At 43.4% G+C, this 72089-nt stretch overlaps 1 protein-coding gene across 2 annotated transcripts; it reads right to left on the bottom strand.

Annotated features, from left to right (window-relative positions):
• Window positions 1-41058: 41058 nt before the first annotated feature.
• On the bottom strand, window positions 41059-65732 carry LOC121277336 (corticotropin releasing hormone binding protein). 2 transcript variants are annotated; one of them, XM_041186689.1, is made up of 7 exons: window positions 65406-65732; window positions 64582-64672; window positions 62809-62966; window positions 58909-59119; window positions 49816-49958; window positions 46176-46293; window positions 41059-42981 (listed from the first exon to the last, which is right to left on the bottom strand). In XM_041186689.1, exons 1-7 carry the CDS (start codon window positions 65484-65486, stop codon window positions 42824-42826), a joined length of 960 nt encoding a protein of 319 aa, XP_041042623.1. In that variant the 5' UTR covers window positions 65487-65732; the 3' UTR covers window positions 41059-42823. The 2 variants fall into 2 exon arrangements, with proteins under 2 accessions (XP_041042623.1, XP_041042624.1); XM_041186690.1 differs by lacking the exon at window positions 65406-65732 and adding an exon at window positions 64908-64926.
• Between the last annotated feature and the right edge of the window lie 6357 nt (window positions 65733-72089).

Below are 72089 nucleotides of genomic sequence, written 5' to 3'. Positions count from 1 at the left end.
CATTTAGTGGTTGTGTGAAGATAGACGAGCGTGCCATACAATGAGCAGATCTGGTAAGAGTAGCTACAAGCAGCAGTAGCAGGTCAGTGATTAATATATTGGACAACATGACTTACAGGATGCCCTCAGGATGAAGGAGAAGACTCGTGAAAACAGCCTAAGGACAGATCTATCAGCCCAAGACTAGGCCTCTGTGAGGTGATATGAGCCATGTAAGAAATCACCAGATAAGATCTTTATAAAACGCTAGGAGATTTATTGAATATTATGGGAGTAGCTCTCTCACTCTTCTAAAGAAAGCTCCCATTGCAGCTCTCTGGGCTGACAAACACAAGAGAGCGAAGGCTGTTATCTCCGTCAAGGACATGTCTCAAGCACAAGCACTGAAACAAGACATTGCTAATCCTAATGAGGGGTGCGAATGGGAGGTGACCTCATGAGCCATGATACGTGAACCAATTGCCTGAAGGTTAGATAGGAAGTCTGAACAAGCTATAAGCCACAAGATGACTTCATTGGCTTCTGGCAGAAATGGGAGGGATTACCTTGAATAGCTTAATTGTCAATTGGCAACTGAATAAATTATTGCTGTAAGCCTCCCAGAAATAAAATATATAAACAGGCTCCTGAGAGAGAAAATCACTTTTGATGGAAGTATGCTTCTTGAGGTGGACCAATGCTGGCTCCAGGCTACCATCGTAGTTAGTTCTATTGCACTATTGTCTACATTCCCAAGTTCTACATTCGCGGAGAGCAGGAGGGCTTCATTTTAAAAAGAGTGGGGAGACTTCATTAAAAAGAGCAGGGAGACTTCATCCTAAAAAGAGCACGGAAAGCTGGGAGACTTCATTTAAAAAAGAGTGGGGAGACTTCAGCTTAAAAAGAGCAAGGAGAGCAGGGAGACTTCATTTATAAAAGAAAGTGCAGAGAGCAGGGAGACTTCATTTTAAAAAGAGTGCAGAGAGCGGGGAGAGTTCTGTGAGACCAGCAGCAGAGTGATGTAACGAACCACAACATGACGCAAGTGCAGATAAAGCAGCTGATTGGTGAGTAGGATTGGTGAGTATTTCTAGTCTTTAAAGCAAAAGTAAGGTCTTTAGTTTGTGTTTAGACCTCTAGTCTTTTTTCTCTTTTTATTAAAAATAGCTTGTTAAGTATAAGATCGATACTAGTGCAAAATAAATAAATTACAATAAAGTGTAAAGAGCAGGGATACTAGAGTCATTAATTAATAAATTAAATAAAATACAATAGCGATGGCAGGATGGGTGATGTGTTGCTGCTGCAGCATGTGGGACTGCTAGACACCAAGGTGATCCAGAGTGAACACGTCTGTCATAAGTGATTGCAGCTAGAGGAACTTTGGATCCGAGTTAAAGAGCTGGAGTCCAAGCTGCAGGCATTGCACCACATCAGTGAGGGGGAAATTTACCTGGACGCTTTGCTTCAGGAGACGGTCACACCCCTCATTAGATAATTCCAAAGTGGTCTGTGATCAGGGACAGGAGGGTGTGACTGCAGGTGAGGCAGGTATTGGGACCCAGGGGGCAGCGTTCTAGGAGCTTCGGCCCTTGCAATTGTCCAACAGTTATGAGGTTCTTGTAAACTTTGTGGATGAGATCGGGGCTCACAAGGAGGATGAGTGAACTGACCATGGCACCGTGGTACAGGGAGATGTTCAAATGGTGGGAGGAAACAGGAATGTAGTAGTGGTAGGGGACAGTATAATTAGGGGGATAGATACTGTTCTCTGCAGCCGTGAGCATGAGTACTAAAGGCTGTGTTGCCTTCCCGGTGCCAAGGTTAAGGATATCTCCTCAGGCCTGGAGAGGAACTTGGAGTGGGGGGGGGAGGGGTCCAGTTGTCATCATCCACGTTGATGCCAATGACATTGATAGGACTAGAGAGGAGGTCCTGCAGAAAGAATTTGAACAGTTAGGAGCTAAATTAAAAAGCTAAACTGCCAAGGTAATAATCTCGTGATTACTACCTGAGCCACGGGCAAACTGACATAGGGTAAATAAAGTCAAGGAGTTAAATGTGTGGCTCAAAGATTGGTGTGGGAGGAATAGGTTTCAGTTCATGGGGCACTGGCAACAGTACTGGGGTAGAAGGGAGCTGTTCCGGTGGGACGGGTTTCACTTGAACTGTGCTGGCACTAGTGTCCTGTGAATTGAATAACTAGGGCTGTAGAGAGGGTTTTAAACTAAATGGAGTGGGGGAGGGTTCTGTAGAGGGGATACGTAGGCTTACAAAGCAAAAGGATATGGCAGCATTGCAGGGCAGCTATTTAGGTAATGATACCCAGAGTGTGACGGGAAGGGACAGATGTACCATCATAAAAAAACAGCAGCAAATAGGGTCAAAAGGAGAAAAATGATAAAAAGGCTAAATTAAAGACTCTTTACTTAAATGCACATGGTATTCGGAACAAAATAAATGAATTAAGGCACAAATTGAGGTTAATGGGTATGACCTTATCAAAGCCAGGAACTAGGTATTCAGGGGTATGTGACTTTTTGAAAGGACTGACTGGAAGGAAAGGGTGACTGGGGTAGCTTTGTTAGTACGCGATAGAATAAGTACGATAGAAATGATCTTGGATCGGAAGATGTAGAATCCATATGGGAGGAGGTATGAAATAACAAGGGGAAGGAGACACTGGTGGGAACAGTCTATAGGCCCCCTAACAGTAGCTATGATGTAGGACAGAGAATAAATCAGGAGATAATGAGAGCATGTAAAAAGGCAGTACATTAATCACGGGTGATTTTAATCTTCATGTAGATTGGGAAAATCAAATTGGCAGAGGTAGCCACACGCAAGAATTCATAGGGCAGGATTTTATGTCCCACGGGCAGGCATGTGCCCAACCCGATTGGGTGTAAAATAGTGTGTGACGACATCGGGCGGGCGTTATGATGTCATCGCAGTTGGCAGGCGCGCGCAAGAGTCGGCAGTGCGCCCACTGACAATTAAGAGGCCTATTATGGCAATTAAACTAGCAATTAATTTGTATTTTTCGCTACCTGTCCAACCTTAAGGTTGACGGACGGGTGAATAGGCCAGGCGGCCTTCGTAGTTTTTAGGAAGCCTCATTCACGGGCGGGATGAGGTTTCCACCAGCAATAAAAAAAGAATAGAAATTTTAAACATCATTTTTAATATGTCCTTGTTCATGTGACTGAGTCACATGTGAGGACATGTTTCCCTTATTTTTAAAATCTTTATTTTTCAAAAATCTTCAGCTCACTGAGGCAGCACTGTGCCTTCAGGGAGTGTTCAGTGCACGTTCCCCGGTGCATGAGCAGACTTTAGCACTTGCATTCCTCCTGTCCCCACCCCGGTAGAGCTTAATTGGCCAGCCAGTGTGAAATCCCGGTCAGGGCCTGATCATGGACGGTGGTCCATTTTGTGGCACTTCCCGGGCCCGTCCGCCTTGCCCACCCAATGAAGGGAAAATCCTGCTCATTGAGTGTATTCGGGACAGTTTCCTGGAACAATATGTTGTGGATCCAACCAGCGATCAGGCCATTTTGGATCTGGTAATGTGTAATGAGGCAGGTTGAATAAATGATCTCAGAGTAAAAGATACCCTGGGAAACAGTGACCATAACATGGTAGAATTTAGCATTCAGTTTGAGAGTGAGAAACTTGGGTGAGGAACAACTGTGCTAAATTTAAATAAGGGTAATTACAAAGGAACGAGGGCAGGGTTTGGCTGGAGTGGACTGGGAAAGGAGTTTAGCAGCAAAAGACGGTTGATGAACAAAGGTAGACATTTGAGAAAATAGTTCATGACTCACAACAAAGATACATCCCAGTGAGAAAGAAGGATTCTAGAAAGGGGATAAACCAACCATGGTTAACGAAGGATGTTATGGATAGTATCAAATTGAAAGAAAAAACATAGGCCACAATTTTTACCTCATCAGGCGGGCTCGGCAGGGGGGGGAGGTGGGGTGGCACACGAGCGGTCAGGAAGCCCACGATCGGGGCTGGACTGCGATTTCACGCATGCTGCAGCGCTGCCTGTGTGTGCGGGGGAGGGGGGCAAGCAGGGAACTTTGTGCATGTGTGCAATTGCACACGTGAAAAGTTCCCTGAGGCACAGAGCTGCCTCAATGAGATGAACATATAAAAAAAAGCATTTTAAGATATTTAAAAAAACATGTCCCCTCATGCGACTCTCTCAAAAATTTTCATACTAATTTCTAATATGCCCTTACTCATGTCACATTAGCGGTGACATGTTAGAAATTAGGATGAAAATTTTCATTTTTTTTTTAATGACAGACCAAAACCTCATCCTGCCCGTGGATGAGGTTTTGCAAAAAATGCAAAGGCTGCATATTCAATTAGATTGTTAATGGTCTTAAAAGGTCGTTTAATTGTTGGCAGGTACGCTGCCGACTCCGCGCGCCCGCCGACTGAAACATCACGCGTGTACACGATGACATCAGGACGCTCGCCCGATGTCATCACGCGTCATTTTACGTTCGTTTGGGTTTGGGGCCCACCCGCCTGACAAGATAAAGATTCAGGCCACAATGTGACATAGATTAGTGGTAATTCCGAGGATTGGGAAAGTTTTAAAAACCAACAAAAGATGACCAAACAATAATAAAGAGGGAGAAAATAACTTTGAGGGCAAACTAGCAAGTAATATAAAAATGGACAATAAGAACTTCTTTAAGTACACACAAAGGAAGAGAGAGGCCAAAGTGAACATAGGCCCCTTACAGAATGAAGTTGGAGAAATAATAATGGTGAACCAGGAAATGGCAGGGGAGTTGAATCAGTCTTCATGGTAGAAGACACTGCTAGCATTCCAAAAATACTAAATAACCAAGGGGCAAAAGGTGGGGAGGAAATAAATACAATAACTATCACTAGAGAAAAAGTACTAAGGACACTAATGGGGCTAAAGGCCAATATGTCCCCTGGACCTGATGGGTTGCATCCTAGGACATTAAAGGAAGTAGCTACACAGATAGTGGATGCAATGGTGGAAATCTTCCAAGAATCCTTAGATTCTGGGAAAGTCCCAGAGGATTGGAAAACTGCCAATGTAACACCCTTATTCAAAAAGGGAAAGAGTCAAAAAAAACAGGTTAACTGTAGACCAGTTAGCTTAACATCCACTTTTGGGAAAATGTTAGAGTCTATTATAGAGGATGTAAAAGCAGAGCATTTGGAAATGCATAATATAATCAAGCAGGGTCAGCATAGCTTCATGAAGGGGAAATCATGCCTGACAAATTTATTAGAATTATTTGAGGATGTAACAAGCAGGATAGATAAAGGGGAACCAGCAGACGTAATATATTTGGATTTCCAAAAGGCATTCAATAAGGTACCGCACATAAGGCTACTTAAGATAACAGCCTATGGTGTTGGGGGTAGTATATTAGCATGGGCAGAGGATTGGCTAACTGATAGAAGACAGAGTTCGATACAGGGGGTATTTTCAGGATGGCAACCTGTAACTCGGAGTGCCACTGCGATCAGTGCTAGGGCCACAATTATTTACAATATATATTAATGACTTGGATGAGGGAAGTGAATGTACTATCGCCAAGTTTGCGGATGACACAAAAATAGTTGGGAAGGCAAGTGGTGAAGATGACATAAAGAGTCTACAGAGAGATATAGACAGGTTAAGTGAATAGGCAAAAACTTGACAGATGGAATATAATGTGGGAAAATGTGAGGTTATGCACTTTGGCAAGAAGAATAGAGGAGCTGAATATTATTTAAATGGAGAAAGACTGCAGAAAGCTGCAGCACAGAGGGATTTGGGGGTCCTCGTGCATGAATCACAAAAAGCTAGTATACAAGTTCAGCAGCTAATAGGGAAGGCAAATGGAATGTTGGCCTTTATTTCAAAGGGAATGGAGTATAAAAATAGGGAAGTCTTGCTAAAACTGTACAAGGTACTAGTTAGACCACACCTAGAATACTGTGAACAATTTTGGTCCCCTTATCTAAGGAAAGATGTACCAGCAATGGAGGCAGTCCAGAGAAGGTTCACTAGGTTGATCCCGGGTAGGGAGGGATTTTCTTATGAGGAGAGTCTGAGTAGGCTGGGCCTGTACTCATTGGAGTTTAGAAGAATGAGAGGCGACCTTATTGAAACATATAAGATTCTTCAGGGGCTTGACAGGGTAGATGCTGAGAGGTTGTTTCCCCTTGTGGGAGAATCTAGGACCAGACAACATAATCTCAGAGTAAGGGGCGCCCATTTAAAACAGAGATGGGGAGGAATTTCTTCTCTCGGAGGGTTGTTAATCTATGGAATTCTTTACTGCAGGGGGCTGTAGAGGCTGGGTCATTAAGTATATTCAAGGCTGAGATCGATTTTTAATCAGTAAGGGAATCAAGGGTCATGGGGAAAAGGCAGGAAATTGGCATTGAGGATTATCAGATCAGCCATGATCTCATTGAATGGTGGAGCAGGCTCGATGGGCTGTCTGGTATACTTCTGCTCCTATGTCTTATGGTCTTATGGCCTCAAGAAGACTTTGGACAGAGGAGAGCATTTCAAAATTATTTATATTAGTTTCAGCCTAACACTTTGGCTAGCTGAAGAAGACTGAAGAAAACAGAAGAAATTGCCACTTTGAGCCATGGAGATCAGCTTCACCCATCCTTTTGTCTGATCCGGGACCAGTAAACCATTCACACCTGTTACAGGTCATCAGTCTTTTCTGGCTATTTAGCTCATGCATCATACCTAAACTGTTGCTTCTTAATAAAACTTAATAAACTACCTTAAAATTACTTGTGCATTCTCCGCTGCCTATTTTGGCTAATCTGTGATTCCCAAACCCTAAAATTTACAGCCATCAGCAGTTGCAGAATTTACACCACAACCATCTGTAACCTCTTAACCTGGCACATCCCCAATCTGCAATCACCAAAGAGACAGGAGATTGACGAGGTATTGAATACAAACGCGAGGCTGTAATGCTGGAACTGTATGAAATGCTGGTTAGCCCACAGCTGGAATTTTGTGTACAGTTCTGTTTGCATATTTTAGAAAGGACATAGAGGAGGATTCCCCCCCCCCCCCCCAAGTTAGGGGGGTTGTACGGGGACGGGCGGGGGTGGGGGCGGAGCCGATCGGCGGCCCCGATCGAGTCTGTGGCACCATTTTCGGTGGCCAATTAAGGCCTGCCCAACATGACGTGTGCCCGGAAGTGCTGAGCGCTCCCTGTGCGGGTGGGTGTGGGGTGGGGGGGTGGGGGGGGGTGCGGACCCTGAACCGGGGTCTCTGCTCTTTCACACATGCGCGCGAAAGAGTGCAGAAATCTCCCTGAGGCACAGAGCTGCTTCAGGGAGATTAGTTTATGTTCCCAAGATTTGAAGAAAGAAAAGAAAAAAATTTAAGACATGTCCCTCATGCGACAGTGTCACATGAGCTGGGACATGTCAATGAATTTTTATAAAAATTTTTATTCAATTTATAAACACTTCATGGAACCTCATCCCGCCCCTGGATGAGGTTCCATGAAAAATGTGAAGGGCCGGGGCTCTATGCTTGCCCACCAACCTTAAGGTTGGACTGACAGCTCAGTTTATTACTTTGACATTTAAATAGCCTTAATAGGCCTTTGACAGTTCGGCAGGCACACAGCCGATTCGGCTGCGTACCCACTGAACTGAAAATCTAAATGATGCGCGGTAACATGGGGATGCCCACCCAACGTCACCACGTTGCCTCAGTGAGCAAGCCCCACCCCTGCTCATCGAGCCAAAGATTTAGGCCAAATTGCACTGGAGCCAGTACAGAGGAGGTTTACAAGAATGTTGCCAGGGCTTGAAAATTGCAGCTGAGGGTAAAGATTGGATAGGCTAGGGATGCTTTCCTTAGAACAGAGGAGGCTGAGGGGGTGACCTAATTGAGATGTACAAAATTATGAGGGGCCTAGATAGGGTAGACAGGAAAGACCTAGCGGAGGGTGAATTACTAAGAGGCCTAGGTTTAAGGTGATTGGTCGAAGGATTAGAGGGGACATGAGGAAAAGTTTTTTCATCCAGAGGGTGGTGGGCATCTGGAATTCACTGCTTGAATTAGTTGAGGATTAAACACTCAACTCATTAAAAAGGTACCCGCATCTGCATCTGAAGAACTGTAATCTGCAAGGCTACGGACCAGGTGCTGGAAAGTGGGATTAAAATGAACGGCTAGTTTCTTTTTTCTCTTTTCCAACTGGTGTAGCCACAATGGGCGGATTGGCCTCTTTCTGCGCCGTAAGTTTTCTATGGTTCTATTGACGCTGGTTCAATGAGCAGTACGTGCTGGCCTAAAAGAAAGAAAGAATTGCATTTATCAATAGTGCCTTGCACAACCTGAGGCCATTCCAAAGTTCTGTACAACTTCTTTTGATGTGTAGTGACAGCAAGCGCCCATAAACAGAAATGTAATAACAACCAGATAGCCTGTTTAAGGTGTGAGTTGATGGATAACTATTGGCCAGAACACCCAAGAGAGCTATGTTGTTCTTCATTTAGTGGCATCTGTTACATCCCCCCCAAACCGAGAGAGCAGATAGGGGCCTTGGTTTAATGTCTCATCTGAAATGCAGCACCGCCAAAGTGCAGCACTCCCTCAGTGCTGTACTGGACTGTTAGCCTAGATGAAGTGTGCATGACTCTGGAATGAAACTTGAACCCACAACCTAATGACCCAGAAGCAAGAGAACTACCTCTGAGTTGCAGCTGTCAGTTAAAGCACCAAGTAATTTAGAATGAGGTAAGAACGTAGGGCCAAATTTCTGTTCTGGAGACAAAGTGTGATGGTATGTGGGGTAATGGTGTGTTTCCTGCTGGGTGGCAGGGCGGATTAGTGCACCTGATATTATGCTTGGAAGGTCATTAATTATGCTTTGGTGAGCAGCTCCCCGAGGCACATGGCGGGGCAGGCACTGAGTCATCTGCCCTGCTGTCACCTAATGGGGTCAAAGGTCCTGGCGCCATATTTAGATGCTACCTAAAGAAGACACACATTCACTCTTTGCAGCCCAGCTGTGTTCTCGAGGGACCCTGAGATGGCCCCCAGGACAAAGAAGGGTGTAGTCCCAAGGTTCAGCCACGATTCTCTGGAGGCTTTAATAAGAGGTGCTCACCAACACCAGGATTCCTTTACCTGAAGGATGGCTCCAGGAGGTCCACCAACCCCCTCACCTCACCGACCTGGGAGGTGGTTGCAGAGGAGGTCTGCGTATCGGGCAGCCACCAGTGGAGTGTCCTGCTGTGCAGCAAGAGGATGAATGATCTCACCTACTCCAGCAGGGTGAATCAACCTTCTGCTTACTCCAATATAAAAGCAAAAAATCCAAAACTGCTGGGAATCCAAAACAAAAATAAAAATACCTGGAAAATCTCAGCATGTCTGACAGCATCTGCAGAAAGAAATACAGTTAACATTTCGAGTCCGAATGACTCTTCACCAGAACTGGTGAAGACTCATACAGACTCGAAACGTTACCTGTATTCCTCTCCACAGATGCTGTCAGACCTGCTTGAGTTTTTCCAGGTATTTTTGTTTTTGTTTCTGCTTACTCCAACCTCACACATTCATAATGGTATCAGGCACTCAAAGGGTTACACTCCTCAGGGATCTCACACAATATTAGCTGGGGAGACATCAGCACGGAATATCAAACAGGCATTTTACCATCGCCAGCATCTCCTCTAACATCCTGCATAAACAGCATCCTTAGCCCTTACTGGGGAGGGCTCAGCACACATGACAGGTATGCATACTTCCCAACCTCTCCTCCATCTCCTCAACGCATTCCTTCCATTTGTCTTCATGCAGGCCAAACTTGCCCACAACAAGAGGGAGAGATCCCAGACTGGAGGAAGGACGGCCGATATCCAAGAGCTAACTAAATTTGAGGAGGATGCCGCCGAGTTGGCAGGGGAGGACAGGGATTGCTCCTATAGGGAAGGTGAGATTGGCCTCTCCCAGCAAGCCAGTACAGATGAGGTCTCCATGAGTTGATCGCATCCTGACATTCACAGCGAGTGACATGCAACATTGCATTCTGGCTGCTCATGAACTAAATCTATCTTATCTCTCTTACAGGCACCAGCAGGTCCAGACAGATGTCCAGCCAGACCATCAACTTCAGCCCCCAGTCCACCTCAAAGCAGGATGCCAAGGAAGTATGTGACAAAGACCCATCACTGTGACCACTCGTGCCCTTCACCAGCACAGAAACATGCACCCCAGTGGGCCATAGATCTAGATTAGGATCGGGGCCACATTCGGGAGAACACCTCACTGACATGTCTCCACAGCAGTCAGAGGCAGTGACAGCCCAGGTCTCTGGCACTCAGATAACTGCAGGAGAAGAGGCACCTGCTGAGTCCAAGTCAGATGTTGAGCATCTGGTAACAGCATCTCACACATGCTGGAGATGCAAAGACAGGTCACAGAACATCAGGTAGGGTTGTGAGAAGCAGTCAACAGACTAGAGTGAAGGATGGAGGAATCTGTCTGCGTTCTGCCTGATGTTGTGGTTCTGACATGCAAGCACCTCGAGGCCACCGTGGGAAGGGTGGCGGCTGCTTTGGAGACCTTAGTCCAGTGGGTTCTGTCGGATTTGTGCTTGGACCTGCACTCCATTGCAATAGGCATTGGTGGGATCCGTCAATGGCTAGGCAAGAGGGGGTGGGGCCCTTCACCCTCCCTCCAGGTGCCCCTTCTTCTCAAGGAGGCAGGCAGGGGCCCTCAGGCACCTACAGGGAGGAGGACCAGCAGCTGGACCACCCCAGGGCCATCCGCCCAAGTGACTCCAAGGGCGTCCAGCTAATCCCAATCCCCTCTGCCTGTGACCACATCAGTTCCAGCTCTACAGGTTGAGGAGGGTGCACCTGCCCCACAGCAGGAGACCCAAAGCAGGCTGGGGCCCTCCAGACCTGATGCCTCTAGAGGATGCCCACCAAGTTCATCATTGACAACAGGGCATAGCAGTGAGCAGGCTGCCTCCACCAGTGCTGCGCATGTCAGGGATACGCCTAGTCATAGCTGTAGGGTAAGAAATATTAAGAAATTGTGAGATCACTATGGTGGCGTGGGTGTACACTTGCTGTAGATATCATGCACCTTTGTTAAAATACTTCCAGTTCTTGACAATGGTCTCATGCTTTGAATGCATCATTCATATGCATCTATGTGCCCTCTCATTGAGAGGGTGACCCAAGCTCCTGGTCCATGATTGTCTCCCTTTGTGAGCCTCAGATTCATGTGATGTTTAGCAGACTCATGTTAGTCACTCGCCCCTCATGTAATATAAGGGGGCTGTGTCAAGCTCTTTCCTGAAATTGACTGCAATTGAGTTTTGAAACTTTAAGCCTTGCAACCCACCAGAGAACATGTGTCTTGGAGGATTGCAGGTTATGTTTTCTCATCAGCATGGAGCTGTCTTCATTGTGAGTGTGAAAGCACATGACCTGCACCCATTATGATCTCAACAACCATGTGTGAATCTTGGCCTCACAAAGTGTCTCCTTCAGGTGGCCAGGACTGTACAATGTGCAGTTGGTGCAGGGTTTGTGCTGGGTGCTGTTTTTCACTTCCCACAGTGGTTACATGCAGCTTTAGCTGCTGACCTTTGTAAAGATCAGATCCTCGTGATCCTTGAGGGTTTCAGGTCCAAGGCCAAATGCTGACCTTGCTTGTGATGTCATTGCTTGTAAAGGCCTTTCCAATCACTGGTATGGTGTTAATGGACAGGCACAATGCACTTGGGTCCCCTTCCCTGGACTTTACTCCTCAAGAAACCTTGTGGCTATCAGTATGTCATGGGCACATCTTCCACCTCATGCTACTGTAAGGGCATCCTCACATGGAATTTGACCATCATCGCCTCTTCAGGTTCCTGCCCTTCCAAGTCCCCCAAGCCCAAGGAGTTCTGAGCCTCCTCCATGTCTTCCTGTGGCAAGTGACCTCCCCTTTGAAGTGCCAGGTTGTGCAGGGTGCAACAGACCATGACGATGTAGGACATCCTCTGTGAGGAGTGCTGCAGAACCCCACGTGAGCAGTCCGCACCTCAAAAGTGCAGCTTCAGGATGGCAATGGTTTGCTTAATGATGGACCTTGTCACAGGATGCGTTGTGTTGTATCTCTCCTCCAAGGTACTTTGAGGACGACACATGGGTGTCATGAGCCATTGCTTCAGTGGGTACCCCTTATCACCCAGCAGCCAACCCTGTAAATGCCAGCGGCCCTTCGAAGATCTGTGGCCCCTAGGAGTGACTCAGGATGTAGAAGTCATGATAACTCCCAGTGTACCTGGCATAAATGTGCACAATCTGCTTCTGATGATCGCACATCAGTTGAACTTTGAGGGAGTGGAACCCTTTCCTGTTAATGAAGATCAGGGGCTGCTGCCAAGGAGCTCTTAAAGCAACATGTCTACAATCAATTGCACTTTAGGGAAGCCTGAGATCACCGCAAATCCCAGAATTCTAGCAGCATATTGTAGACTTTATATAATGATGAGCCTTACTGTAGAGGGCATCCCTCACCTCCTTGATACAGCTCCTGAGAGATACTGCATCGATCCCCTATGCACCCATGGAACAAGGCGTTTGCAAAAAATTGAGTTTGGCGGTGATCTTCAGGAGCACAGGAAGATGATGGCCTCCCATGTGACATTAGATCCTCCCACAGAATGTAGCAGATATGAGCCACCACATCCTTTGACAATCATAGACGTGCAAGGCATTGTCTCTTGCCCATAGCCAAATAGGAGAGGCGTCTTTGGCAGAACCTTGGTCATGCCTATCACCTCTGTGGGATGGGTCTGACCTCTTCAGCCTCTGGGTCTTCCTGGGGCACTCCTGGACCGTGCATCTCAGGCCGGGGTTCTTCTCTAAGCTGTGCTAGATGGTGCTGGGCTCTTCTTCTCGTCCTCAGTCTGAGCACTGCCATCAAGAAGGCAGCATTGACTGCAGCCTCCATTCTACAACCCTGCTCCTTGCTGTGGATAGATGGAGGCAAGAGATGAATTATCCTAACCAACTATTGAGGATCTCCTACTCCCAGCCAGAAAGTCACTAGCATCCTCTTGTGCTGTGCTTGCAGTCCTCACCTTTCCCTGTTCCAGCCTTGGAACTGAAGTGAAACCTCACAGATCATAGGTGTTTAAGAAGCCACCCCAACAACTTGACATCTCAACTCTATAGAGGATGGAAAAGGCTTCAGCACTGCCATGTAAAATTGACCCTCAATAAAGGCACTCAGACACTGCCTGATTAGGGAATATCCCTTGCACTTTTGGAATGGCTGGATGCCTCATGGCCCATGAGCCATGTCAATTGGACAATGCACTTTACAGGGTTTCATAGAACATCTTGCAGATATCCAACAGCTGAGCTCCCTTAATGGCTGGCTGCCTCTTTCCTTTTCACATTCCTGTGAGGTTTAAATGCTCAATGAGACCACCAAAGACCATTGTAGTCATGGGTAAAAATGCACCTTTAGGTAATGGTTCCAACTATAGCGTCTCAATGAAGTGTTCATGAGTTCTATCAGCTAAGCCTTCATCTCCATGCAGAGAATCTAATAAGTATGAGGGTGCTTCCTGAAATGGCCCTAGGATGCAGCTGTGGACTCTTCCCACACTGCCACAGATCCCTCCCATGGAGGTTTTGTTCCAGTTTCATTTTTAAACTGTATCATTGGTCGGGGTCTCAACATGGTGGTCCCAGACTTCTACTTCCAGACCACCTTCGACCTGCCCTCTGCATTACCGTTCACGTCCCTCCAATCACCATGGAACCCCACAATGTGCAGGTAGACCTCCCTCTGGCCACTTTTCAGCCTCCCCAGTAACCCTGGAGCCCATAGTGATGGTTGTTGACATTTCTGCCCTCCCCACTGAACCCATCACTGTTGATGTTCCCATGCCCATGCAAACCTCAGCCATCCCCAACTTGAGGCTGTGTGCATGGTCACATACAGTGGTGAAACACCCCCCCCAACCCACCAAGAGAGCTTCGAGTATTCCCCCCCCCCCCATTTTATTACACTTTTCCCATTTACAGGCTACAAATGCCTCCCCTGACCATGATTATTCCATCTGTAGCCCAGTACCAATCCAGGCACCCCAGGATCATTCTGTGTGAGGTATGGACCACGTCCTGCACACCATGATGTGCACGATCCCCCATTGAGCAGGCAGGCCTTGCCCCTCCCTGGACTGGGACCATGACCTGCATGCCATACATAGCCCTGTAACATGGACCTCAGAGCCCAAGGTCTGCCTTTAGTCTCTCAACCCAACTGAGGCCCTCAGAGGCCCAAGACTGCCTTGCAGCTCTCACCCTGTTAATGTCACCCTCAAAATCCCAGGACTTTCTTTCATCTCTCAACTAGGCCTTTTGGTCTCGGTCCCAGGATGATGGCTGTCTGTCGCTCAGCCTCCGTTTCTTTCAGGACTGAATACAGCATCCTTTCCACCCCCTCCCTGCTGCCTCATCATGAGTCTCCATGTAACCCTTCCGTGCTGTGCAAGCCTCACCACCCACCCCTGTCAGGAGTCTGAGTGCAACCCTTCTCTCTTGTGCTGCAATAACCCCCCGCTTTCCCTGGTCTTGAGTCTGCATGCAAGCCCTCCTTCCCATGCCATACGAAGCCCACCCAACCCTCCCTTCTGAGTCTGCCGGCATCTCTTCCACGTCGGGCTCCAGCACCCCATCACCAGTCATCCCTCTGCCTGCCGTCCTACCCCCACCCCTAGCCCTTTCTTGTTCCCTCTACCCTCATGCCTCTGTCAACTCACCACCCCCACCCCGCCCTCCACTCCCATGCTGGTCTGCGAAGTGCAGTTGCCACTGAGAATGGCCCTTTCTGTGAATATACAAACATATGAATTAGGAGCAGGAATAAGCCACATGGCCTGTCAAGTCTGCTACGCCATTTAATTAGATCGTGGCGAATCTGATTGTAACCTCAACTCCGCATTCCTACCTACCCCTAATAACCCTTCACCCGCTTGTTAATCAAGAATCTATCTACCTCTGCCTTAAAAATATTCAAAGGCTTTGCTTCCACCACCTTTTGAAGAAGCGAGTTCCAAAGACTCACCACCCTCTGAGAGAAAAAATATTCTCCTCATCACTGTCTTAAATGGGCGACCCCTTATTTTTAAACAGTGGCCCATAGTTCTTGATTCTTCCAGAAGAGAAAACATCCTTTTTGTGAGAATTAATGTTAGTTTTAAAATATTTTGAGGAATATTGTGTTTTTTCTGTAAAGAATGTTGTGTGCCTGTGTGTGTGATTTAAGTCAGAGTTTGATAGAAATCAGGTTGTCTGGGGGTTTGGAAACATGAAAAGGAAAGAGGTGTTAAGTTGAGGCACAAGTAAATAGATTAGATCTAACACTTGCATTTTTAGATAAGTTGAGAGGTTATTTGAATATCAAAGTGGAGTCAAAGGTGCCAAGAAAATGTTTGCCTCTTGTAGGAGTTCATAGGCAAATAACTAGTGAGGGTATGATATTCTATTGACCCAAAAGTAAAGGCAAGATGGAAACATGAAAGATTTTTTATTTAGAAGGGTTTGAGTTTCAAAGCAATGTGTGAGGACAATGGAAATGAGATGAAAGGGTAAAATATTAGAGTCACCGTGGATAGCTGTAGTTAGCTTTTGAACTGGGTAGCTGTTAAGCTGGAGATGGCTGGAGACAGCTGGAGCTGTTTGAGCTGTTGAAATAGCTGGAACTCTGGTCTGGAAGAGGAATGCAATTTAAATCATCTATCCAGTCAAGCCAGAAAAGTCTTGGGTTGCATCAAGCAGGTTTATCCTGAAGTAAATTCCAGTATCAAGTGGAAGAGGGTAAAGATCATATGGTATATCTTTATTGAAGCTACAGCAGTTTACCTTGTGTAATAATACTGGCTTTCTTTCACATTTAAACATCTAAGGGGAGTGTTGCATGGGTTGTGGGTTTGACCAAGTAGAGAGTTTTTGGGGGAATGTTTTGTATGACTAGCCTCTATTATTAACCGTAATCTTGTGTACTTAAGTTTTCTTTTGTTAATAAAACTTTTACTTTTAATTTTTAAAACCAAAATGTTTTACTGGACCTCTTACTGCTAAGATTGGTACGTCTTCTTCTCATTATTAGAATACGAAAAGAAAAGTTGTGGCCCATAAGCAAAGTTTCACTCTGGGACTTGTGCAGCAATTAGCACCAGCTGTCATCATAACGCTTTCCACAGCCGCTCTATCAAGACCCTTCAGGATCTTATATGTTTCAATCAAGTCACCTTGTACTCTTCTAAATTGCAGCAGATACAAGCCTAGTCTGTCCAACCTTTCCTCATATGAAACCCTCTCATTCCAAGTTTTAATCTAGTGAACCTTCTCTGAACTGTTTTCAGTGCATTTACATTCTTCCTTAAATAAGGAGACCAATACCGTACGTAGTACTCCAGATGTGGTATAGCCAATACCCTGTATAATTGAAGCATAACCTCTATACTTTTGTATTCAATTCCCCTCACAATAAACAAAAACATTCCATTTGCTTTCCTAATTACTTGCTTTACCTGCATGTTAACCTTCTGCGATTCATGCACTAGGACAACCAGACCCCTCTGCATCTCAGAGCTCTAGGATCTTTCACCATTTAGATAATATGCCTCTTTTTTATTTGTCCTGCCAAAATGAACAACCTCACATTTTCCTACATTATAGTCCATTTGCCAGATCTTTGCCCACTCACATAACCTATCTCTATCCCTTTGAAGCCTCTTTATATCCTCTTCCAAATCTACTTTCCTACCTATCTTTGTGTCATCAGCAAATTTAGCAACCATGCCTTTGGTCCCTTCATCCAAGTCATTTATATAAATTGTACAAAGCACTAATCCTTGTGGCATACCACTTGTTACATCTTGCCAACCAGAAAATGATCTATTCATGCCTACTCTCTGTTTCCTGTTAGCTAGTCAATCCTCTATCCATGCCAACATGTTACTCCCTACACCATAAGCTTTTATTTTCTTCAATAACCTTTGATGTGGCACCTTCTTAAATGCCTTCTGGAAATCGAAGTATAGTGCATCCACCTTTTATCCACAGCACATGTTACTCCTTCAAAGAACTCTGATAAATTGGTTAAACATGATTTCCCTTTCACAAAATCATGTTGACTCTGCCTGATTACCCTGAATTTTTCTAAGTGCCCTATTATATTGTCTTTAATAATAGATTCTCAGCCTTTCCCTATGACAGGTGTTAAGCTAACAGGCCTGTAGTGACTGCTTTCTTTTTGAATAAAGGATTTACATTTGCTATTTTCCAATCTAATGGAACCTTCTCTGAATCTCCCTTCTATTTCCTGATGTACAGCTATTTCTGATTTGTTACTTGTATCCTCTATAGTGAAGACCAATGCAAAATACCTGCTCAATTTTTCATTATTAATTCCCCACACCATGAGCAGCCCTGCCTGAGACCCACAGCACCCACTGTAAGCTGACCTGCCTGAGACCCACAGCACCCACTGTGAACAGCCCTGCCTGAGACCCACAGCACCCACTGTAAGCTGCCCTGCCTGAGACCCTCAGCACCCACTGTGAACAGCCCTGCCTGAGACCCACAGCACCCACTGTGAACAGCCCTGCCTGAGACCCGCAGTACCCACTGTGAACAGTCCTGCCTGAGACTCCCACCTGTCTCGCCTTAGACAGCAGCTTTGGCATTAGTCATGAGTTGGAGCAGCACTGTTGCAGGGAGGCTTTGAATGTTGAACTTAACTCAAAGTCTTGAGTGCAGGGTAAGTGGGCATCTGTATGCAACTTATATCTGGTCATGAATCAGACCGGTCTAATTTCCCCTGGCGTGGCACATCGTTAGGAGGGAGAACATGATTCTGGCGAGTTGTGTTTTTAATGAATATCCATGACATGCTGATGCATGCACATGGGGTCCTGACATGGATCAACAGGAAGTCAACCCACCATTAGGCCGCCATGAAAGTGATAATGGGAAAATTCTGACTTGATTTCCCACCAGTGGAAATCTGACTTTTGGCCTCACTCCAAATTTTCCGCTCATGCCTGCACAACTCCCACCACTGACAGGACTGGAAATTTTTGCCCATATTGACTGTATGGGCTACCTATAGACAGCAGCCGACAGACAGAGCTAAGTTCTCTTCCAGATCCCCAGTTCAGATCAAAAGCTCTGTAGCTCTATCACTTCAACCGAGAACGGTAGTAGACAGCCAAACAGCTAACAGCAGGGGAAAGTTGCCTGCCTCACATCTTTCATTGTTTTTTTCCCTCCTGCAAATAACACAACCAAAGAGGAACACCCCATAGAATGCCCATACTTATAAGTGGATCAATTCAAAATGTTTCTGTAAAATATCTGAGGGAAAAAAAGAGCTAAAAGGATTCATGAAAGCCAAACTTTTCGAAATCCAGCCCTTGGAAATTCACTGTTCAGATTTGCTTTTGAAAGTGAGCATGGGGAACATCACATTGATTTTATCTTGAAGCAATCACTTGTAGCTACCCTGAAGTGGCTTAATGAGCCATCAAAACACTTCACGGCATGAGAAAATTGGAGAATTATAACCATTATATTGACATTACCATTCATCTAATTTGAAATGAAGCTCTTAAGTGTACAAAAGGGCTTTAGGCTGGCGTAAAAGGCCAATTTAAAGGTTGCAAAACAGGCAGTGGCCTGCTAATAAGGATCTCCTGCTGATTTCCTGGCCATGCATGCCCATTCCAAACCATGGCCACCAGTTATGCTGATTAGAAAATTTGCCCTGCAGGGTTCTGCAACCATTGTTCCACCTTTTTTGAGATACAATAAGTCATCTATTTTATTGACCTGATTTCCTTCATATTGTCAGGACTGCCATTGTGGAATGAATACTGCAGTTATTCATCCTAATGCAATAATCACCTATCATTGTCACTGGGTCCCCATCCCGCAGTGTATTGATTTAAAACTCCTCATCCACGTTACTCTTTTCCTCCCCATCTCTGTAACCTTCTCCAGTTTTAGTCCTGGTTTGTAACACTTGTTCATGAACTTCAGCCATCTGTGCCACCCTCCCTCCTTCCACCCCATTATCAATGGAGCCTACAGTCATCAGCTCCCAGCTCCTAAAAGCTTCTCTCTCACTGCAGCTTTCTCCGCTTTTACAAGCCTCCTGAAAACCAAACTCTATTGCCTCCCATAACCCTGCACCCAAGCTCCTGCCCTATTCTAAAGTACCGTGAGATGTTGTGCTATATAGATTGAAGGTGCCATATAAACTTACTTTTTTGTCGACAGAAATTATTCATGCCCTGAGTATTATTTATACGAATTGTTTAAAATGCAATTTATCTTTGAAATGAATAACAGATAGTAATGTGATGGCTGACTTGGTGAAAGTTAGGTTGGATCAATGCAAAAAGTTCTGTTAAGACAGCAGACTGTTCTTGTTCCAGTGTTTAATATAGATTGTAGCATTTAACATGTCCCCCTGGAGTCCCCTTGGAGAGTGCCCCCGATAGCGACAGTGTCATTAACCAGATGGGATGGGGGAAAGTACAAAATTACAATTTCCCTACTGAGTGCTCCTTCATTAATTCATCTCCTGTTTACAAGTACCAACTTGTTCCTCTATCTGAATTCCATTTGACTTAAAAATACATTTTGCTAATAACAGAACCAAGCAGTGATTAAAATACTTGTGACCAGTGAGACTTACTCTATGCATGCTGTCTTTTAAAGCGACTTTATTTTTCAGAAACCAGCTGTTATTTTCTCGTAAAGATTTGCATACAGGAAACTACACTCAACACTAGCATGCGTATTTTGATTCTACTCTGTTATAACTTGTGAGAAGCAATAATTTTTCCAGTTTACTGGAAACAAACCAGTACGAATTGTTTTGGAAAATGGAAGTAATGGTAACGCTATTCCCCAGCTGGAGCGGCTAGATACTTCTTTGAAAGAATGGGTAATTAATACAGTACAAGGATTTGTTCCTTTTTAACTTGGGGGTGCAAATTATTGCAGATATAAAAGTAAGCAGAAGCACTACAAATGAATGTTAAAGAAAGTCCAGACAAACATTTATGACTTTACTTCCTCAAAAGGGAGTTAATATTTGTCCCTCTTTAGAAAAATCAAACATAGCCCTGGAATTAGAACTCTACCCTTTTATTTAAACCAAGTAAATTTGAATATTGGTTGAGAAACCTGATGGTTGTACTAAAATGCATTGTTGCTAAAAAAAACCTTGAAATAAAATGCACAAAAACTTGACTGCATTATTGTAGTTCAAAAGGGTCCTTATTAATGAGGTGCCATTTGGTTGTAAATACTCTGTAGCTTCTCCAATCTGGAAATATATTGAGCATAATTTTATGGTCTCTCACTGGCAGGTGTGCAGGATGGTGGGGCTGGTAAAATTACCTCCCCGGCCACCCCCAACTTGCCCACAATTGGGGAGCCCAATCACCCTCGCCTCGGTTGAGGCTGTGAGTGGCCAATTATCGCTATCTACTTGGCCTCAATTTTCAGGCTGTTGGAAGGAGTTCAGGGCAGGGGGGTGCCTGGCAGGGCACCCTGCGAGGGCCTCAGGTGGGAATTTGGGGATAGGGCGCTTCCTTCAGAGGCCTCTTTTCCACATTGTGCACCACCACCCAGATCTGCCTCCCACCCCCACCCCCACGCAAGTGCTCCCTCCCACCCCAGCCTCTCCATCAGGACCCCCACCCCCAAACTCCCCAACCTCCTTAGGGCCCTTACCTCTCCACCTGCTGTAAGAACCCCCCTCCCCGGCCCCCCCACCAACCCCCTGCCACCCCACCTCCTCATGTACCCAGTCCTGGACTCCAGGACTTAGAATCTAGGGACTGCATTGAATCCCAGTGCTGGCCACTGCTGCCATTGGTGCTGCTGGCACTACAGAGCTGTTGGCCAATCAAATTGTCCGGCAGCATTCTGATGTAGAACTTCCACCCTCAATTGGGCAGAAGCCCTGTCTCTACCTGTTATGGCACAGCTGATGGTAAATGCTGAGTTGTTCAAATCCCAAAGGGAAACTTGAAACAACTGCCACAACTTGTTTCGCAGTTTGTATAAATTTTGAGATGCATGCCTTGAATTCAGTAGTAATAAGACCACAAAGTCTTATAGGTGTTTACCTCCAAGTCTTATAGGTCTTTACAAAACTAGATTAAACATTTATTAATAAGAGAAATGATTTTAAAAGCATATATAGATCTACAAATTACTGCTATGATAATTTCTAAATCCTCTAATAAATCTAACTCCCAGTGATGCTTTCGTTAAGGCAACAGTAAAACACAGATTTTAAAAGACCCAGGCAAAGAAACATACCTTGGACAGGTCAAATTCAAAGTGAGTTTTATTAACTTTGAATGCAAATTCTCATTGTTTCACTACGTTTTTTGAACTTTACCTCACTACTAATTAAAAAAACTATTATAGTACCAATTCCACAAGTATTCTTTGGGAAAATTAAATAGTCACACTATTCTTTGTACTTTTTAAAAAATTTATTCATGGGATGTGGGCTTCGCTGGCTGGGCCAACATATATTGCCCATCCCTAGTTGCCCTTGAGAAGGTGGCGGTAAGCTGCCTTCTTGAACCACTGCAGTCCTTGTGGTGTGGTTACATGCTGTTAGGAAGGGGGTTCCAGGATTTTGACCCAGTGACAGAGGAACGGCGATATATTTCCAAGTTAGGATGATGAGTGACTTGGAAGGGAACTTATAACTCGTGGTTTTCCCATCTATCCGCAGCCCTTGTCCTTCTAGATGGTAGTGGTCATGGGTTTGGAAGGTACTGTTGAATAAGCCTTGGTGAATTCCTACAGTACAACTTGTAGATAGTACACACTGCTACTGTGCATTGGTGGTGGAGGGAGTGAATGTTTGTGGATGTGGTGCCATTCAAGCTGGATGCTTTGCACTGGATGGTGTCAAGCTTCTTGAGTATTGTGGGAGCTGCACTCAACCAGGCAAGTGGGGAGTCTTCCATCACACTCCTGACTTGTGCCTTGTAGATGGACAAGCTTTGTGGAGTCAGGAGGTGGATTAATCGCTGCGGGAATCCTAGCCTCTGATCTGCTCTTGTAGCCACAGTATTTATATGGCTAGTCTAGTTCAGTTTCTGGTCAATGGTAACCCCCAGGATGTTGATAGTGGGGGATTCAGTGATGGTAATGCCATTGAACATCAAGGGGCGATGGTTGGATTCTCTCTTGTTGGAGATGGTCATTGCCTGGCACTTGCGTGGTGCAAATGTTACTTGCCACTTGCTAGCCCAAGCCTGGATATTGTCCAGGTCTTGATGCATTTGGACATAGACTACTTTAGTATCTGAGGAGTCACAAATGGTGCTGAACATTGTGCAATCATTAGCGAACATCCCCACTTCTGACCTTTGATGGAGGGAAGGTCATTGATGAAACAGCTGAAGATGGCTGAGCTGAGGACACTCCCTATTGAAATTGAGAGAAAATTGTATTTTTTGTGCCGTAAGTACTCAGTAGATTTTCAGTTTTAATCATGGAGTAGAATTTTATGCCAGTGGGATTTTACAGTCCCACTGAAGTCAATGGACTTTTGAAAGGCTCGGCGTGTGGCAGGGCAGGGCTGTAAAATTCTGGCCATGTTGTTTTCCAGTGGTACATTTTAACTCAATTTTCAGTGATGTCATTATCAACTGGGCTTGTCTAGGTTGTGTGTTGATAGCTTACTTCAGAGGTGCATCACCAATTTTTAGGTATCACATTTGACTTAGCCAGCATGGTTCCCCAGATGGCCATTGCAGCTATTATGTGAGGTGCTCCACCAATGTGATCTCTGCATAATACTCTTACTTTTGATGAAGGTAAGTCTACTGTAAATTGTTTTTGGTTGTCGCTACCATACCTAAACTCACTACCACCTCTGTAGGTAAAATCATTTTCATTTCTTTTCCTGTTCATTACAGAATTGGGATATCCGGGGAAAAAATGAAGACTACATCAGGACAAAATGGTTGGGTGAGGAATTGGATATTGAGAGACTCAGATGGAGTCTCCTGCTAAGGGAGCAGTCAGGTGAAATGTTCAAGCAGGATAGGTTATCATATAAAGTCTTGCTATTCAAATTCTGCTCTTCAGTATTTTAGAGGAGGGATTAACCCATTTATTTTAGGCAGTTAAGAGAAAGTGGGAGTGAGACATAATTGATTTGAATACATTAAATGTTAACAAAGTAATATTTCCAAGAGTAAAAACCCTAACCCTGTCCCTTGTAGCTCCCACAGTCTGATTTAGCATTTTTCCTAATCTCTTCCCAACGCTGGGTCCCTCAACCAGGAACTGACTGCCTTTGTACAAGGGACCTCCCCTGGGAACCTGCAAGCAAACATGTCAGGGTTTGCTTGTCATGTCCGCTGCATGGTGAGACCCCTGCCTGCCACTGGGTTAATACCAGCAATGGCAGGATGAGGCCCTTAAGTGGGCATGAATTGTAGACGGGCCTTCCCGCCTCAGGCTTAATCGGGGTGGAGGCAGGAATTCAGGGTTCCAACATGCCACACTCCCACCCAATTAAATGCCCTCTTGCCACCAAACTTGCCATGGGAAAGGATATAAGATTCCACCCAGGGAGACATTTCCGAGATTGACTCTTTCTTCAGCCTGTAAGCCTGAGGTACAGAGTAAAACTCCTTAATAGCACAGAGATGCCAAATACCAGCGGTGAAATACTCTTCAGTTAGTAGTATCAAAATAATTTACATGTGCTCTTGTGATGGAGGGCCAAAAGGCTAAGTCATAAGAATCAATAACCATATTCTATATGTGCTGGTTGTAATTAACTTTAACCATATCATCACAATCCATTTAATAATGTCTCCATTTTTACTAAATGTCAGTTGTATGATGAATGCAGTCACTTGCACAGATGTATTTTCTCAATAAATTCTGTTTCTGTTCTATAATGGCCATGACGGAGCTACACAATATCTGAAGAATTTAAATCAGCGGCATTTAATTTCTTTGACCTTTCTTTCTCGAAAACTGATGTGTTACAAGGTACATTTACAATATATTGGCCAAATTTACTCTTGGAAATATTACTTTGTTAACATTTAATGTATTCAAATCAATTATGTCTCACTCCCACTTTCTCTTAACTGCCTAAAATAAATGGGTTAATCCCTCCTCTAAAATACTGAAGAGCAGAATTTGAATAGCAAGACTTTATATGATAACATATTTTTACCTATAACATCTAAAAAATTATGGTACACTGTAACCTCTCCAATCTGGAATGCTTGGAACCAAGTCACTTCTGGAGTTTGGAATTTTCTGCATTGTAGAATGATGTTAGAACAAAGAAAAGTACAGCACAGGAACAGGCCCTTCAGCCCTCCAAGCCTGAGCCGATCATATTGCCCGTCAACTAAAACATTTTGCACTTCTGGGGTCCATATCCCTCTATTCCCATCCTATTCATGTATTTGTCAAGCTGCCTCTTAAACACCACTATCGTACCTGCTTCCACCACCTCCTCTGGCAGCGAATTTCAGATACTCACTACCCTCTGCGTAAAAAACTTGCCCCGCACATCTCCTCTATAGTTTTCTCCTCTCACCTTAAATCTGTGTCCCCTAGTAATTGACTCTCCCACCCTGGGAAAAAGCTTCTGACTATCTACTCTGTCCATGCCACTCATAATTTTGTAAACTTCTATCAAGTCGCCCCTCAATCTCCGTCGCTCTAGTGAGAACAATCCGAGTTTCTCTAACCTCTTCTCATAGCTAATAACCTCCAGACCAGGTAGCATCCTGGTAAACCTCCTCTGCATCCTCTCTAATGCCTCCATATCCTTCTGATAATGTGGCGACCAGAATTGTACGCAATATTCCAAGTGTGACCTAACCAAGGTTGTATACAGCTGCAGCATGAATTCCCAGTTTTATAACCCCTGCCAATGAAGGCAAGCATGCCATATGCTTTCCTGACTACCTTATCCACCTGCGTTGCCACTTTCAGTGACCTGTGGACCTGTACACCCAGATCCTTCTGCCCGTCAATGCACTTAAGGGTTCTGCCATTTACTGTATAATTCCTGCCTGTATTAGATCTTCCAAACAGCATTACCTCGCATTTGTCCGGATTAAACTCCGTCTGCCATTTCTCCGCCCAAGTCTCCAACCGATCTATATCCCGTTGTATCCTTTGACAATCCTCTTCACCATCTGCAACTCCTCCAACCTTAGTGTCATCTGCAAACTTACTAATTAGCCCAGTTACATTTTCCTCCAAATCATTTATGTATACCACAAACAGCAAAGGTCCCAGCACTGATCCCTGCGGAACTCCACTAGTCACAGCTCTCCATTCAGAAAAGTACCCTTCCACTGCTATCTTCTGTCTTCTATGACCAAGCCAAATGGCCTAAAGCGTGTGAATTCGAGAAGCACCATGGATACAAGCATTTACCTATAGCATAAAACAGTGGTAAAGCATTATTCAGCAATAATAGAAATTGTTTTACTTATCCAAATACTGTACCCTCCATGTTCCTGGTCCCAAAGCACTGTACTAGAATGAATCCATGAGTTGATTGGCTCTGCTCAATAAGAGTCCATGGTGTTGGGGGTAGTGTATTAGCATGGACAGAGAATTGGCTAACTAATAAAGGACAGAGTGTTGGGAAACGAGGGGCATTTTCAGGATGGCAACCTGTAACTAGTGGAGTGTCACAGGGATCAGTGCTGGGGCCACAATTATTTACAATATATATTAATGACTTGGATAAGAGAAATTAATGTACTGTCACCAGGTTTAGGGATGACACGAAAATATGTGGGAAGGTAAGTGGTGAGGATGACACAAAGAGTCTATAGAAGGATATAGACAGGATAAGTGAGTGAGCAAAAACTTGGCAGATGGAATATAATGTGGGAAAATGTGAGGTTATGCATTTAGGCAGGAAGAGTAGAGGAACTGAATATTACTTAAATGGAGAAAGACTGCAGAAAGCTGCAACACAGAGGGATTGGGGGTTCTCATGCATGAATCACAAAAAGCTAGTATACAAGTTCAGCAGGTAATAGGGCAGGCAAATGGAATGTTGGCCTTTATTTCAAAGGGAATGGAGTATAAAAATAGGGAAGTCTTGCTAAAACCATACAAGGCACTAGTTAGACCACACCTAGAATACTGTGAACAATTTTGGTCCCGTTATCTAAGGTAATTTACTGGCATTGGAGGCAGTCCTGAGAAAGTTCACTAGGTTAATCCCGGGTATGGAGGGATTTTCTTATGAGGAGAGGTTGAGTAGGTTGGGCCTGTACTCATTGGAGTTTAGAAGAATGAGAGGCGACCTTATTGAAACATAAGATTCTTCGGGGGTTTGACAGGGTAGATGCTGAAAGGTTATTTCCCCTTGTGCGACAGTCTGGGACCAGAGGGCATAATCTCAGGATGAGGGATCGCCCATTTAAGACAGAGATGAGGAGCAATTTTTTCTCTCAGAGGCTAGTGAATCTGTGAAATTCTTTAACACAGAGGGCTTTAAAGGCTGGGTCATTAAGTGTATTCAAGGCTGAGATGGACAGAGTTTTAATCGAGGGTCATGGGGAAAAGGCAGGAAAGTGGAGTTGATGATTATCAGATCAACCATGACCTCATTGAATGGCGGAGCAGACTCGATGGACTGAATGGCCGACTTCTGTTTCTCTGTCTTATTTATGGTCTTAATCCTGCAGTGAGTAACTCACCTCCTGACTCCCCAAAGCCTTCCTACCATCAACAAGGCACAAGTCAGGAGTGTGATGGAATACTCTCCACTTACCTGGATGAGTGCAGCTCCAACAACACTCAAGAAGCTTGACACCATCCAAGGTAAAGCAGCCCGCTTGATTGTCACCCCATCCACAAATATTCACTTCCTCCACTAACAATGTGCAGTGGCAGCAGTGTATACCATCTACAAGATGCACTGCAGGAATTCACCTTCGACCTTCCAAGCCCATGACCACTACCATCTAGGACAAGGGCTGCAGATAGATGGAAAAACCACTAGTTATAAGTTCCTCTCCAAGTCACTCACCACCCTAACTTGGAAATATATCGCCGTTCCTTCACTGCCATGGATGAAAATTCTGGAACTGCCACCCCAGCAGCATTGTGGATGTACCTACACCACAGTGGCTCAAGAAGGCAGTTCACCACCACATTCTCATGGACAATTAGGGATGGGAAATAAATTCTGGCCTAGCCAGCGATGCCCATATCCCGTGAATGAATAAAAAAAAATTGATTTGGCACATTTACTATACCCTGCACTAAGGCTGCATATTCTGTCCAATTCTGGGCGGCCCTCCCCTGTGGCAAGTTTGCAGGTGCGGAGGGCATTTAATCGGCTGGGATGGTGGCATGTGGAGACCCCAACATCTTGCCACCTCCACTCTGATTAAATCCATAGCAGAAAGACCCATGGCCGGCCTTCCTGCCCCTTTACAAATTGAGGCCCTTAAGTGGGCAATTTATACCTACTTAAGGGTCTCATCCCACCGCTGCTGGTAATAAAAAAATAATAGAGAGAGGTGGTGGCATAGTGGCATTATCACTGACTAGTATTTCAGAGACCCAGGGTAATCCTCTGGGACCTGGGGTTTGAATCCCACAATGTCAGATGGTAAAATTTGAATTCAATAAAAAAATTTGGAATTCAAAGTCTTATGATGATCATGAAACCATTGCCAAAAATCCATCTGGTTCACTATTGCCATTAAGGGAAGGAAATCTGCTGTCCTTACATGGTCTTGCCTACATGTGACTCCACCATGTTAAATGCTCTCTGAGCAAGAGATGGGCAATGAATGCTGGTCTAGCCGGCGATACCCAAATCCCATGAAGAAATTAAAAAAAAAAGAAATTTTAAAAAAATCTGCGGGGCCTGTTGCACACAGGGAGAACAACAAGCAAAACTGTGCAAGTTGCTTGTGGTCTCCTGGGCAGGGGTTGGGGGAGGAGAGTGGTGAGGGTGGCGATGGGGTGGGGTTGGGGTCCCACATTCAAAGGCACTCGGTGTTTGATTAAGGGACCTGAAAATGGAAGGGGGCCCGCTAAGAGCCATCACCTGCCCTTGCTTCAGACCCGCAATGCAGTGCCCCTTCCCTGTGACCCCCCCACCCCACAAAACCCCTCTTGCCATCACTTACCTCTGGCCTTGGGCACTCTACGACCCTGGGTCTCCGGTGGGTGTATTTTCCTCTGGTTGGCTGGCAGCTCTCGGCAGGCATGACTTCCCACCCACAGGGTTCTGATTCTGTGGAACCCCAACAATGGCCTAAAAACACCTGATGGCCTATTATTCGGTGGACCTTCTCTAAAGGAAGTAACACAGGTATCTCGCTGGCTCTCGAGCTGTCGGCCGAGACCCCCATCGCCTCCATAAAATGTACCCCTCAAATTGGGCAGATTCAATCAAGGCATTCAAGAGGGCATTAGATGATTATTTAAATAGAAACAAGGGTATGGGGAAAAGGCAGGAGAATGGCACAAAGTTATAAAGCTCAGTTGGAGAGCCGGTGCTGGCATAATGGCCAAATGGCCTCCATCTGCACTGTATCAGTTCTGTGATTCTGTGAAATTATGCCTCAAATTGATTACCAGCAGAATACTTGGCCACTTTAAAGATGCCAAGCAGTCTCACTAGCACTTCACATTTGAAGCTAAAAGTAAAGAAAGACTTGCATTTATATGGTGCCTGTCATGACCTCAGAATGTCCCAAAATACTTTACATCCAATGAAGTACTTCTGAAATGTAGTCACTGTTGTAAAGAGACAAAGGAACTTGTCAAAAAGAAGAATCATCATCTGATACCTTGTCATCATAAATAGATTATTCCATCACACTCCTGACTTGTGCCTTGTAGATGATGGACAGGCTTTGAGAAGTCAGGAGATATGTTACTCCCCGCAGAATTCCAAGCCTCTGACCTGCTCTTATAGCCAGAGTATTTATGTGGCTGATCCAGTTTCTTGTCAATGGAAATTCTCAGGATGTTGATGGTGGAGGATTCAGCAATGCTAATGCTGTTGAATACCAAGGTGAGATGGTTGGATTTCTCTTGTTGGAGATATAAACAGCTTCTTGATGTTTTGGTGCAGGGCTGTTGAACATCCCTATAAAGGCCTGAAAATTGAATCAGGCATGAAAATTGATGTCCAAATTACCTACCAAATTTTCTCTACCAGTCACTTTTCCCCCTTAATAATTATGCAATGATGATATAGTACATATAACAGTGATGAGTTTACATTTGAACTTGATTAGAAACTTAATATTCCTGGTCATAAAATTTTCAGGAGCGACCTGGAGGAAATAAAGGGATGTAAACCAGCAGTGTTACTGAAGATTCTATTGTAGGGCTGGAACATAAAGATATCCTAGAGTGTTAAGTTAAATCAAAATCCATGTAAATAGATTTAATAAATAGAAAGAGAAATGTTACAATTTTTAGTGTTCAATATGAACCCCTAACAGTGGAGATTATCTTGTTTTTTGTTTCAATGATGCACACAGGTCGTTGACATTGTAGCTGAGCTAACTTCAATGATAATATATTTTCCCTAACATGAAAACACATCTTCAGTAACTGAATTCTGTTAAGATAGGCTGCAACATGTGCTATGTGACCGTCAACCCCCAGGTCAGGTGACCCCTATCTAGTACAGAGTACACAAAGTCTCTTATTTATTCTTTCTAACTCTATTTTGATCAATTTGTTTTCTCTGTATCTCTGTGGGTTTTTTTTCACAATTCTTCCACTGGATGTTCTGAATGAGGTGATTATGAAGGACAAGGGGCCTTCTCCAGCTCTGTGTCACTATCACCCCTTGGGATAGTTTTCAGGACTCTCAGGCTTTGTCTGGTTATCTGTTGCTTCACTGGTGCATTCCGGTTTTTGATCTTCAGCTACACTTTCTGGTTCTGCTTCAGATGCAGTGTTGCATTTCATGTGTTTTCCATAGGAATTTCCAGTTTCTCCTATACTGTTGCCTGTTTGTAGTCTGTGCTATGTAAAACCTTGGTTCTCCTGTGATTCCTGAGACAACAGCAGGATTCCAGATCCCTTCATGCTGAATTCTCACTGTCTCTCCCATGAACAGGTCAGGCAGAGCTCGGATGCCTCGATCAAAGTTTCTGCTTCTGCTGTCTCAGTTTGAGGAGGTCCTGCACGCTGTAGCTCACTGGCTGTGGAAATAACAGTTGAGGTACGGTTGGAAGCTTAGTTCTTAGTCTTCTCCCCATCAGGAGCTGTGCTGAAGATGATCCAATTGCCTCTATTGGACTATTCCTGAAATCTAGCAGAGCCAGGTTCCATCCATCTTTGCCTTCTTCAACAGGTGTTTTAAGGTCTGCACAGTACATTCCACTATTCCATTGGATTGTGGATATTTGGGACTTGTCGAAATGTGGCAAAACTCCCAGTCTTGTGCAAATCTGTGAAACTCAGTGCCTGAGAATTGTGGACAGTTATCTGAGATGAGCAATTCAGGTATGTCTTGGCAAGAAAAAATTAATTTTAAATGATTTATTACAGTGATGCTTTTACTATCACTTCTCAGCAGCACAGACTCAAAAAATTTTGAGTAATAATAACTAGTAGTTACTCACTGTGGCCAAATGTGAACAAGTCCACTCCAATTTTCTGCCAGGGCCTCTCTGGAACACTGTGTGGTTGAAGTGGTTCTTTTTGTTGCGACTTACTGTACTTTTGGCACACTGTACACACATTCACTATTTCCCTCATTTATGCTCCATTCCAGGCCAATACGTTACATCTTGAACTCTTCTCCTGCATGTTTCTATGCCAAGGTGACTTTCATGTATGCGCTACAACATGCCTTTCCTCAGTATTGCAGGAATTATAATCTTTGCTCCCTTGAAAAGCATTCCTTCTGCTATATGAAGTTCCTCCAGAAAGTTCCAGTACTCTTGTACAGCAGAAAGGGCTCCGCTCTGATGTGTGGGCCAGCCAGTTTGCACAATCTACTGCAGTTTTCTCAGCGTGGTGTCGTTCTTGGTCACTTCCCTGATTTCATCCAGTTTGGTTACAGCAACAGGTAAGTTCTTTGTCAGCATGTGAACCTGTGCTTCCGTTTCTTGATCCTCTTCCCCTGTGATGGGTAGGTATGCATGGTTTATATTTAACTCTGACCTGCTACTTCTGCAGGAGCATTATTAATCTTTGGATTCTTGGCGGTGCACAGTTCAGGGGTTTTTTAAGTATAGCTTCCAAAGGCTTAGGGTCAGGCTCTGACTCCACATCTTTGCTATAGACAAACTGGTGGAAGTGTTCTAAGCCAAACCCAATTGTTAGCACTTCTTTCTCTATTTGGGCATTCGGATGTTGTGTTTCAATCATTGCCTTTAATGTGTATGCCACTGGTGCCCCATTTTGCCAGTCTCCCAGCCAGTATTTGAAGCATCCACTGAGATCTTGACCAGCTGACTAACATCATAATACCTTAACACTGGTGCTTGGATCACTGTTCTGTTCAGACTGGTCAAAGCTTCCCAGTGACTTTGTTCCCAGTGCCATTCCACATCATTTTGTAGAAGTTCTCTGTGAGGTGCTGTCAGATCTGACATGTTCGCAATGAATTTCCCAAGATAGGTCACCATTCCTAAAAACCTCTCCAAGCCTTTCTTACATTCTGGGGCTGGCATGTCCAAGACAGTTTGTTAGCACATATCCCAAGTACGATTTCATGAAGACTTATTTTGCACTTTTCCTTCTTCAACTTGAGGTTCCTTTCTCTAGCTCTGGCCAGCACCTGCCTCAGTCTGTGGTCATGTTCTTCTCGTTATGCTCCCCAGACCAGCACATCGTCGATGTAGGTTTCCACACCCTCTAACCCTTCAAAAAGTTGCTTCCCTGTTCTGTGGAACACCTCCAGAGCTGAATTAATACCAAAAGGTAAGCGTAAAAACCTGTATCGCCCGTATGGTGTGTTGAAAGTACAGAGATAGGAGCTGCATTCATCCAGCTTGACCTGCTAGAAGCCTGAACTCACATCCAAGGCTGAATGGTCTTTAGCATCAGCTAGCTTACACATGATCTCTTCTACCGTGAGCAGCTGGTAATGCTCTTTTTGTACTGCCTAGTTTAGGTCTCTGGGATCCAGACAGACTCACAGATTCCCAACTGATTTTTCTACAATTATAATTGGTTTAACCCACTTTGTCGGTTCTTCAATTTTCTTGATGCTGTTAAGTTTTTAATTCTGTCCAACACTGCTTTCAGTCGATCTCTCAGCATTATTGGTATTTTCCTGGGCAGGTGTATTTTGGGTGTCACAGTTTCGTCAGTCTTGATGGTGTGTTCTCCTTTTAGGCAGACAATCCCATGGGACACACCTTTATGCTCGATCAGGATGTCATCAGTGGTGACAATCATTATTCCCTTGGTTAGCTTCAGATTTTCACAAGCTTTGATTCCAAGAATGTGTTTTGCATCAGTTTTCACCACTGTCAATGGAAGTGCTTGAGACTGTATTTTTGTAGTTCACTTTAAATGTGCACTTGCCTTCTACAGCTATTTTTTCACCTGTACAAATAGACAGCTTCACTTTTGTTTTATTTTGCTGTTTTTCTTTGCTTAGTGTACAATACAGGCTTATGGGAATGACATTTCCTTGTGCGCCAACATATGCTATCTGACCTTCAACCCATAGGCCTGGTGATTCCCTATCTAGTATAGAATACTGTATAGTATCTAATACTGGAGTCCACTACCACAATCAACTATTATCATGACAGAGATGAGATGGGGGTGGAGATCAATGAATTCTAGAGAGACATGCAAGAACAACAGGGCAATAATATTGGGTAATTTTAACTACCTCAAGTTAATGTACATGGTCAAAGTAGGGAGCATGTTTTAGACCAGCCATTGAATAGCAGTGAAGGGTTGTTTCCATCTTGCAGGAATGCATGCAAGACTGTTTGCTAAATTAGTATGTCACTAATCCAATAAAGAATTATTAGCTTGTTTTAGTTTGAGAAATTAGCATTTCAATATAATTTAGAAATGCATGAATCAATCAAGAACAACCAACACAGATTTCTTCAAAGCAACTCATAGTCAACAAATTTTATTTGTTTTTTTTTGAAGAAGTAACCAATTGAATTGCAGTTGTGGTGTTTAGTTTTTAGAAGCTGTTTGGTAAGAAGTCTCAAGCCACTCATAAAAATTCAAACATTGGGTAGAAGAGGAAATGTAGCTGCATGGATAGAAAGCTGGCTAATGGACAGGAAACGCAATGAATGGAATCATCCTAGATTTGAGTTGTGTGGTAAGAGACGGGATAAAGAATATCTCACCCATTGGCCACAATGGCAGCTTTTCACGCCGCATCATCCCAATCCTGCCTCATTAATCGTACATTCCCAGGAATCACTGCGTTTCGATAGTGGGCGGGCTCTCATTCACCAACCACACCGTCACCTCACCACTTCCTCACACCGGACACTATATTTAAAGCCCAGCCGCAAGCACACCTCTCGGTGCTTTCAGCCTAGGGCTGCTGCACAAGCCCTGAAGACATCCCGGAAGAGGAATCTGCTAATAGCCCAATTGAAGGCATGCCACGCGCTCACTCACACCCTCCACCAGCGCAGAAACACCCACCTCAGTGGGACCTAGTACTGGAGTACCTCGAGGTCACAATCTTGTGAGAACATCGCACTTTCTGATCCACAGCAGGTGGCGCAAGGACTTACCAGTTTTTGGCACTCGGAGGATTGCTGGAGGCCAGAAATCTTCTAAGTCCGAGTCAAATGACGAGCCTCTGGACTTGGTCACACCTCATTTGCTGGAGCTGCAAAAGCAAGCCTGGGAACATCAGGAAGGGTGTCCTCTGTGCTCCTCAGGTTGCAAGGCATGATAGAGGAGTTTTTCTGCCTTCAGGCTGAGGTGATAGTGCCGGCATGTCAATGCACTGAGATCAAAATTGGTAGGATGGCGGCCACCATTCAGGACATCGCTCCTGCACTGCTGCGTGGGCTGAACTCCATCGCTGCCGCCATAGTTAGCCTCCAACAGTGTCAATGCGAGAGGGGTATGGAACAGGTTGATCTCACTCTAGCTTCCCCTTCTCCTCAAGGAGTCAGCTAGGTGCCCTTAGGCACCCATAGGGAGGAGGATCAGCAGGTGCACAGCAGGCTGCCTCCATCTTTGCTGTGGATGTTGGGGGAGCACCAAGATGTAGTGGCAGGGTTACGAAGGTTAAGAAGATGTAGTTGCACAGCCTGGGCACAGGTGTTAATCACATGTTCATAATGTTCACTATTGTAAATAAACTCCCAAGAATGTCCCCTTGCCTATGGCTCCTTGCTCTGATGAGCTGTGTTCGTGGCACTCAGATGTGAAACCTTGGTCCCTGCACAAGATAAAGACAGGGATCTCAGTCCAGGGCCTCTTCCCTGTGCTGTGTGCAACCTTCCTAGCATACAGATGGTGCACCTACACAGTCACTGGACACATCAGTCATGCCTGCACCTCGATGGGGCTTATCATTGCTGCCAGAATGCCCTGGGCCAGCAGCACAGAGTTCTGTCATTCTATCTTTGTGCTGTCAGCACCTTTGAGGTGTGGCCAGTGCCCCCATCTCATCAGCATCTGTGTCGGGCAACAGTGCGGTCTTGAAGGGTTCAGCTCATGAAGGATCCCATAGGATCAGGAGAAGTTAAAGTTTCCCCTTTGCATTTCCATGATGTGACCATGTTCACGGACATGAGTCAGACATTCACAAAAGCTATGTGAGGATCTATGAAGTGTCCCCACTGCATGTTGTCATCATCCTCCTGGAAGGTAGGGACATTGGACATCCAATGCGTCTCATGACAGGAGCCTTATCACAGAGGGCATGTGTGTTGCCATAAGCCAGACTGGAGTCAAACATTCACAGATGCAATGCAAGGATCTAGGGAGGTTCCTCACTGCATGTCGTCGTCATCCTCCGTGAATCTAGCAGCTACAAGGGCCTCCCAAGTGCACCTGCCTCGACTGGACAATGTAATGGCTTCATCGCCATCAACCTCGTCTTCAAGAACCTCATTACCCTCATCCACATCAATGTCCTGTTCATCGGAGGAGATCTCCAGCTTCTCCAACTCCACCTCAGCCAGCTCCTCTCCCCATTGCAGCGCCAGGTTACAAAGGGTGCAGCAGGTGACGACGATGCATGAGACCCTATGTAGGCTGTATTGCCGGGCTCCAGAAGACTGGTCCAAGCACTGGAATCTCATTTTCAGCATCCTGATGGTCTGCTGCATCAAGTTGTGAGATGCAGTATGAGCCCTGTTATGTCTTCACTCTGCTGCAGTCTGAGGCTGCTGCACGGGTGTCATCAGCCACACCCGGCATACATTTGTGTGTGGAGGCTTGCGCGATCCCAAAGAGATCACCTGTGGAGCCCCGATAGGAGCCTTGCAATTAAAATTGAGCACCACTGTCACTTTCACAGCCACTGGCAATGGATGCCCTTAATGTCTCCATAGTGCCAAATTCTGCAGCAGGTGGAAGATGTGATCTACCAGTTCCCTGGGCATGCGCAGCCTTTGGCGACACTGGTTCTCGATCATCTGCATGCATGATAAGCGTTGTCTGTAGACCCTGGGTCAAACTAGGCACCAACCAGCGATGGCTTGCTGTGGCTCTTCAGCACCATGCGCAGGAGCTGCAGCTGCCCCTTCTTCTTGAGGATGCTGCTCCTCTCTCTGCCCAGCCAGGCACCCCCATCACTCTCTTCTCCTTCATCTCCACACTCTGTAAGCCATGAGTCACACAGCTAGGTCACCAGGCTCCATGCTCCTGATGTACTCCTCATGCAGGATGAAAGAGAGGGATGCGTGGGTTAGCATGGGTGCTCTAAGAACCTGTCTTGGTTAAGTGTGGTAATCTGATGTGTAATGTATCTTTAAGAATGTTATTAAGGAAGATCATATGATCTTAGTGTCCAATAGGAGAGTAGCGAGGGCTACCTCTGTAATTAGTAGTGTAGAGATCGAGCTTGAAATGTAAATACATGTTTAGTTGCTGTTGAGTACCTTTGTAAATAAATTAAGAGTCTCCACCTATGAAGTGCCTGCTGATCAACTGTAACAATAGTACCAACTCGGCCATAACTCATAACAATCATGCGAAGAGGATTCATAGGACCCAACCAACTGGCAACGAGGATTAAACAAGTTAAACAGAAACAATCAAGGCAAATGAAATCGGCACTGTACCTTGCACAGTAATTATAAGTAAAAGTTCCATTCAAATCATCAAAGTAGTTCCCTCACAGAATGCTGCAATTCTGAAGAATTGATCCTCTGGATCCAACAAAAGACGATTGGTCTCACTACATTGAATGTCTCACATTGTTTTTCCAAGCAAACGAGATTACGGGCGAAGAGAAGAGGCAGGTGATCCTCTTAAGTACATGTGGAGATAAAACCTATGACTTGATTTGATGGCACCCAGTGCCCCAGACTCGAGAAATTTTGACAAATTGGTGGACCTCGTGAAGGGCTATTATCAACCAAAGCCCTCAGTAATGATGCAAAGGTCCAAGTTTAATTCAAGAAGTAGAACCCCAGGGGAGACAGTTGCAAGCTATGTGGCAAGTTTGAAGCAATTAACAGAACATAGTGAGTTTGGTACTTCCCTAAACGACACGCTCAGAGATCGTTTAGTGTGCGGTGTGAATGAGGACACGATTCAGAAACAATTGTTATCCAAAGCAAATTTGGATTTCAAGAAGGTGCTAGAGATAGCACTGGCAATGGAAAATGCAGTAAGAGATTCAAAAGCCATACAGGGTGCGCAAAATGGTGCCGTGCTCCATGTTGGGTGGGAAACCCAGGCCAAAAAGGATGTGAAAATGCAAGACTCTGCCAAGAAGCAGGAAACAGCTCCCGCTAGTAGGAAAAAGAGAAAAAATGATTTAGCAGCGAAAACAAGGAATAATCTCAATAGAGGTGGAAACAAGCAATCTTTTAATGGTTAGCAGTTTAAAAAAAATTGAATGTTTTTATTGTCATAGAAACAAACACATAATGAGAAGTGCAAGGAAAGAGTGAATCAGAGTTTTAAATAAAAGAAAACTTCCAGTGAAAATGTAGAAGAGCCTGAAGCAACGAATTCAGATATTTATTCATTGTATCATTTGAAGTTTGAAAAAAGAGAGCCAATATATGTAACAGTGAAAGTGAATGGTAGACCTGTTCGAATTGAAGTGGACACAGGAGCTTCCACTATAGTAATTAGGGGACATATTTTCAGATATCTGAATAATGAGGAATGTCAATTAAATTTAGAAGAAACAACTGCCCAATTAAAAACATACACGGGTGAAGACATCCAAGTCAAAGGCGTAAGCAGAGTAACTGTCCATTATGGAAGCCAATTAGTAAAGCTACCGGTGTTGGTATTAAGAGAGAACTAAACCTTCTAAGGTGAAACTGGCTGAGGATAATGGACCTCGAGGGGCCACTGAAATTCCAAAAGGAAGCTGGAAGTGTTCCTGTTTTGGAAAAGGAGTGCATAAAGACTCAACAACCTGAAGAAATGCAGGCTGTCCTAAGCCAAAACATGGAAGAACAGCAGAAGGGACTCGAAGAGACCCTGCTTAAGGACAGAGTTCGAGACAAGGTGAGCAATCTCTGAAAGGAAAAAGAAAACCTTTTGACAGACCTTCACACACGACAAGATTCCCTCAGGTCTAAGTTTGCACCTCTGGAAAAGTACGAAGAGGAACAGAAAGAATTCAGTACGTCCCTGAACAAAATGAAGAATGAGTTGGCAGAGAAGACACAACAATACCTAATTCTCCAAGAGACACCAAACAAATACAAAAAAGAAATGGAAGAGCTGAAGAATCAGCTACATGAAGCCAAAGAGGCTTTGGAGGCAAAAGTCGCAGAATTTTCCAAGAAGCAGACATTTGATGAGATTCTTGGAGACTCAACCACTGAGCTCAGACAAGTCGAGCTTGCTTTATTCTGGCCAATGCTGGAAAGAAGGCCGAGATTCAAGTCAACACCAGAAAGAAGAAGGTACATAGAAAGAAGACACAGAAGCACAAATAAAACTTCAATCCTGACAGCATATAAGTATACTTTTGTACATAGGCCTAGCAATCAAATCGCAAACGCAGATGCACTTAGTCATTTGCCTTTACAAGAAAATGATGAGTAAGGCCCAGTTCCACAGGAACTTGTTTTGTTGTTAAATTTCTTAGTTTCCTCGCCGGTGTGCGCTCGACAGATCAGAGGCTGGACAAGTCGTGCCCAGCCCTATCTCAAGCACGAGAACAAGTGCTTCATGGTTGGTCACAGGAGCCTGTATCTGATTAAATGAAACTGTACTTCAACAGAAGACATGAAATAACCAGCCAGGACGGCATCTTATTGTAGGGAGCATGAATGATAGTTCCTCCAAAGGGAAGAGGGCCGTTGCAAATTGAACTACACAGCGCACATCCAGGAATATCCCAAGTGAACACCATAGCTCGCAGCTATCTATGGTGGCCTGGGATGGATGGTGAAATAGCGAGTTTAGTGAAGAATTGTGTGCAATGTCAGCAACTGCAAAAGTTACCGTCAATAGCTCTGTTACGTCCTTGGGAGTGTCCAGGAAGTCCATGGCTGCGGTAATACATTGACCATGTGGGATCTTTTATGGGAATAATGTTTCTACTCATTGTTGATGCCCCCTCAAACTGAATGGACATATATGAGATGAAGTCACCAATGTCTTCTGCTACAGTTGAGAAGTGACATCAAAGTTTTGCCATTAATGGACTACCAGAAGTAGTCATTTCTGATAAAGGCATGACATTTATGAGTGCTGAGTGTCAGCAGTTTATCAGCATCAACGGTATCACTAATGTAAAAACTTCACCGTACCGGGTGAAATAATTGTGGAGTCTGGACCTCTATCTTACCACTTGGAGGTGGAAGGCCGAGTCACATGGAGGCATGTGGGTCATCTAAGGAAAAGAGAAACAATGCACCAAGAAATGATTCCACTAATGTTCACAACCGGGTCAGCGTTTTCTGTTGAGAGAACTCAACCCAGTACAGACTTACCTGAAATTCTTTCAGGGGTGGAGGATACAGAACTGCAGGAGCCCACTGAATTACCCAATGTTCAGGCAACTCCTGAAAAGGAGGCTCCTGACAAGGCATCTGAGGTTGTAAAGCTGAGGTGCTCTACATGTATAAGGAAACCCCCAGAAAGACTGAATTTGTAAATCACTTATTAATGTAAATATTTAGCTATTTTGAGAAAATTGTAATTGTAAATATAAAATGTATTTCTGAGTAAGGGGGAGGGATGTGGTAATCTGATGTGTAATATATCTTTAAAAAGAATGTTATTGACGAAGATCACATGATCTTAGTATCCAATAGGGCAGTAGCGCAGGCTACCTCTGTAGTTAGTAGTTAGTGTAGAGATGGAGTTTGAAGTGTAAGCACATGTTTAGCTGCTGTTGAGAGCTTCCACCATGAAGTCTCTGCTGATCAACTCTATCATTAGTACCACCTCGGCCACCACTGACAGCAAGCATGCAAAGAGGATCCATAGGTTCCAACATTACGTCTGAAGGCCCTGCATGCCGGAGAGTGCTGGCCACTACTTTGATGGCCAGGGTTTAGTGCGCTGCATGTTTCCCAAAACCCCACCCACCCCCATTCCACTCTACCTGACTGATAGGCGGCAGGTTGCCCATTGGACTGCATGCTGCGCTCGCAGCTCAGGCGCAGGCATTCTTCTAACCTGCAAGGATGCACGGTTAGCTTGAACCATTGGGGAGACTGGTCCAAACCAGGATGATGGTATTGCAAAGGGCTGTGAGCACCTCCACCAGTGACTGCTTCATGGCCAGCTTTAGCAAGGAGATTGTACAATGCACCCAGTCATCCAGCTGTTCTGCAGTCCACTAAAACACTCACTAGTTTGCAATCTGTGCCTGAGGGGTGCAAAGCTCTGGAGCATTTGGTGGAACTTTCATGCCTCTGCATTAGTTGAGTGGGCAGATAAGCTAGAGACCCGGTTCCAAACGTGTCAATGTGGCTGCATCTGAACTGTCTCAGCTGCTGAGGAATGATCACTTTATACGTTTCCCTAATGCATGGCCACTTACTCCCCCCTGCACTCCTGCATGTGCTTGTGCACTACCATCAGACTGTGCTGCCATCTGCCCCCGCCATTACTTGACTGAACGACAGTGTAGCCCTTATTCCAGCACCGCACTGTCAGCCAGCCAGGAAAAAGCAACTTGCCTGTGACCTCACCTGAGTGTGCAGCGCCTCTTCCTTGAAGTCGAACAGGTAGACCTTGCGAGCTCTGCAGAATGTTAGTGAGCACTCACCTCCGAGTTCCCCTCCAAGTTCAGCTTGCCAGGTGCATGCCCTTTAAATGCTATTGTGAAACACCCGGATGACCCAGCGTGAGGGGGATGATTCTGGCAAGCAGGGCTTATAATGATATCCAAATGTATTAAAATGGCGCTCCCACTGTGCAGCGGTGGGAAATGACAAGTGAAGCAGACGATCACAAACTTGTTTCACAACGTCGTGAAATTGACTTTTGGCCTTCTGGCCGCGTTGTCCGCCCACGCCCGCCATGAGGCCCGACGCCAACGGGGACGGAAAATTCCGGCCAAAGTGTTGCAAAACCAATCCATATAAAAGATGTTAGGTTGCGGTTTGAGATGTGATAATGTGACCCGAACTGTCTTGTTGGGCGGAGTTCTCCCATCCCATCATACCAACCGAATCTTCATGTCCAGCCGATGTGAACACGGGTTTCAATGGATCGCTGGCCCTGCTATGGGAAACCCGCCATGGGGGTGCTGGAGAATTCCGCCCACTGAGTGCTGTAACTTTAGTGTGAATCACAGGGAATAAAGAAGATATAACAACAGGTGATACGACAAGTTGTCAATAAAACAGAACGTTTGAAAAAATAGATGGTCCATGTTACTTTATTTTGTCTTCGAGTTAAATATAGATGATTAAACTTCAATATACAGATTCTTATGCCATTCAAATGTTTATTAAAAGAATTTAATTATGACAATATACTAAATAATGACTATACTTAATAATATTAAAACCTCTTATTAGAAATGCTGTATCAGCTACTTAAAGGGGAACACTTGTCTGAACTCTCCTTTCACTTCTTTGGGTGGAGTAGTTTTTCTTACTGGCAAGCTGGGAGTGACACCAGAAGGGATGGATTGGTGGTCTAATAGTTGGGAAACCAGGAAGACTTTGTTTTTCTCATATATACTGGAGTCTTAACACACAGAACGCATCTTCTGTCATTCATAGATTCCCTGATCAACGTGAATAACAGGTTTGGCTTCCAGTCAGGAAGGGAGCACAATGGTGGTGACTACAGGACCAGGTAGGTCAAATCCCAGACTCTTTGGCAGGGAAAGTGTCTGATCCTGGGGCATCAGATCCTGGGGGAAGGGATAAATCAGTTCCCAGACTCTGGTAGGTGTCCAATCCCAGAACAAGTTTGAGCCTTGACCCAGAGTTATCTAAACCGAAGTGGGGCCCAATCTCCAATACCAGGTGGGGGTCCAATCCCTGACCCTGGTGGGTGTCTGATCATCAAGTGGGTTTGATCGCTCATCCCGGGGATATCTAATTCCAAAGGAATTCTGATCTCCAACCTCAGGGGTAGAGCAATGCCCAGCCCATGGTGGTCTAATCCCTGACCCAGGTGAAGGGGTTGGGGTATCTGATCCTCAAATCATGGAGTGTTCTGATCCAGGGGGTGTTTGTTTGGAGGTGATGGGGATGTGATAGTGGGGGGAACTTGTGAAGGGGTGGGGGAAGACAGGAAGCAGTCCATATTTAAAATGTTAACTTTCCTCTTGGCAATGGATTGTTTGCCACCTTATTTCCAGCTGTAATAAAATCCAGAAGTCGCTGAGTTGGAGCCATCATCCCAACGCACTCAGAATTTTTACCCATCTAAACCTTTAACCACCACCCAATCCCAACATTTTACCCAGGTTAAAATTCCCATCTTGCTCTTTGAAATCAATAGTCTAAATGTGAATGTGCCTCGTTTTTGCAATTTTAATATGAGTTTGATACCTGAAAAAATTTAGGCTGCTACCTCATCATTATTAACCAATGCAGTGTCTTTGACACAATTGTAGAGGGACTGGTGATTCTTCCTCTGAGGGATTTTAACACTTTCCAAGTATATACTGAGTTTACAATTTCTTTCAGAACAAAACAAAATGACCACACCAGCATAGCACAGAATAAAGATATTGTTGTTAATTATCTTTATTTACACAGTATTTGATTGCTTCACAAAGTGTTTTATACAATGCTGGTGGCCCAGTGTAACAGAATCGTTTTTAAACAATAAATATAAAGTAATTATAATTTGATCTCACAATTGAAAGAAATGAGGTTTCAGCAAGCAATGGAACATTTTTCTGATGGCCTACTGACCATTCTAGCTGCTAATCTAACTAAACATTTACTGTCTAATTGACTGACAAAGCAGCAGGAACCCACCACAGAGTCAATTAACCAGAAAGGCAATTTAACAGCTATCTGGCGAAGTTATAATAAATGAATTAACAAAGTAGTAACAAACGTCCACTACAGATCCCATAATGTATTTTTGACAGAATTACAGCTGTGCCACAGCTTTACTCCTTCAATCGGAGAGTGGGAGGAATATGTGGAGAGGGGTTCGCTCAATCAGCAGCATAGCAAAAATCCTCAACTCCGTTTTCATTTTGTTTGTCCAACTCATGCTGCGGCAGCTGGCGATACTCAAATGTTAGGCGATTTATGTACTTGCCACTGGACACAATGCGCACCACGGTGTTGTCACAGCCGATCTTCATCTGTGCTGTAATGAAAGATTTTTCAGTTTTAAAAAAATTGCTTTCAACTGGTTCTTAAAAGTCAACTGCTGTGAATCTGACTGCAGTGGTTACCAGCAAGCACAGGAGGATTTGACAGAATTGTACAGCATACTAATCCCAACATCTAAAGTTTAGCAAAGTTATACTATACAACCATAGGGGTAGAAATTGGATAAATCCTAAAACCGGGCATGGGGCTCATGATGTCTTATTGACTCCACCCTTTCAAGGTGATGCAGGCAACACACAATCTTCACAATTCTGATGGTGGTAGTGTGCAGCCCAGTGCTAAATGCGTAGCTGAGTGCCTCCACATCTCAACAGAGGGCCCAGTTTCATCTGAGTCTGTCTTTCTTAAAGGGGAAGTGTATAATGGCTGCAGGTGGTGCTGAAAGTGGCTGAGGAAGAACAGTGCAAATGATGCAACAGGGCAGAAAGCATGTACCAATATTCTCTGATGCAGCACTAGAGGCCTTGGTGCAGTGGGTGGACAGGAAGAGAGAGTTCTTCTACCTATAGGGGCATGAGACCCACCAGACACTAAGAAGGCAGTGGTAGAGGTTAGTCACTGCTGTCATTCCAAACAGTCTAGCCCCGAGGACTTGGAAGCAGTGCAGGAGGAAGTTTAATGACCTCACAGGAATGGTCAAGGTCAGTGAATGCATCGTCAAATGACATACCCTTACAAATGAACCACTAGTTTCCCACAGTGCTTCATTTACCACTCACCTACCAACATTCTCCGTCAAGCATTCATACCAAACATCTCACCTCATCCTCACATACCTAATTTTGCAAATCTCACATCCATATCTCAGTTTGCCAACATTGCCAGCTATTCAACTGTGGAAGGCACATCACCCAAACACATTGCACCACACTCAATGACAATACTTTCCTCATTCTTGCAAGAAAAGGAGGCCCATACCAGTGGGGAATTGCATAACATCCTTGAAGGAGAAGGCTGTCATGTGGCCATGGCATTGGTTTGATGCTGCCTTATCCACCTTTTCTTTTCATCACACAATCTCTGCTCATATACAAGCTGCAGATGGTCTAAGCATGCGCATGTTGCTTAACACCATGTCCTCCCAACACCCTTCACCTCCACCTCACTCCCAGCACTACCTTTGTGCCTTTCTCCTTTCAGATACCCAAGAACTGCCATCTGGTTAAGAACTGATGCAGCAGAAGAGTGAAGTGCAAGAGCAGCAGGACACGAATGATAAAGAAACACCATCATTCAATCTCACACTCACAACTACTTGCTGAGATACTTGAGATACTGGCACTGCAGTTACTTTAGATGGTAGTGTAGAGGCAGGATCTGCATGTGATGAGTCATGGGGCATGAGTGGCGTGCACCCAAGACTGGGGGAAAAGGACAGCACAATTGCCAGCTTCCCAGAAGGAGTCAAAGTCCTGGAACTCTCTCCCTAACAGCACTGTGGATGTACCTACACTACATGGACTGCAAGGGTTCAAGAAGGCAGCTCACCACCACTTTCTCAAGGGCAATTAGGGATGGGCGATAAATGCTGGCCCAGCCAGCGAAGCCCACATCCCATGAAGGTGGGTATTTGGTTTTAGGTCGCAGATCAGCCATGATCTTAATGAATGGTGGAACAAGCTGAGGGAGCCAAATGTCCTGTACATAGGTTTTGTTGCAGAGGACACAAATGAAGATTTTGATAGAGCAACATACAGGAAAAGGCTGATGGACATGCACACAAAAATGCTTGAGAGAAGCTATGTTGCAGCCATTGTATAGGAGCACTAAGCCAGACAAAAACACCCACAAGACAGGCATAAGGGGATGCACAAGAATGATTAGTTGGTCATATAGAACATTGGATGGCTTGTTTGATAAAGCTGGTTTGGAATGGCAATTTTGTGGTGGCTTTTATTTCAGCATTGTGGCCAAGGGGATGCAGTGGTGGTCAGTGACAGAGTGAAGTTCTGGTGGGGCTGCTGTAGAATGGAGGTTGTGTTCAGTGAAACTGTAAATGAGATTGGCAGGTTGGAAACAGGATATGTCTTGTTGCCTTGCTGCAAAGCCATAGCTGTACAAAGACAATCTGCGCCATTATTGTGGCAAAGCCAACGAAGCGAAGACAATGGGCTCCCTTCTCCTGGCATGAAGAGCATCAGCTGCCTCCCTTATGCAACAATGGACAGTTAATTGGGAGATGTTACAGATGTTGTCTGCTCCAGCTTGGAAAGATTCTGACATAAAGAAATTCAGGGCCACAGTGACCTGCTCTGCCACTGGCAGAGGTTGCAGGTCTGCCTACAAGAAGCAGTAGATTTCCATGTACACCTCTTTTTAAAATTGAGTCAATGCACACAATGCTTCTGGGTTAGGCTGAGGTAAGAGAAATGCTACTCCAAAACCCTGGGTGGAGAGGACATTAAGAACCTTTCCACCTCCATCTCCTCCTCCCTCTATGAGCACCTCGTCCTAATCTGTTTTACCTCTACTCCATCTGTCTCACATGCCATGATCCCTGGGGAATGGCTACTACAGAACCCATGACTGAGAGCAAGCCTGACTAAGACCCCTGAAGTCAAAACCAAGGCCTTCCCCATGTGCAGCACCATTCCCTGTTGATGCCATCAACTTGAAACAATTTGCAAACCACCAATCACTTCTACAAACTCATACTGAGCCAATAGAAATGAATCAGCAACAAGCATGCGAGAATTGTATTAAAATTACCAGATGCTGATGTTTTATGCAGTGAAACAAATTGAGTACTTAGTTATTAGATCAAAAATCTGCCTCATACCTCAGCTCCTTTGGGCAGGCACAAATTAAAAGGAAATAAAATTCTGACAGAAAAGGTTACTTGGGATAAAACAAAGTTGAATTTAAAATGTTGACATCATAGAACCACACAGCACAGAAGGAAACCTTTCAGCCCACCACATCTCAATGAAGGAGCTAACTGATTGTTCCACTCAAATGTTCTTTCACAATAGCCCTGCAAATCCCAATAAACATCACAAATGATCAGCACATCATTAATAAACTGCAAGAAATATGTAGACATAAATACTTATTTATCTCTCCTTTTTTCAAATGTCCTTCCAGAAATGGAAATATATATTTTTAAAGTAGAAGTGTCCTGTTAACCCACCCGTGGATGGTTGGATTTATGGAATCAATCTCTCTCACCTGGTCCACTGAAAGAGTAGCAAATGTCAGCCACTGGGTACATCCTGCTGGGGTCCAGTCTATTCCCTCCCAAAAGTTGCACAAAATCAGTTGCTCCACCACAGCTTTTAACAGGTATCTAATGAAGACGACACAAGGAAATCCATAGAGCTCATTCATGTGCGGTAATTGATAGAGGGTAACTCACAAAGTAATCTACTAAGATCCACATTCGACAGAAGGTAAAGACATTGGTCATGTCAGTTTAGCTTGAATGAAAATGTAAATTCTAACCGAAAGGCTTAATGTTGTTACGATCCCCATAGAGACCGATAGTTTATAAAAAGAAATTTGAAATTCCAGTGATTGGTTGAAAGGATCACACAGCAAGATTTCAATTTTAAGACTTTGGCTGTAACACATTAACTAAAAACAAATGGCTAAAACACTACGTCATTAGGCAACTTACACTCTAAACTACGTAAAAGATCGCCCATTTAACATGTAAAATGACTGAAAATCTCCCTGCCATGGGTTATACTTTAATCTGTCCTTTGAGTGGACACTTCATTCTCCAGGAACCAGCCCTAAGTGATTCTTAGCTCCTTTTTCCTTTGCCAGCCGAATAACTTCTAATCCCTGAACTTTCATGGTTTGTGTTACTCTGGCGAGCCAAAACTAGATTACTCTTTTAGCTTCGTTTAAACCCTCACAACCTTGGCCTCTTCAATTTGAGCGCAAGCTCCTACCAGCATTTTGTGTGGTGAACAACAGAGCCTCTATCTCTCTGCTCCCTTTCTCTCAGATTCTTGCAGACCCTGTTTGTTAGGTTCAGTGATATTCTTAGGAAAACCTGCAACTTGATCTTGCAATGACTTCTCAAGGACTCTTCCCTTTCAATGCCCATCTCCAAGGCTATATGAATCACATGGATGGTGTATCCAGGTAGAAATGCTAATTAGCTATACTCTAGATCCCAACTTCATTCTATTTTGGAATTAAATAGATAATTTAAATACAACTGTTTTAAAAACCTGATATTTCTTACACCTCCCTGGGGCTAGGAGACTAACAGAGTATCCACTGTTAGCACAGCCATTCTTTCTTTCCAATAAAACCATCTGGGCCCCCTTTAATAACTAAGCCACCCAGGCTTGTTGTCTGTAGAACAGGTCACATGACCACTTTCATTCCTCCATCTTACCCTAAATTAAAGACACAGTCCCAAAATGTAACAATCTTACAAACTTCACATTTGTAACAATGTTGGTTGATGTTTACATTGATGAGATGAATCCATCCTGTACTTATTTGTTCTAAAGACATAAAAAGTCTCTCTCCTTGGGTGAGGTAAATATGGAATTACGTGAATAAAACTTCACATTATAGCCCATTGGGTACAACTTGGAAACATGTTCCAGACATCATATCTGTCAGCGGCTGTGTGTTAATTCTGCAGGAGTTTCATGTTCAATGTGCTGAACATTAACAGGTAGGTTGCCATGGGAATAGAGACGATAGCGAGGTGAAGATTCTATCTGTATTGAAACAGCTGTCCTTGCTATTCCAGTTATACTATACATCTTACATAGCTATGAAGCTGTTTTTGGCTTTAACATAAGCTGTGAAGTATAATTCGGATGTCAAGTTGCTTGAATTCAATTTATCAAAGTGGTCTGAACCCACCTCCAGGGGATCGTGTCACACTGCTTTGGCATCTCACCAACTGCAGTATAATTCACAGATGAAAGTTAAAATTGTCTTTTTAGCAGAGAGTCAGCCAACAGTTGGATGCCTGTGAGCAGGGCTTTACATATGTTCACAAATTCACACAAGCAGAAATCCATTTTCACTGTCCAGAGAATGACAATACACCTAATGAATCCTTGTCATTTTCAGTAGCTACCTTCAATATGATGAGGAGCTGAATCCTAGTGTGTGACAGTGAAGATTAACAGTATATTCTTATCTAAGGTAACATAGAACCATAGAAAAGTACAGCACAGAAAGAGGTATATATAAATATAAAAATATACATACATATTATACATATACATATATTATATATATAATTACATTGTGGATTGCAATGAATATAGCTATGATTGTTGAAACCAGGCACCAAGATACATTCAACTTCTGAGAGTTGATTACATTTGTACAAAATTACTATATTGCAGATTTGTGACCTAGGCTTATTTTAGTTTGAGCTACGAACAATTATTTTGTGAAGGTCATAATAATCCCCATACAGGGGAATTTGCTAAATTTTCTCAATTTGCTTTTTTCTGTGGGTGTAAATATTTTGCACATTAGTTGAGAAATGAAACATTTTCCACTTTTTGCATCAAGTGTTAGCAACAAACACTCTAGGTCAAGTACAGTTAGCTATTAGCAGATTATAGCTGCTCTTACTCCACCATTTCTATTCTATCCCAACATAATGCCTTTAACCTGACAGCAGGAAAACATTTACTAGTATCACATTTTCATTTCCTATTTCAACAAAAACATCAATAACTTGCATTTATATAGCACCTTAAACATAAACGTCTTGAGGCACTTCATAGGAGCGTTATAAAGCTTTCAGTGACATAAGGAGATATTTAGGCAGGTGATCAAAGGCTTGGTCAAAAAGGGAAGTTTCAAGTAGCAGCTTAAAGAGAGGTAGAGAGGCGGAGAGGTTTAGGGACGGAATTCCAGAGCTTAGGCCCTAGGCAGCTGAAGGCACTGCTGCTAGGAGTGATTCAAATCGAGCATGCTCAAAAGGCCAGAGGTGGAGGGATTACAGAGATAGAGAGGGGCAAGACCTTGGAGGGATCTGAAAACAAGGATGAAAATTTCAAAATTGAGACATCACTTAACTTGGAGCTAATGTAGGTCAGAGAGCACAAGCATGATAGGTGAACCAGACTTGGTGCGAGTTAGGACATGGGCAGCAGAGCTTGGGATGACCTCAAGTTTAGAGGATAGAACATGGGAGGCTGGCCAGCAGTGTATTGCAACAGTCAGGTCTAGAAGGAACAAAGGCATGAATGGGGGATTCAGCAGATGAGCTGAGGCAGAGGAATGGAGTCAGGCAATGTTATTGAGTTGGAAATAGGCAGCTTCAGCGATGGCAGGTAAATGTGGTCAAATGTTCATCTTGTGGTCAGCTATGACAGCAAGGTTACGAACGTTATGGTTCAGCCTCAGGCAGTTGCCAGCAAGAGGGATGGAGCTGGTGGCTAAGAAATTGAGTTTATGGCAATGACAATCATCTTTGTAACCTCTACAGTGAGACTGGCAAGTTATAGCAATTAGCATCAAACCATGGATGATTCTGTGCTATATGCCTATGCTTTTATGGGCCAGGATTGAGATAACAAAATTCTAGCTGATGTTCCATTATCCCGATCCAGAGAAAGCACCTTTATAACTTCTCACCCTCCTCAGTCCCTGGGAAGTTTGTGAGCAGTTTTCATGCATTGTCCTGTATTTGCCCCCATCCCTAAAATATCAAAAATCCTGCAACCTTAAAGGTTCTTCAGATTTTGCAGATCCAGCAGCATGCTTTTCATAATGTTTTAAAAAATAAATTATACATGTACTAAAGTATTATGTGATGTGATAAATTACACAAAATTGTAACCCAACCTTCATCCCTGTGGATAATAATTACCTGCAGGTCATTGAAATGTCCCAGGGTCAGCTCAGAGATCATGATTTCAGTTGGGTAAATGATGGAAAAGCTGCAGTTTCTCTTCTGATGAGGAATGACCATCGTGAATCTTCCATCAGGAGTCTGCGAAATCACGTTACAAGCTTTGCGGAAGAGCAAACAAAATTTCAGAGCCAGAATAGCTACAAAAGTACAAGCTCTTCAGCTCTTAAAGGCCTGCACTGGAATTCTCCACTTTGAATGCCAACCATTTTTCCAGCACTATTTTATTTTGCTTGTTCTATTTATTTTCATCTTCATTATAATTTTACTTATTTTCACCAGTCCATTTTCCAAACATGGTGAAACAGAGTTTTCGCCTCCTTCTGTGGATCAGGTGGGTATCAATGGGAAGTGGATCATGAACATAAGAACATAAGAAATAGGAACAGGAGTAGACCATTCAGCCCCTCAAACCTGCTCCACCATTCAATAAGATCATGGCTGATCTTCTTGTGTTTCGATTTCCACGTTCCCATCTACCCCCGATAACTTTTGATTCCCTTGCCTAACAAGAATCTATCTACCTCCGCCTTAAAAATATTTAATGACCCTGCCTCCATGGCCTTCTGAGACAGAGAGTTCCAAAGTCTGAGAGAAAAAATTTCTCCTCATCTCTGTCCTAAAAGAGTGACCCCTAATTTTAAAACAGTGCCCTCTGGTTCAGGACTCACCTACAAGAGGAAGCATCCTTTCGATGTCCACCTTGTCAAGGCCGTTCAGGATCTTGTATACTTCAATCAAATCACCCCTCATTCTTCTAAACTCCAGTGGAAACAAGCCCAGTCTGTCCAACCTTTCCTCATAAGACAACATTCTCATTCCAGGTATCAATCTAGTAAACCTCCTTTGAACTGCCTCCAACGTATTTACATCCTTCCTTAAATAAGGAGACCAAAACTACCCACAGTATTCAAGGTTCCATCTGTATAACTGAAGCATAACATCCTTACTCTTGTGTTCAATCCCTCTCATAATAAAGGATAGCATTCTGTTAGCCTTCTTAATTACTTGCTGTACATGCATACCAACTTTTTGTGACTCATGCACTTGAACACCTAGATCCCTCTGCATCTCAGAATTATGCAGCCATTCTCCATTTAACTAATACTCTGCTTTTTTGTTCTTCCTAAGTGCCAAAGTGAACAATTTCACATTTTCCCACATTAAGCCCCATTTGCCAGATGTTTGCTCACTCACTAAACCTATCTATATCCATCTGCAACCTCCTCATGTTCTCTACACATATTTTCCTACCTATCTTTGTGTCATCTGCAAATTTAGCTACCATGTCTTCACTCCCCTCATCTAAGTCATTGATGTAAATCGTAAAAAGTTGAGTCCCCAGCACAGGTCCTTGTGGGACTCCACTCGTCACATCCTGCCAATCCAAATAAGACCTATTTATGCACATTCTGCTTTCTGCCAGCCAGTCTATCTTCTATGCATGCTAATATATTACCCCCTACACCATGTCCTTTTATTTTCCATAATAACTGTTGATGTAGCACCTTATCAAATGCCTTCTGGAAATCCAAGTGCAATACATGGATATGTTTCATCATGCCATTCCCATTTCCCCATCTGGAGACACCTGTGACATACAATACGCCAACATATTTTTCAATTAACTCTTGTAAAAGATATGTAAATACCAGATATACATTGTCTGATGTATTTTTCTTCACCTGTGCCATGGCAATGCTAGGTGCCGAGGATGCTTGTTCACCTCTGGAACCCAGCACTGCTACAGGGGTGGAGAGAAATACTTCACATTTTAAAAATCCAAAACGCCTGTAAAATCAATTGATTGCAGAGACCAGAAGGGCGATTCCAAACGTAAAAACTTTCTGGATTTGAGGCCCAATACAGGCAGACTCCTTAGTGCAACCTGGGCATCCTACCAAAAGGAAGTTAATGACTTGCATAATTGGCCCGAATCAGGAACACATCAATTTGATGAATAATTGAGCCATCCCACTTCCACGAGGGAGTAAAATGTGGGCCAAAGTATTCTAAAGAAACTGAAGTTCATTACTCCTATCTACAATTCAACTAAAGTAAGGCATTGAATATAATGTTCAAACAGATGTGGGAATGCTGTGCCCCTTTTAAGATAATATTCCATCACTATTGGTATATAGAAGTACAAACAGGGTGCATATATAGTTAACGTAGTTTGCAATGTTGAAAAGATAAATGTGTTGGAACGCATTTTCTAGAGAAAACGAATTATAAGCCTATTCGAACACTATTGTGTGCTATATTACTTTTGTCTGAGGGGCCAATATACAATTCTCATAACGCATTTGCTCAGCTCGAGCCATGAACTGATTAATGGTTGTGTAATGTTTAAAAAGCCATCATGCATGAAGCTATACTCAACGCTTGTTGCGCCCATCAGAGCATGTGGTAGCTACTTAGAAAGCTTGCTTTTCTTTTAGGCTGCAATGAAAGCTTCATTATACCTTTCGATTAAAGCATATTGTTTTAAGTGAATTCTTGGCTGACAGTTAATTTCCAAGGATGAGTTCTATATGCAAGGCTAGGAATTAATCCTGGCGGGTTTCCAGGTCCAGACTCAGTGGGCAGAAATTTGGGTTGGGATCCCAAGGTTGGGTCAAAGGTGGTGGGGGGTGGGGGGGGGCGGTGTCAGAGCCCCAAACTGCATGTAGAAAAGTCACCCATCAGTGATTTGCTCCAAAGTAGCCAATTAGTGGGCTCCAGTTAAGGATGGCAGGTGGGCTCTGGAAGCTGGAGGGCCAAAAGAAGGGTCTTCAGCTCAGGCGATGAAGCCTGCAGTTGAGGTAAGGGAGAGAGAGGGGATCTCCATTTTGAGGTGCCCTCTTGGTGCATTTTAAAACCTTTAAATTAAAAGTGGCCTCAGCAGCCAGGCCACCACAGAGGAGGGAGACCCCCTCCATATGGTGGCGTGTGCCACAGCTGGGGGCAGGGAGACAGAGAAGACTTTAAAAGCCTACTTGGAGCTCTGGCCTCCCATTTATCCACTGGCAGCTGGCCTAGTTCCTGGGCATGAGGAACCCCAAGGCCGACTGGAAAATTCCAGTCGGCCTCTGACAATAGGCCTTAAGTGGGCATTTAATTGGCTACCTGCCACATGCTGGCCACCATCCTACCTAGAAAAAAATGGCCTGGTGGCAGAATGGTGCCAGCAAGCCGGCACACTGATGATGGTGCAAATTTTTGTGTCTGCCTGCTGCTGTGCTCACCCCCCTTGACGGGGACAGTGGTGGTGGTGGTGGTGGGGGTGGGGGGGGTGTGGAGGCGCAACAACCTTGCCCAGTTGCAGAGGGAACATGCAGCCAAAGCAAGAGGCCCGAGGATCAATAGAAGTTGGTTCTTGGAACTCATCTGCAACATTAGGATGAGCTGCTGCTAGTCGCCTTTCCATGGGCAGCCGCCTAATGGGAGGTGTGAATTTTGCTGCACCTGTCTCGCTGCTAGAAATCCTCAGGTCCGTAATGATTGGGGAGTTGGAATGCTCCAGGGATGCTTAAATGAATTAGGCAGTGGGATCTGACACGCGCAGGCTGTCTCATTGCTGAATTAGTGCTCTTTGTGCCTGTTTTATGCCTGACAAACAGACATAACACATACCAATTTCTATGCCATTCTCTTTGGCTAGACATCCAGTTAGTATTGTCTTTATTTTGCAATAATAAACAATACGAACATATTTGGTAAAATGTAAATATTGCACAATTTTCACAGCTCAGTTTAACTTCTCCTGTGTTCTCTTTAAGAGACAAACAATCCAGCAGGTTCCACTGCAAAATATTACAGAGGTTTTGTAGATGACTAATGGCATACTGGTAAATTATTTTTTGAAATATAATAATGTGTATAATATTTATGTTTATTACCATAACCTGATGAATTCAGAATGATCAAACACTGCATGTGGGTACATTTTTAATGTTCCCAATAGCTGTCTGTGCTACTGATGTTAGTCTAATAATGCCATTCAATTGATTTATAGTATATGACTAAAATCTAGACGCTACAATTTTTCACAGGAATGTGCTATGCCTATTCAATGGAACAAAGATGTCCCAATCCTTCCTCATTTTTAAATGTTTGTCTTACCCATGCTTGAAATGTTCTCAAAAAGACTATCATAAATATATTTTTATATTTCAGTTGTTCTCATGTTATCACAGATCCACAAAATTGTTGCAGCTCAGAAGGAGGTCATTTGGCCCATCGTGTCTTCACCGGCTCTCCGAATGAACAATTCACCTAGTTCCATTCTCCCCATAATGCTGCACATTCTTCCTTTTCAGATAACAGTGAAATTCCCTTTTGGATGCTTCAACTGAACCTGCCTCCACTACACTCTCAGGCAGTGCATTCCAAACCCTAAACATTGGATGCGTGATAAAGTTTTTCCTCATATCAATTTTGTTTCTTTTACTAATTACTTTAAAACCATGCCCTTTAATTCTCGATCCTTTCATGAATGGGAACAGTTTCTGTCCAAACCCCTCATTATTTTGAATACCTCCATCAGATCATCTCTCAACCATCTTTTCTCTAAAGAAAACATTCCTAACTTCTCCAATCGATCTTCATAATTGAAGTTCCTCATCCTTGGAACCATTCCCGTGAATCTTTTCTGCACCCTCACATCCTTCCTAAAGTACAGCGCCCAGAACTGCATGCAATATTCCAGTTGAGGCCAAACTATTATCTTATACAAGTTCAACATAATCTCCTTGCTCTTGTATTTGAAGGCTCTAAGTCCAGGATACTATATGCTTTATTAACAACTCTCTCAAACGGTTCTGCCACCTTCAATGACTTATGCACATAAACTCCCAGGTCCCTCTGCTCTTGCAATGTCTTTAGAGTTACCCTTCATTTATTTTGTCTCTCCATATACTTCCTACCAAAATGAATCACTTCACATATCGCTGCATTGAGCTTCATCTGCCCACCCATTCCAACACTTGTCTGTGTCCTTTAGAAGTTCTACACTATCCTCCCCACAGTTCACAATGCTTCCAGGTTTTGTATTGTCTGCAAACTTTGAAATTATGCCCTGTACACCAAGGTCTAAGTCATTAATATATATCAGGAAAAGCATGGATCTTAACACTGACCCCTGGGGAACTCCACTACAAACCTTCCTTCAGCACAAAAAATATCCATTAACCAACACTCTTTGTTTCCTGTCGCCCAGCAAATTCTGTATCCATGTTGCTATTGTCCCTTTTATTCCATGAGCTATAACTTTGCTCACAAGTCTGTTGTGTGGCACTGTATCAAATGCTTTTTGGAAGTCCATGTACGCCACATCAATAGCATTATTCGCATCAACCCTTTGTTATCTCTTCAAAATACTCCAGCAACTTTTAAACATATTTTCCTTTAAGAAATCCATGCTGGCTTTCCTTAATTAACCCACATTTGTCCATGTGACAATTAATTTTGTCCTGAATTATTGTTTCTAGTTCCCCACCAACAAAGTTAATCTGACTGGCCTGTAGTTGCTGGGCTAATCTTTAGCCCTTTTTTTGAACAAGGGTGTAACATTTGCAATTCTCCAGACCTCTGGCACCACTCCCAAGTCTAAGCAAGACTGAAAAATTTTGGCTAGTGCCTCTGCAAATTCCGCTCTCACTTCTTGCAGTGTTCTTGGGTGCATCTCATCTGGTCTCAGTGCCTTATGAATTTTAAGTACAGATAACCTATCCAATACTGCCTCCTTTTCAATTTTCAACCCTTCTCGTGTCTGAGTTACCTCCTTTTTTACCTTGGCCTTGGTAGCATCTTCTTCCTTCATAAAGACAGATGCAGAGTATTCATTTAATACCTCAGCAATGTCCCCTGCCTCCATAAGCCCCCTTTTTGGTCTCTATTTGGCCCCACTCATCTTTTTACCACCCTCCTACTATTTATATGCCTATACAATCTATTGCCACACATGCACTGCACGTCCAGTCTTATAATGTGGTTTATGGGTATCCTGGGGAATAATTACAGTATTAGGGTGTCCTTCTGCATTTTTCTTTCAAGTCATTATCAGGTAAGCATTTGTTGTGCAACTAGATTTATCAGCCTGGGTGAGGTATGGACCTTTTCCAAGTTTTAAAAGCTCCTGTTAGCTAGTAATTGACCACATCCTATGTCCTTCCCTCCATATCTCTCTTTTATTTTGGTAAGTAATTAAATCTATTTGACTTTCTATCATTTTTCCCCCATGGATGTCCTTCATTTATTAGATGATTGGGTTGCCTCAATGATCTACATTCTATTTTATACTTTCACTTTGATGACAGAGGTAAACATTGTGTCCAAGGATAAAATATCTCTCTCCCTACCACCCCCACCAGCCCCTCACAATTTGCACAACCCCCATTCTTCATGTTTCTTTTGTTCAATTGATGGATTAGACAATCAACAGATCAGGTCAAAATTTTGCAGCCCTGCCACAAGCAGCCATGAATGGTGGTGGACAATTAAACAACTAATGGAAGGATGACATTTTATAAATATTCTCTATAATGACGAAGCCCAGCGTGTGAATACAAAAGGCAAGGCTGAAATGATTGCAACTATCGTTGGCCAGAATTATTAAGTGGAAGATCCATTCCAGCCTTCTCCTGAGGTCCTCGCTATCATAGAAGCCAGTCTAATAGAAGCCATTTTGATTCACTCTATGTGATAAAGGAACCACATAGGTTAGGCTATGGGCCCCAACAACATCCTGGCTGTAGTGTTGAAGACTTGTGTTCCTGAACTAGCTGCAGCCCTAGCCAAGCTGTTCCATTGAGCTACAACACTGGCTACAAAAACAGGTCAGCAGTCAGTAACAGCTCCTGACTCCTCAAAACCTGTGCACCATCCAACAGGGATGTGATGGAATACTCTCCACTTGTCTGGATGAGTGCAGCTCCAGTAACACTCAGTTCAGCATCATCTAAGACAAAGCAGCCCACTCGATCCACACCCCATGGCCCACCTTAAACATTCACTCCTACCATCAACCCACAGTGTCAGCAGTGCGTACCATATACAAGGTCCACTGCAGCAACCCACGAAGGTCCGTTCGCCAGCATCTTCCAAATCTGCTACCTCTACCACCTCGAAGGACAAGGGTGGCAGACTCATGGGAACATTACCACCTGCCAGTTTCTCTCTAAGGCACACACCATCCTAACATGGAACAATATGGCCCTTGCTTCACTTTCATTTGGTCAAAAACCTGGAACTCCCTTCCGAACAGCACCATGGGTGTGTTGCTGAAAAAAGACACTTGTTGTCAAAGCTTTTCATCTTGCACTCAACAACATGTCTTTTTTCAAGCAATACTCAAGTTGCGTACTACCAGAAGTCTGTGGGTTCAATAAAGTACGCTCAATAAAGCAGCGATTCAAAAAGGCAGCTCACCAACTCCTCAAGGACAATAGGAATGACAACAAAATGCTGGCCTTGCCAGTGATGGTCACATCCCATGAACAACAAAAAACCTGCCTGACAATATGAAAAATTGCCTAGGTATATCTTGTCCACAAAAAGCAGGACAAGTCCAATATGCAATTACCACACCATTAGCCCACTCTCAATCATCTGCAAAGTGCTGGGAGGTGTTGTTGGCAGTGTTATTAAGTAGTACTTACTCACCTATAATCTGTTCACCGATGCTCAGTTTGGGTTCCTCTAGGGCCACTTGGCTTCAGATCTCATTACAGCCTTAGTCCAAACATGGATAGAATGGCTGCATTCCAGAGGCAAGGTGAAAGGCAGCATTTCACTGAGTGTGGCATGTACCAGAAGTTTCGCTATTTTTATTGCTTCTCAGAAAACCACACACATTTTCCCATGCCTAGGCTCATTTCTCCCTCTCTATCAAAAAGATCTTTCTGATTATTAGTGAGAGAGGAAGGAAGGTGCTTGAAAGAATGGATTACTGCACCACTTATGCTGCTCTTATCCTGAACCTGTCTCTCAGCATTCACTTTTCCCTAATCCTAATTCTGTCTTGATCCCATGCTCTTGTTACATTTTGGCAGCACCTCCCAAGCCTCTGATTGCCATCATCTTGAAGGGCAGAGGATGCATGGCTACACTATCACCTCCAAATTCCCTTTTAAGTCACACAACATCCTGACTTGGACATATATTACCATTCCTTCATTGGTGCTTGGTCAAGGTCTAGGGAACTTGGAGGTGAGGTGCTCCCATGCAGCTGCTGTTAGAGGTGGTGGAGGTTAAGGGCTAAAGCTAAAGAAGCCCTGGTCAGTTGTTGCAGTGTATTCTGTAGATAGAACATACTGAAGTTACGGTATGCCAGTGGTGAAGGGAATGAATGTTTAGGCACACAGACGAATAGTGGTGTACCGTAATTCAAATCTAACGTGGGATTTAGATTATGTACATTCTTAAGAATGCATATAGGCTGGGTGGAACTTTGAACTTCAGGAGGAGTGTAAATGGGAAAAACATTTGACTCAATGGAAAGGAAGTAGGTAGTTGTGTACTGGCAGCAATCCAAATATTGCCCGCTTTGCACCCCTACAGAGTTAAGAATTCAGGCCGATCAATTCAATGCTCGAATTGTAAGAAGTAAGGTCATCATCAAATTTCAATCAGAAGTCTATGTTGACCTCAGCTTGAATGGCAGTGAGATGTTACAACTAGCCTCAGCATCATGGACAAGGAAGGGGGGAGGAAATAAAAGGCAAATCAACCAGGGTTCCCACTCTTTTCCTATCCAGTGGCCCATCTTGGAAAATTCTTGCATCTGGATGTCAGGCAAGGCTGTGGTAACCTCCCCTCTCACAAATGCATACATACAGTTAAATAATGTTCTCTAAGGCCATGACAAGTGATCCCTGAGCTAAAGCTGCCAGTGGTAAGGAAACTGTAACCCAGCATGAATGCCTTCAGGAGACAACAGTGAGAAATTGGGAAAATAGCATTCAGAGAGCAAAGAGTTAACTCCTAAAAGGCATTATGATAACTTATCACTACCAAATGGTACATAGCATGCAAAAATATTCCTCAAAATAAGTATCTCTTTATACTTACGGAAAGGATTGATCAATTTCTTTACTGTTAAGGAAAATCCATTTCCGGGCGTCTGAATTCTGAAGAACAGCATTGCCACATTTTGAGAGGATCTGATTATTGTCCTGATGTTGTTGCTATCACAAAAATCAATGTAACGCTCTGAGGTGGGGAGGGGGTGATCCAAGGTGCTTGGAAATTTCTCACCCTTCAATATCCAGCCATCAAAGACCTGTGCATCAATACAAAATGATTTAGGAGAGCAGAAGGGATAAAAAGAGAGAATGTTGGAAATACTCAATAGGTCAGGCAGTATCTGTGGAGAGAGAAACAAGAGTTAGCCTTTCAGGTCTATGACCTTTCATCAGTCCTGATGGAAGGCCACCCGCCTGAACTGTTGGGATGGATTTAGTCACAATGGTGGGGGTCTCACAGAGGGTGATCCCACTTCATTGATCTACAGGGCCCAGGGCCAACTCTTGCTCATGGCAGCTATCCCTATCCCTGGTGCCCCCAGCCATCTGCCACCTCCCCACCACTGGCGAGATGGCATGGCAGCAGGAAGATGACAGCCACAGGCCACCCTCCACCTTTCCACTCCCCCAGAGGGCTGTTAAAATCCAGCCTGTTAACTCTGTTTCCTTCTATCTTGCTATTGATGCTGCCTGGCCGAATGAGTATTTTCAGCATTTCCTGTTTTCTTTATTTCATATTCCTGGTATCTGCAGTATTTTGCTTTTTTAACAGAAGAAGGAACTTGCAATTAGATATGTACAACACCTTTCACACAGCCTAAGGACATCAAAAAGCACATCACAGCCAGTGAACAGTGTTGAAGTCAGTCACTGTTGCAATGCATGAATATTTCAAAAGCTAGTAGAAACAAAAAAACACACAGGCCTGAATTTTCAGCTCAGTGGGTGGATGCGATCGGTGGGCCTGGGAACAGTCGGGAAACGGGTCATTGACCGCAATTAGCCCATGGCCGTGATTTCATGCTGGCCGGCCAATTAATAGCCAGCCAGTGTGAAACACATACTGAAAAGCTCAGTGCTGTCAGGGTGGGGGTGGGAAGGGTCAATGCGGGTGCTGACATCAACGTAGGCGTGGGCCAGTGCTGACAGAAAGCTCCCTGAAGGCAGAGAGATGTCTCAGGGAGCTGAAAACCTGAAAAAGCAAAAACAAAGGCTTCAAAAGCTGAAAAATGCATCATAATCAATCATAACCAATGGAAATGCTGTCCACAGAAATTTACTTATATTTTGTTTTATCACGGAAATCTCATCCCGCCCATGGATGAGGTTTGATGAAAAATGCAAAGGCCGCTTGGCCAATTCGCCTGTCTGCCAACCATAAAGTTGGACAGGCAATAAAAATCAGAGTAAATTGCACTGTTAATGGGCTTAATTGCCTCTTAATTGTCGGCAAGCACTCTTCCGACTTTTGCACACGCTCGCTGACTGAAATATCTCGTGAATGCGGGATGACACCGGGACGCTCACCCGACATCATCTTGGACTATTTTACGCCTGATCGGGTCGGCCGTGTGCCCACCCATGAGGCGTAAAATTCAGCCCACAATTACTGAATATTTGAAATAAAACAGAAAGGCGGGAAACGCAACCAGTTATATCAGCATCTGAAAGCGAAAGATGGGATAATGTTAATTCATCTTTTTCTACAAAATGTTGATCAGCCTACTCTTTATTTCCCAAATTTTCTCTTTTCTTCAATTCAGCAATAACTGGCAATATTTAATGAAATTGGAATTGTGTATAAACAGAAAGGGGATGGTTTGATAACTTTGATGTCACATGCACTCTGAGACAGGATTTATTTATCCACCTGGGCTATCTTAATTGTTGTAGGATGAGTCTGTCACAGTTACACAAGTTTCACTGTTTGTATTGCTTTTTAGATAACTACACACATGTTCCCACATCAAGCCCAGGATTTGGGAAGGAAATCTGCCATCTTCACCTGGTCTAGCCTACATGTGACTCCAGAACCATAGCAATGTGGCTGACTCTTAAAAATGCCCTCTGAACAAGAGCAATAAATGCTGGCCAAGCCAGCGATACCCACATCCCATGAACAAATTTTTAAAAATTCATGCCCAAGATTCCTCTTTTATTTCTATCTTTTTCACTTATTCGAGAGAGGAAAGAATGAATGGGGTATTGCACAGTCCATCTTGTGCTGCTTTTTATCTCAAACCATCTCTCAGCAATCCATTTCTCTAATCATTCTACTTCCACTTAGATGCCCTCCCCTTATTACAGTTCAGCAGCACCTTCCAAACCTATGATCTCTACACTTAGAAGGGCAACCAGATTCAAGGGACGACCATCACCTCCACGTCATACACTATCCTGACTTGGAATTTTCATTCTTTCACCTTTGCCGGGTCAAAATCCTGGAACTCCTTCCCAAACAATCTTGTGGGAGCCCTTTGTGTCCACCACACAGACTGCAGTAGTTCAAGGAGACAACAATAAATCCTGGCCTTGCCAGTAATGCCCACGTTCCAAAAAAGTGAAGCTTTTCCATCATAACTTCCTACCGTCATGCTTTCTTCCTAACCTGCCTCAAGGAGTTTCATTCACTACGCATTATCATCACCAACTCTCCCCTATTTTTTGCTGATTTTTAAAATCATCGTCTATCTCTCACTCTGCAAATATCTCTTGACTCCCATGGCTGATGCTGGCTCACTTGCTTTCTTTCCTCTTGAGCATATGTTTTTGATTCCATCTACTGCCAACTTCTTTCCAGGGCTGTCAATGTGAAATGGAGTCTGGCAGCATCACACAGCTGCTTCGTCCAGCTTCAGGCTTTTGCTTTTTTCTGTGGCCCTGCTCCTTCTGTAAACAGTGAAATAAGCTATCCTTTCTTTAAACACAAAGAACTTTGGAAGGCAGAAGGAGAGTTACACAATGTTTGGTTTGCAGAGGAAAAAGAGTGAAGAGCTAAAGTTAACTGAGAAATAAACCAGCATGTTGATCTTGGATCTCTGTGTACATCAGGAACTGATGAGCTGAAGTTGAATGTCACTCAATGGGTTATTTCTCAGTAATTGATGAAATTATGGAATATGCCAGGAAGTAGCAAATGGGTTTTAAGAGCTTGTAAGAGGAATGAAAGACCGAGGGAGGTGAGGAGTTCCATATGGTTTCCTCCTGGAAAAGAACAGGAATACTATTAACCTAACACTGGACTGAAGCAGGCAGGATCATGTTAGATGCCTGTTTTACACCCTGCTTGATTTTCCTCTTCATTGAAACCTTTGGAGAGAATAATCGAGCTAAGTTTAAAATTGGCATCTGACTTGAAGCACCCATTTTCCACCCAGCAAGTTAGGTTAAAATTGCCCCCAATGTGTTAAGAGACTGTAAAGATCAAGAAGGGAAAATTCAGAGGTATACCGAGTGTAATATTATTGTTCAGTTGGGAAAATGGGCTTCAACTGACAGAGAGAAGAGTGGATTCTGGAAGCAAGAGTGTAGCTGTCCATCAGAAAAATCAGTGTTTTTCTTATCCGGCAATGCATGAACTATTGCAAGAGTTTCCCCAGAGGGTGAGCATTATTCTGATCTTGGATGGACCTTGTTTTAAAAGAAAGTTAAAAATTGTGGAGGTGAAAATAATTTACGACATGAAAGAGGAAACAGGGTATCTTGGAGGCAATTTTAGCACTGAAGGTATTGTGAGGGATCCATTTAAATTAGAGGAGATAGTAAGACCAAGAACCATCAATAGGTGAACAAAATTAACAAAGAATGGAACCATCAAACATAGGAGGTAACAGTACTAATCAGATTAGGCTTTCTTAGACATAAAATAAGCAATACATATTTGAAGCAGTCTTATTTATTAAAGCTTGAATGATTTTTTTTAAATAGCAAGCTTGTTTATGCTTACCTTGAGGAAGTCTCCACCTTGACAGTCTATGTTGACATAATTATATTCAAGGGAGATAATCTCATCTGGATTGCCAATGAAGAAGGTACCACAATGGAGCTGTGGCTGATCGGCACTGAATGTGAACCGTCCGTCTACACTCAGCATGTCAATACATTCTGTAGGCATTAAGTAGGCATTAACCATAAGCTATCTGATGTCCAAAGTGGAGGGCTACAATTACATTTACTAGAAGCCAGTTTTGGCACTTCCAAATTAAAAGTCTAAAAGTGAAAACAATACATTTGTTAACATTCATTTTAACAATCTGCTGATTATAACAGTAAGTTTAGTAAAGATTGAGAATTGATGAATAGCCTGCCTTATCACCTTTTAGATGACGGTTGTAATTCTTTAAAATTATTGAGTGAGCTGAGCATCACAGCTTTGTTTTTAGAAGATATCTGCTATTGAAGAGTAAGCTTCACCATCAATTTCCTTTTCAACAAGTCAAACTCTTACGTAGTTTAGACAATAATGGCATAATTGGGAAACAGAGCTGACGGAGTTTTATTTTACTCATTCATGGGATGTGGGCAGTCGCTGGCTGGGCCAGCATTTATTGCCCATCCCTAATTGCCTGTGAGAAGGTAAGCTGGCTTCCTGAACCGCTGCAGTTATTGTGCTCCTCATTTGTAAGGGAGTCAAATGAGCAGAAGCAATTAAAATGGTTGCGCATGGTACCATGGGCTGTTGATATTAATTCAACACTTGCCATGCCGGTCTCAGTAACTCCCCCTAACCAATTCTTGAACAATCGCATAATCAGGGCTCTTTCTTTAAAAACAGAAGTGTTATATTCTATGAACAAAAAATTAAGGGTTGTTGGAATTATCAAGAAATTGTGCCTGGTTATAAAAGTGTCACTGATGGCAAAGCTTACTTTTAATTGCCAAGGAATGCAATTATTTCCATCTCTCCCACTCACCCCAGAAATCTCACTTAGGAATTTTCACTCCAAACTAACCTGAGCCAATATGGTACTTGTAGGATTCCAACAGCGGGCATAATGTGACTAATGCCATTGCTTTACAACCTCGTGTGGGCATTTAGGACACTGGCATCTGGGGCAGCCAGCTCACCTGCACATATCGCTTTCATTTTGGCTATTTTGGCTCTATCACAGGCAAATTCTCGTCTAAACTAGAATTCAGAGTATTCCCATCCTTTTCTACTCTGTTTTGCAGATTTCCAGCATCTGCAGTTGCTTTCTACTTCAAAGTGAGACCGGGCGACGTGCAAACCCCATTCATTCCAATTTGGAGAACATACATGAATTTAACACCCCCCATAGGCCCGGTGATCGGATTTAGAACAGAAACAAGCGAAAATAAATTTGGTCACTGTTCACAAATCGTTTAAAGCTAACTCGCCCAAGTGTCAACAGTACATGAGTCAACAAACCAATGGGCAAGATTATAACTGGAGCACCCATATGACAAGCGGGTTTAAAAACTAACAAGTCAGGTATTGAGTTTAATATCGTACACCTATAACCAGGCAGCAGTAACCTGAACACTTTCAGGGTTAACTTGGGGACTGCAGTTTCAGAATCTGTGATAAAAACAAAAAAACTGCGGATGCTGGAAATCCAAAACAAAAACAGAATTACCAGGTAATTCTGTTTTTGTTTTCAGAATCTGTGTTCAGCTTGTATAACCGTCTGAGCCGAAACGGTTCAGGGTACGTGAATCCTCCAACCAATACAAACCGCAATCAGCCCATTATACTCACTTAGATTTCGGCTGTAGACGTACCCTTGAGGAAGTTCTCGCTTCAGCTCGGGGTTCAGAAGCCCTAAAGTGTCCTCGATTATTTCATTTTTCTTTAAAAAGTTGGAAATAATATGTTAAATTTCACAGATGCGCACATATTCAAAAAGAAAACATTATAAAGCCATGGACGTGAGCTTTTTGCAAACTTTCGTCGAAATGTATTAAACTGGATTCTTCAAATAATAACTGATACCTCCGATTTAAAACCGTACCCAAACAGATCAGACACAAGCACATCTCCCTATAGCTTCCGTCAATCAAATTTGAACAAAGCTTATCCCTTACCTTTCAGATCAGCAATATTTAAATAGCTTTATCTATTGTGCAGCAGGATTATTTTTTAAAACCTGCATAAGGGACGCTGGTGCGCGCTGCTAATCTGGGTTGATAGATAATCTAATCTAATTTCAAAACCCCGGTTGAAAACAAAATTTAAATAAAGCGCTCTCTCTAAAGTGTCTCACTACCTCGCAAGAAAGCTTTAAGGAGGTCTGGAAATGAGGAAAGTCAAGATAACGTGGACATAAGCATTAGAAGTAGTACAGGACTGAGAATGGGTTGCTTAAATTAACACGTGCATGCGATGGTTATCAGTTGAAAATAAAAAGAGAACAGGTTTATTTCAGCCCACAGCGGGAACGAAAGAAGAACTTCGGAATATAGTTAAAACAAATTCTTATCGCAGAAATAAAGACTAAAAGAGACAGACGACTGTCTGGATGAACACATGGGTGGACAGAGGAATTCCTGCCTCCCAGACACTGACTGATGGTAGTGTCCCACCTCAATGTATCTGGCTTGTCCCTGGAGAGTCACCAGCCACAGCAGCAAGATGTGTAGCGGAACCTTGATGCCAGAAGACATCTTTCTTTCTGTCTGTCTCGGCGTGTTAGCAGCTTGCAGTCACTGACGAGTATTGGAGAACATGATTGAAATTGGCCTTTTATACTCCGTTGAAAGCTGTCTGTAATTTATGCTGGGGGTAGAAGTCGTTGATAACAATCGAGTTACTAGGCTACCCGATCGCTTTTACCTAAGTTACGTGAATGTGACGGTGGCAGATCACAGATTCTCATTACCACATTGACTGAAAAAAAAATCAGCCCACATGTTCACTTTAAATGCAATATGACACCAGTAGCGATAAGCCGAACAGCAAGCTTCTATTAGCATACCATATAACTGCAATTAAAAACACAACGTTCAACACCCACCCTGGAGTAGTTGGAAATATTCCACTTTATAACTTGAAATAACTTGAATATGAATATTCCCTTATAACTGTGCTTTTTATTTATTTTAAAACCATGTCAACATAATCCGGAGGCAAAAGCAAAATACTGCGGATGGTGGAAATCTGCACTAGAAACAGAAAATGCTGGGAAAGCTCTCAAGTCTGGCAGCACCTGTGCAGAGGGAAACAGAACCTGACGAAGAGTCATATTAGACTGGAAAGTTAACTGTTTCTGTCTCCACAGGTGCTGCTAGACCTGCAGAGTTTTTCCAGCATTTTCTGTTTTTATTCAACATCTTCTGATTGAACTTCCACTCCCCACCCCCCACCACACTACCCGACTATCCAGTTAGGAACATAGGAACAGGAGAAGGCCATTCAGCGGGTCCAACCTGTTCCACCATTCAATATGATCTTGGCTGATCGAACACTTCAATACCTTTTACCCACACTCTCCCCACAACTCTTTACATTACTGTCAGTCAAAAATCTATCAATCTCTACCTTAAACATATTCAATGACTGTGCTTACATGGCCCCATGGGATAGAAAATTCTAAAGATTCACAACACTCTGAGTAAAGACATTTCTCCTCATCTCGGTCCTAAGTGGCTTCCACCTTAGTTTGAAATTGTGTCCCCTGGTTCTAGACTCCCCAACCAGGAGAAACATCTTACCCGCATCTACCCTATCTATGCCTGTAAGTATTTTGTAGGCTTCAATGAGATCGCCTCTCCTTTTTTGAAACTCTAGAGAATACAGATCCAGTTTCCACAAGCTCTCTTCATAAGATAGCCCCACCATCCCTGGAACAAGTCTTTGGTGCATTCCCTCCTTGCCAAGAATATCCTTCCTGAGGTAAGGGGACAAAAACTGCACACAGGACTCCAGGTGCAGTCTAACTAAGCTTCCATACAATTGAAGCAAGACCTCACTACTCCTGTACTTAAATCCTCTTGTGATAAAAGCTAACATTCCATTAGCCTTCCTAATTGTCTGCTGCACCTGCATGTTAGCCTCAATGACTTATGGACAAGGACACCCAGGTCCCTTTATACATCTACATTGGGCACCATGGGGAGGGAGTGTTTTATTGACCCTCTTAATCACATTTTGGTTTAATGTTTGTAAGTTTCCTTTAAATTTTGTCTTTTGTTTTTGCAATTTCTCTATAAGGGGCTGACTTTTACTGTGTCCCTGATTTTGTTAATTTAGTTTAATTGGTTGTAACCCAGAAGTGTTACACTTTCTAATCCCTTGCCATTTAAGAAATACTCTGCACATCTGTTACTTCTACCAAAGTGGATAACCTCACATTTTCCCCATTATATTCAATCTGCCATGTTCTCACCCAATCACTAAGTCTGTCCAAATCCTCCTGTAGCTGCTTTACATCTTCCTCACAACACACATTCCTGCCTAGTTTTGTGTCATCCGCAAACTTGGAAATATTACATTTGGTCCCCATGTCCAAATCATTGATAAATATTGTGAACAGCTGAGGCCCAAGCACTGATCATTGTGGTAACTCACTAGCCATAGTCTGACAATGTGGGAATGATCCATTTATTCCTACTCTCTGTTTCCTGCCTGTTAGCAAATCCTTAATCCATGCCAGCAAATTGCCTCCTATCTCATGAGCTTTTATTTTGCTAATCAGCTTCCTGTGGGGGACTTTATCAAAAGCCATTTGAAAATTCAAGTATACTTTATCCATCAACTCTATCAAATAAGTAACATCCCCAAAAAACTCCAACACGTTTGTAAAACATGATTTCCCATTTGCAAATTCATGTTGCCTATGCCTAATCAGATCATGATTATCCAAGTATCCATTTATCATATCCTTTATAATAGATTCTAGTATTTACTCTACTACTGGTGTAAGGCTAAAAGGTCTGTAGTTCCCTGTGTTCTCTCGCCTTCCCTTCTTAAATAGTGGGGTGACATTTGCTACCTTCCAATCTTCAGGAACCTTGAAGGAATGTATAGGTGTTGTAAGCTATGTAATAGTTCTTTGGATACTATCCATTGTCTATGTACAGTCATACCTTGTAATGTATTTTCCCAATCCACCTCAGCCAATTTGTCCCTCATACCTTCATAATTTCCTTTATTCAACTTTAACACTCTTGCTTCAGAGTGAACTACCTTACTTACAAATATAATGTAAAATTCTATCATATTGTGGTCACTCATCCCTAAAGGTTCTTTTACAACAAGATTATTAATTAGCCCTTTTTCATTACATTATACTAGATCTAAAATAGCCTGTCCTGTAGTCGGCTCCTCAACATAGTGCCCTAGAAAACCATCCCTAACACACTCCAGAAACTCGACTTCCACAGCATTAGTACTCAATTGGTTTAACCAGTCTATATGCAGATTGAAGTCACCCATGATTACTGTATTGCCCATGCTACATGCTTCTCTCATCTACTGATTAATACAATGCCCCACATTACCACTACTGTTTGGTGGCCTATAAACAACTCCATCCAAAGCCAGCTGCCCTTTGCTGTTTCTTTGCTCCAGCCAAACAGATTCCACATATTGTTCTTCCGATCTGAGATCCTCCCTTTCTAATGCACTGCTCCCATTCCTTATTATCAGCGCAACTCCACCTCCTTTCCCTTCTTGCCTGTCTTTCCTAAACGTTGAATACCCTTGAATGTTCAGTTCTCATTCTTGGTAACCATGCAGCCATGTTTCCGTAATGGCAATTATATCATACCCATTTACCTCCATTTGTGTCTTTAGATCATCTACCTTATTGCAAATGCTGCGTGCATTTAGATGCCCTTAACCTTGTCTTTTTGACATCATTCCGCATTCGAAGCATACTCAATGCTCTGCTTTGTTTCTCCTGCCTTCTAGTCTCACTACTATTTCCTGGACAGAATTTAGCCTTTGGCTGGCGAGTGGGCCCCACCAGCTCAGTGGTGAGCGGGCAGCTGAACTCCGCCGCCGAAACGGGGCCCGCCGCCATTTTGAGTGGGCGGGCCAATTAAGGCCCGCCCAACGGCCTGCCCAACAGGAAGCTCTATGCGCTTCCTGTTCCAGGGGAGGAGGGAATCCCCAACTGTCAAAGTGCACTCTTTCGTGCTCATGCACTGCTCTCTGAGGCAAAGTCCTGTTTCAGGAAGTTTAGTGAAAGGTAAGTAAAGTCAAAATATAGAGACATTTTAAAATTATTAACATGTCCCCCTCATGTGACAATGTCACACGAGATGGGACATGTTGATAACAAACTCATAAAATTTATTACATTTTTACAAAATGGTAATGAAATTTCATCCCGCCAGTGGATGAAGTTTCATTAATAATCTGCAGGCCGCTGGGGCTCCTGGCCTGCCCGCCAGCCTTAAGCTTGGCCGTTGAGGAGAATTGATTACAAAAGAAGGGAGATTATGCTTCAGTTATACAAGGCATTGGTGAGACCACATTTGGAGTATGGTGTACAGTATTGGCCTCCTTATTTAAAGAAATATGTAAATGCGTTAGAAGCCGTTCAGAGAAGGTTTATTAGATTAATACCTGGAATGGGCAGGTTGTCTTATGAGGAAAGGCTGGACAGGTTAGGATTGCATCCACTGGAATTTAGAAGATTAATAGGCAACTTGATTGAAACCTTTAAGATCCTGAGTGTCCTTGACAGGGTGGATGTGGAGAGGATATTTCCTCATGTGGGAGAATCTAGAACTAGGGGTGCCTGTTTAAAAATAAAGTGTTGCTCATTTAAGACAGAGATGAGAAGAATTTTTTTCTCTGAGGGTTGTAAGTCTTTGGAATTCTCTTCCTGAAAAGGCAGTGAAAGCAGAATCTTTGAATATTTTTAAGGCACAGCTAGGTAGGTTTTTGATTAACTATGGGGTGAAAGGTTATTGGGAGTAGGCAGGAATGTGGGGTTGAGGTTACATTCAGATCAGCCATAATCTTATTGAATAGCAAAGCAGGCTCAAGGGGCCAAGTGGCCTACTCCTGCTCCTAATTCATATGTTTGTATGTTCGTATGACAGGTCTGATGGAGTCTTCAGGTTAAAAGCCCATTCTGTTATTCTGTTGTATCACTGCACCATCTTACCATTGTATATCCCAGAAAAGCGAAACAAGGGAAAAAATGCACTTCTGTTAATGCTACTTCGTTTAATGTGAGCATCTTTATGAAAAATGATTACTTCAAATGCCACAAAAACAAACAATGCTAGAAAAACCCAACAGGTCTGACAGCATCTGTGGAGAAAGACAGAGTTAATGTTTTGAGTCCATATGACTCTTCTTCAGATTATTTCAAATGCCTTTATAAACGTACAGATCTTGAGCATTCAGGTTATACTTGATGACATGCCTTAATTTCTCTCAGTGGTATAAACAGGGTGAAAAGACATAACACTTAACATAAACATACATAAATGTAAGGTTTTTTTTGGTATTTTGTGCTTAAATCCTCTACGAGTGAAAGGGGGCACTTTTGTTTGGTTTTGGGTTGGGTGAAAATGGGACAAAGTCAAAAGAGAAATTAGCTCTGTTCTCCCAGAAGATCTTGGGGCCAGTAAAATAAAATAATTACACTGAAAATTCATGGTTTGGACAACACATGGGAGCAATAAGCTCCATAAAAGCAGCAAGATACAGTATTCAGTATTTACCAGGGAGATAGAACATGAATGATGTTGAATGATGAACACTGAGATACACGTAACTAAAATAAAAAAGGGATGTACAGGATAAGCTGAACAAACTCGAAGAGGATAAAGCCCCTGATCTAGATTGTTTGTATCCGCATGTTTTAAATGAGAAGAGATAGCAGTGGCACCCATTTACTACAATCTTTAATAATAACAGAGAAAGGTGTAGTGCCAGAGGACTAGCAGATAGCTAATGTAATTCCTATATTAAAGAAGGTGGACAGGACATGTCCAGGGAGCTAGACTCATTAGCTTATCAGTTATAGAAAAACCAATGGAAACATTACTAAAGGAGAGAATAGATGAACATCTAGAAATGAGAAATATAATAAAGAATAGTCAGCATGGATTTCAAAAGGGAAAATAATGCTTGACCTGTTGAATTTTTTGAAGAAGTAATAGAGACAGTATACTTGGTAATGCAGTAGGTATGGTTTATTTGAATTTTCAAAAGGCCTTTGATAAGGTGCCTCATTATAGACTAATGTTAAAGCTTAGACTACGTGGAGTCAGGGGACAAGTGGCATAGTTAGTTGGCTTCAAGACAGAAAGTAGAGAATGGGAGTAAAGGGGTTGTTATTCAGGGTGGCAGAAGGGGTAAGTGGTGTTCCACAAGGATGAGTGCTGGGATCACTGTAGTTTACCACTCATATTAACAATTTGGACTTTGGAATCAAAAACACAATTTCTAGATTTGCACTTGACATCAAATTGGTGGGGCAGAGTGGAAGATAGTTTAAACTGAGGAGGGCTGCAACAAATTACATGAGGGTGTTAATAAACTTGCAAAATGGGCAAATGTTTAACAAATTAATTTCAACACATAAATGTGAGGTAGTACGTTTTGGTAGAAAGAAAAGATAGATCACTTATTATTTGGAAGGTGCTTGTCTAGTTGGGGTAGAGGAACAAAGGGATCTCAGAGTATAAATACATCAATCACTACAAGTTGCACCACAGGTTAGCAAGGTCATTTAAAAAAAAGTAAAGCAAGCACTAGTTTCATTTCTAGTGGGATAGGATTGAGAAGTAGGGAAGTTATGCTAAACCTGTAAGGAACCTTTGTTAGACCACACTGTGGAGTTAGCGTGCAGTTTTGGTCACCATATAATAAAAAGGATTTAGAGGCACTGGAGAGAATGTAGACAAAAGTAACAATGATGATGCCAGAAATGCAAGAGTATACATATGTGAAAAGGATTGACAGACTGCATGTTTTCTTTTGTAAAATAAGGCTAAGGGGTGACCCTGTAGAGGTGTCTAAAATTATGAAAGGTGGATACAGAGAGAATGATTCCTCTTTGTAGGGAAGAGCATAACCATAGGCCATCAATATAAGAATCATAGAATGGTTACAGCACAGAAGGAGGCCCTTCAGTCAACATGTCTATGCCACACCCCCTCCTTTTCCCTCATAGCCCTGCACATTCTTCCTTGCAGATAACAATCCAATTCCCTCTTGAAAGCCTCTATTGAACCTGCTTCCACCACACTCTCAGGCAGTGCACTCTAGATCCTAACCACTCATTGCATGAAAACATTTTT

This window comes from Carcharodon carcharias, chromosome 4 (assembly GCF_017639515.1).
Source record: "Carcharodon carcharias isolate sCarCar2 chromosome 4, sCarCar2.pri, whole genome shotgun sequence".
Lineage (NCBI taxonomy): Eukaryota > Metazoa > Chordata > Chondrichthyes > Lamniformes > Lamnidae > Carcharodon > Carcharodon carcharias.
This window is presented reverse-complemented; position numbering and strand designations above follow the sequence as displayed.

Bases quoted from the DNA above. Each gene is read 5' to 3' on its own strand.
- LOC121277336 (XM_041186689.1), bottom strand. From the start codon at position 65,486: ATGTCTTCTGGCATCAAGGTTCCGCTACACATCTTGCTGCTGTGGCTG. The intron at 64,673-65,405 runs GTGGGACACTAC...AACTTTTTAAAG, and splicing joins GACAAGCCAGATACATTGAG to AAAAATGAAATAATCGAGGA. The intron at 62,967-64,581 runs GTGAGTATAATG...TAATGCCTACAG, and splicing joins CGTCTACAGCCGAAATCTAA to AATGTATTGACATGCTGAGT.